At 52.0% G+C, this 69,831-nt stretch overlaps 3 protein-coding genes across 4 annotated transcripts in view; 2 read left to right on the plus strand and 1 right to left on the minus strand.

Annotated features, from left to right (window-relative positions):
* Positions 1-8,466: 8,466 nt before the first annotated feature.
* Positions 8,467-39,940, plus strand: ACSS2 (acyl-CoA synthetase short chain family member 2; the record flags this gene model as incomplete). Of its 2 annotated transcripts, XM_082007263.1 has the most annotated exons (19): positions 8,467-8,590; positions 8,859-9,054; positions 26,596-26,687; positions 27,213-27,316; positions 27,603-27,675; positions 28,480-28,555; positions 29,978-30,092; positions 31,650-31,688; positions 33,537-33,674; positions 33,910-34,080; positions 34,928-35,061; positions 35,625-35,757; positions 36,209-36,265; positions 36,555-36,635; positions 37,093-37,201; positions 37,343-37,411; positions 38,549-38,725; positions 39,530-39,604; positions 39,816-39,940. In XM_082007263.1, 19 exons carry the CDS (start codon positions 8,467-8,469, stop codon positions 39,938-39,940), a joined length of 2,088 nt encoding a protein of 695 aa, XP_081863389.1. The 2 variants fall into 2 exon arrangements, with proteins under 2 accessions (XP_081863389.1, XP_081863390.1); XM_082007264.1 differs by lacking the exon at positions 31,650-31,688.
* Positions 39,941-43,959: 4,019 nt separating this feature from the next.
* Positions 43,960-53,784, minus strand: GSS (glutathione synthetase; the record flags this gene model as incomplete). Its single annotated transcript, XM_082007369.1, has 12 exons — positions 43,960-44,083; positions 44,851-45,040; positions 45,376-45,457; positions 45,663-45,857; positions 46,510-46,576; positions 47,922-47,999; positions 49,191-49,271; positions 49,709-49,825; positions 49,998-50,137; positions 50,692-50,767; positions 52,253-52,398; positions 53,656-53,784. 12 exons carry the CDS (start codon positions 53,782-53,784, stop codon positions 43,960-43,962), a joined length of 1,425 nt encoding a protein of 474 aa, XP_081863495.1.
* A 14,286-nt stretch (positions 53,785-68,070) lies between these two features.
* MYH7B (myosin heavy chain 7B) overlaps positions 68,071-69,831 on the plus strand; it is a gene marked incomplete at its 3' end in the record, with an annotated part of 30,632 nt that continues 28,871 nt past the window's right edge. Inside the window, exons 1-2 of the mRNA XM_082007176.1 lie at positions 68,071-68,182; positions 69,104-69,207. Coding sequence (XP_081863302.1) covers positions 68,086-68,182; positions 69,104-69,207 — 201 coding nt within the window. The 5' untranslated portion in view covers positions 68,071-68,085. The remainder of the gene's footprint in view (positions 68,183-69,103; positions 69,208-69,831) is intronic.

Here is a 69,831-nt window from a genome sequence, read left to right on the forward strand (position 1 = left end):
TGCTGCCAAGGGGAGGACAGGTCTCCTCTCCAACCCAAGGGAGCCCCATACCCTGAGGGACCTGCATCCAGGGCCTATTCAGAGCATCCCACATCACTCACGCACAAGGGCCAGCCAGCCTCGCTTGACTGCAGACTTTGCCTTGCAATGTCGGAGGCTCCCAGCCATTCCACAGAGGGGACCCTGCCCTTTCCAAGGTGATGTGCCTGAGGGACCGTCCCACAGCAATACCGGCAGGGACAGGACAGCCAGTGTCTTGATGGGGTGGGGGTGACATTTGTAAAGCATTCCTGTCCACACACCTTCCTGGATGGTAAATCTGGGGGAGGGTGGAGGGAGTTTGCTACCTGTGTTAGAAACTAGCTGAACTTATGTATCTCCCCAAGCTGGATTTCTTATTCCAAGTGTTGTATATTGTACTGGGATTTTTACATTGAATTATTGTAGAAAACAAAAATTTAAACCAAGTCTGTTAAAAAATAAACATTAAAAATCTCTACAAAAAGATAAATAAAAGCCATCTCCAAGCCCTCTTCTTACAAATGGGTCAGAGCAGTGATGTGTCTCCAGCGGTGGCTTTCCTGTCCCCTGCCTGCCACAGCCCCGGGGACACCAAGTATGGCGAGGCTGTAGCTCCTGTGGTTTTGTAATGCCCTGGGCGATGAAGGAAAGAGCCCCCATCTCACAGCATCTTCCTGACTGCGGAGTGCCTGAGCCCCTGGTGCGAGGCAGCATGGGGCCCACTCAGGTCCTCAAAAGTTGTGTCCCCACCACAGGGCAGGACGCAGTTGAGACCATGGGTGAGCAATGCCTGGAAGCCAGGTTTGGGGTCCTGGATATTGAAGACATGGCTGGGATGGGACGAGCTGCTGCCTGTCCCCACTGAATCTGGAGGCAGCTCCCACTGCTTTTCACCCTGGCCCATGGTGCTGCAAGGTCCAACAGGTTTTCACAGAAAATGGCCGGCCCCTGGGCCGAATCGCAGCCCCGAGGCCTGAGCAGCTCAGCGGGTTTGGTGCTGGGGATGCCCGAGACCACACCACCCTCTGGCGTCAGCACCGACCGCAGCTCCCTGCCAGCCCTGCTCCAGCGTGTCCCTCTGCTCCCAGCTCTGCCTGGCTACCAGCGCATCCTCGCACCACCCCAAACCCTGCCCACTCGAAGCAGACCAGATCCTGCTCCCAGCACACGGACATCCGCACATGGTGTGGGGCAGGCCATGGCCAAGCCAGAAGGAAGCAAAGGAAGAGCAAAGCAGACCCGCTTTCTTGGGTGCTCTGATCAGCCCGCGCAGTCCCACCAAGCACTGCACAAGTCCTGCTGCCCCCCAGCTGCCTGAGTGTGGGACGTGCTCCTGTCTTCGCCCTTGCCTGGGCTTCGTGTCCAAGCGAGGTAGCAGGGTGTGGGGCTGGGCAACATCTTCAGGACCTCCCGTGCAGGTAACAGCTGACTTTCTTGCTGGTGGGTACCAGAGGAGCATCCCTGTGCAGCTCAGCTCCTGGCCGCTCCGGGCTCTGGGCAGGGCAGAAGCAGATGGTGCCAGGGGACAATGTGGGGACACGTGTGCCCAGACCCCCATGGCTGGGATGAGACCCCCCATGGCCAGCCCATGTGCTGCACCATGCAACCTGGCTGCAGTGAATTCAGGATCCTGCGTCACTGGCACTTCGCAGCCTGCATTGCTGGCACCTCAGACCCCACATCACGTGTGCCCTCCGTTGCTGGTGTTGTGGGCCCTGCATTGCCAGCATCGCAGACCCCACATGGCTGCTGCTGCATACCCTGCATCGCTGGCACGGCAGACCCTGCACCACTGGTGCTGGGGACCCTGCATTGCTGGTGCTGAGGACCCTGCACGGCTGGCACTGCGGGCTGTGGCACAGCAGACCTGCATGGCTGGCAGCCCATCAGCAGAGGGCACGCCGCGGCCGCCTGCCCGCCCAAGGACATGGCTGCTCCACGGGCCGCAGCCACTGAGCACCCCGGAGCTCCAGCTATCTCTTGCTGCTCAATAAAACAGGGACAAAAGAAGGCGGCTGCATTTATGGGTGTGCAAGGACACTCCCTGAAGCCTGGGGACAGCTATGAAGCCACATGGGGAAGCCAGTTATTAAACCCCAACTTCCTCTAACGTGCCCCTGACGAAGGCACCGTCTTTCCTGATCCCGGTTTCCCTTCCTCTGCAGCCCAGGCCTCCGCCAAATCTCTTACCAACCTGGCCCCCTCTTCCAGAATGAAAATAGCAGCCGCCATCAGAGCCCAAGTAAACAAATGAGCCGCTGTGAGAGGAGAGTGCATCTTTATAAGGTTAATTGGCCCCATCTAAGAGATGGACAGACATTTTCTTGTGGCTTAGATAGCTCAAAAAGCTCAGGCAAACAGCACTAACATGTCTCCTGGGTTTGATTTATATCCCTGATTGCGTTACTAGCTCATCTACATGTAAAATGATTATGAATATATTGTCTGTACTCTGCAGAGGGCTAAATTACCAGGCTCTGATATTCATCAGCTACTCTTTGAAGCTTAAAACAGCCTCAAATTCAGAGGTCTCTCTCCCAGTGACAGCAGAGGCGGGAATGAAACAGCTTGGGCTTGATCCTGGTGTTCAACACAACCTGGCCTGTTTTAACACCCTGATACGCCGATAGCTGGGAGCAGGCGGCTGGAGGGGAGGGAGGCTGCTTGAGCCAAAGGGCTGTGGAGCTGACGTGTGCCGGACCCCAGAGCTGTATTGAGCAGCTACATTTGCAAACAAAAAAGCTGATAACTCCCAGCAGGAATGAAAGGCTGTTACCACGGTGCTGATTAAAATTTTCTCTGCAGCCAGTGCGGAGGAGGAGTGTCATCAGTGGGGAGATGTGTGCGATCCGAGGTCTAACCCCGTTGCCGCTATGTGCTGATTCATTCAGCACAAGTGAAGGGCTGCCCAGCCTGGCCATGTGCTGAAAATTAGCACAGAAATCCCCAGCAGGAAGATCCACAGCCCACTCACATCCTCCCACCCCATCTCCCCTGGCTCACTGTGGCCTTGCTGTTCCCAGGATGCTGCTCTGGGGATCCACACTGCTGGAGTCCACAGGGTACCATCACACGTGGGAGAAGGGGATGCCAGTGGCATAGCCCAAGGGCGGTCGTGGTGCTGCACGGTGCCTTCCCTTCTGTCCCTGTGAAGCACGCCTGAGCCCACAGCACCGGCCATGCCAGCCTCGAGCTCTCCGCTAGCAGTCCCACTGCCCGCCTCCGGTGCCATCTCCCACGCAAGGGCCAGCACGGGTGTCTACCGGGGGCATGAGCACCACAGGCCCGTTTTAGCGTAGCTAGCCTTGAGCGCATCCCTTCGGCAGCACTGGCCAGGCCGTAAGCTGACCCTTGCTGTCAGATGTCCACCCTGCTCCCTCGCTCACGCCTGCTCTGCAGGGCCCAGGAGCATTTGCTGGTGTCACTTGGGATTCCTTCCAGATCCTTTGCTCTTTTATTCTGCCCCTCAATTCCCTGCCCTTGCAGTCGCCTATAGTTCAAGAAAACTTTCCCTCCCCACTGCAGGATATTGTGATAAAGCCTCCCACTGCCTCTGGCATAGCCATGCAAGGCATAAGCTTGTTTGTGCTGTGACATGTTCATCAGGGGTTGGGTCCACCCTGAAAAGATGTCTTCTCTAATTACCATTACTGACAGCCATATCACTGAGCTGCTGAACCTGCCTCGCCAGACCTGTTATGGCCTCGCCAGGCCTAGGTCCAGCCTGCCCTGTCCAGAAGATGTTCTGGAATAGTGGACGGGCAGTGGGAGAGGAGGTGGCTTGCTGTCCTGCTCCTCCATGCAAGCACATGGGACTGACCCATCACACTGACCCTGGTGTTGCTCAGACACACCTGTGCCTTCCTGGGTTTCTTCCTCCACTGCTGTGGGTTGCATTCTTCCTGCCGTGCTGCCTCTGCACACCAAAATTTTGTTGAAGACAAGACATTCAGCTGCAGAAGAACTCCTTCCATGGGTTTCACTCAGAGCTGGTCCCAAAGAAGTCCCAGAGCTGGCCCTGAGGGCACCAAGAGCTGACCCAAATCATCCTCTATACAGAGCCCATGCTCAGCAGAGCCTCATCCCAGCCAAAGTGGGTACCCTCTCCCTGTGCACAGCCCAGTAACCCGGACGTGTTCTCCCATGGGAGGGCCGTGGCACAGCACACCTAGGACATGTCTCGGCAGGGTCCCTGTGGTGGCAGGGATGGTAAGGAGCATGGAGAGGCCCTTTGAGGTGCATGTGTTCAGCAGGGCATGGAGGTTTTAACCACTCCTAACTCACATGGATTTATCAGCAAACGGATTTTACCATGGGAGTTTGGATCAAGTGGGGAAGAGGGGCAGGGAGGAGAGTTCTGCTTGTTTCGAGCTACCATATATTTGATATGATCAGTTATCTCCATGCACAGGGATGTGATTCCCACTCATTTTTTGCCAATAAGGGCAGTCAGAAGGGAATGTTCTGCAATCCTGGTTGGAGCCCCTCAGGTAGGTCAGCTGCTCTACTGGAGCAGTGCTTTCCCATGCGAGACTGCTTCCCACTCACCCCGCTGTACAGAAGGCCTGAGATGCACAAACCGTTTCTGATTTTCCAGTTTTTTTCCCCACTCCCAGCATCTCTAGGACTGAGGTCTTGCATGGCAGGGAAGGCGGAGTGAAGAGTCCCACCACGGCCACTGAGCTGCTGCAGATGCTGCACTAGAAGGGCTGTTTCCAGAGCATCCCAAGCAGACAGTGTGAGCAAGGCACCATGTATCCTGGCCAGTATCTTTTTTTTCCCCTCTGAGTTTCTACAAGAGACGTTAATATACATTAACGTGTCCACTTTATATACTTTCATTCCTTTACAGGAAGAGGAAATGAAGGGCCCAAAATGCAGCTGATTTTCCGGGGCTGCCTGATGAGTCAGGAGGAGCCAGCCCCACCACACAGCAGCTCCCAGGGCAGGAGCCCAGCTGGATGCAAGCTGCCCTGGGGTGAAGGGAGCTGGCATAGCAAAGCATGGTCACGCACCAGAAGCCCTTTCCCTAAGAGCCTATAAAATCACTGAAGGGAGGCCTGGACATGTCTACATTTCAGCTGCGGACCACTGGAATGAAAGTTTGAGACGGGCTGTGTTTGTGCCATGGGGGGTCTGACTGATGGTATCAACCATGTGGTTCGCAGCCCTGTACACAGGCACTTGGAGGATTATCAGACTCCCGCAAGAGGAGAGAGCATGCAAATACGCATCCAAGAGGGTATTCTGAGTTTTCCTCTTTGCAGGTGCACTGTGAGAGATGATGCAACCGCTCCTCATTGGGCTGTGTACAGCTGAAGCACAACAACAAAATACCCCAGTCCCGGCAGCCCATACTGGGCAATGCTGGATGGAGGACAGCTGACGGGCTGCTGGGACATGGTGCTGTGGTATGGTACTCATGGCTCCATACATTCTGCCCACAGCAGGCAACAGTTGCTGGAGAGAAATCATGCTGTCACTGAGCCTGGTGGAGAATTTCAGCTGGACAAATCACAGAAAGCAAAAGGCCAATGAGAAGGAAACCAGAGGGTGCCTCCCAGATCTGCAAACCTCCTCTTCGTTGGTGCTGGGGCACCCATCCCATGGCAGGGAGAGCGACGAAGCACTTTCCCAGCAGTGGAGTGAACTACAGGTCCCTGCCTGGCATGTGAGGAGACAGAAGTTTTGTTAGGGAGCTGCCAAAGTCCTGCCTGTAAATGTAAAATCCTCAAGACTAAGGCTGCTAAAACTAAGGGCTGGCAACTCATAATAGGAGTTGTTCAGTGTGAGGTGGCTTCTGAAGGACTTAAGAAATGCTGGGTTTGTCCTCCTTCTCAAGAGAGGATCAATGCGCTTTCCAGTTGGGGTTGCTAAGCAGTGTGCCACATGTACCCCAAAAATCACGGGGCTGTGCCTGGACCATGACTCCCAAGGGGAGTGCTGGAGGAGAGCAACTCACGTGGCTCCCGGGGAGCTTCGAATATACCCATGCCAGGGAGCCCAAGCTGCAGGGCCAAATTCACTGTTTCATCAAAAATATCTTTTTATAATAGGGAAATCAGAGGTAACAACAGTGCTGGCTGGTGGAGGCAAACACCTTGCAGGTTTTGGCTGTATTCATAGTGCATCTGGGCTTAGAGACCAGTGGTCCCAGGCTGAAATTCCCACAGGCAATATGCTAAAATTGGGCATCTGGATGGATGTGGACTTGTGTTGGAGACTTTGCCTTCATCCATGTGGTTTACTAGTTGAGACTGAGTCACTGCACCCTAAAATCTAATGATTCCTTCCTTTGATTTCTTTGTTAATAACAATGAAATAAAGAATACGAGGCCACCCTGCAGCTTTCCGGGACAGTGATTTCACAGCATATAGCCAAGGAAGCTTTGTTACATGTGCTACAGTGTAGTGTGAGGACAACTGGCCTATTTGGGGTGTAAAGCCTGCTGAGGTCATGTCGGAGAGGTGTAGAGAGCATGTCTGGAGTGGCGCTCCCATGGAGGGAGGTATCATCTGAACTACTCCTGAGTTTCATGTTGGAGGGAACCACCTATGTCCTCCCAAATGGAGCCACCGAAGAAACTTCGCCCACAAGCAGTGTGGGCAGCCAGCAGACTAACACCAGAGCAGGGAGCTGCAGCATCTCTTGGCATAGATGTGCCCTTTGAAACTAGGAAGCATCCTTAGTGGAAATTACACACCACCACCGGCCACTTTTGTCTGTAGAACTGTTTCTGTCTTCTTTGTTGGTGGGAACATTGTGGAGGATGTTTACCAGTCCACAGGTTTGCATCTCCTGCAGCATACAGCAAGGCAATGTTTCCAGGGAGTGCATTATACCATGGAAAACACCAAGGAACTCAGAATAGGCTGTACCTGCTCGCTGACACCAGGCCACTGCTCTGCAGCCTGTAGAATATTATGCCAAGTTCAAGGTTATGGACTTTCATCTTTTGAGCGCTCCTTGGCCCCAGCCCAAAGCACCACAAAAATTGCCTACGACTCCAGAGCCGGTGGCTCCCTGGGCACAGCAGAGCTTCGCTTGAGGGGATGATGTCCCCCAGCACAGAAGAGGTGGTCAAGGTTTCAGCAGCCTGCCCAGGCAATGCCATCAGGGCACCCCGGCTCAAGGCAGGAAATGTTAAGGATTTTGCTGAGAATGAGCCTGCTGCAGGAGGCACCACCATAGGCAGCTCCTGCCTCTAAGGCCAGAGGTTCACGGAATCGCGTTAGTCTCTTGGGACACTCCAGGTCCAGCCTCCCACTCTGACAGGGCTGGTTGCTCAGGGGCTTGTCTGGTTTAGTTTTGACTATCTCCAAGGGCTGAGACCCTACCGCCACTCTGTATCCCTGTTCCACCATTTGACTGCCTTCTTGGTGAATTTTTTTTTTTAATTTCTCGCCAACTACACAAGATCTGTAATTTTTTTTTCAGAGGGAAAGATGTTCGGTGAAGTGACATGGCTCACTGTACTCACCCAGCCAGTCAGTGGCAGGGAAGCAGAGTGTCATGAATCAAAATGAAGGTTGTTTTCTGGGTGGCCATGGCCTCTGGCCCTGTTTTGGGACTGGGGAAGGAGGATCTCATCGATCAAGGAGGCGAGGCAGCAGGGATTGGCCCTGAGGGGACATGGCTCATGGGGGACACTGCTGATGGGGGAGACGAGGCTGAGGGGCAGCACTGTTAACAATGGGACACTGCTGGCCTGAGGAACGTGGCTCATGGCGGAAGGACATGGCTGATGGGAGGAGACACCCCTAATGGAGACCGCATGGCTGAAGGGAGGACATGGCTGACGGGGGGACACCACTGAGGACATGGCTGACAGGGGGACGTGGCTGTCAGGGACACACACACCACTGATGGGGGGGCATGGCTGTTGGGGGTGACATGGCTGACAGGGGGGCACCACTGAGGGAGAGGAGATGGCTGACAGGGGAGACATCACTGACAGGGATGGCATGGCATGGTACGGCTGAAGTGGGGAGGACATGACTGACAGGAGGAGACATCACTGATGGAGGGGACAGGGCTGGCAGGCTGACATGGCTGACGAGGGGAGACACCATTAATGGGAGGACGTGGCTGACAGGGGGACGCCACTGGCAGGTGTGTCACGGCTGACAGGGTGACATGGCTGACAGGACCGCCCCGCTGACAGTGACACACCGCCCGCCGCCCCGCAGCCAGGCACTGGCCCGCCGCGGCCTGCCCGGGCCTGCTCCCGCCCCGGGCCGGCCTACCGGGCTCCGCGGGCGCCGCCGCGGCGGGCGGGCCATCCCTGGCGCTCCGGGGCGGCACCGCCCCCCCTCCCGCCGCCGTGAGGGCGGGCCACCGCCCCCACCGCCCCCACCGCCCCCGCCGGCCCCGCCCCCGGCTCCGCGCCGCTCTGAAGCGGGCTCGGCGGCCACCCGCCTGTCCGGAGCCGCCGGCGCCCCGCCATGGTGCTGCCTGAGGAGCGGGCCCGGCTGTACCGGCCGCGGCCCGAGCTGCTGCCGGCGGCGCATGTCGCCTCGCTGCCCCACTACGAGCGCCTCTACCAGCGCTCCGTGGAGGAGCCGCACGGTGAGCGCCGCCGGCGGGAGGGCCGCGGCGGGGCCGGGGAGCGGCTGCCGCAGGGTGCCGGCCGTTCCTCCGGCGGCTGCTGGCAGGGTGCGGAGGGAGAGGGGCCGCGGGCGCCCGTGCGGGCGGGAGGGAGGGACGGCTGGGCTACGGCCAGTCGTCCACGCGTGGGGTGCAGCGGTGTGGGGACTGCTCCGCTTCTTCCTTAAAGTGTTGTCTTCCATACCCGTGCCTGTTCCTGGGTCACGAGCTCTGGCCGTTGCGTTTGCAGAATTTTGGGGTGACATTGCTAAAGACTTCTACTGGAAGAGTCAGCACGTGGGACCCTTTCTGAAGTACAACTTTGACATGACGAAGGGGAAGATCTTCATCGAGTGGATGAAAGGGGCAACCACCAACATCTGCTACAACCTCCTAGACAGAAATGTTAATGAGAAGAAACTTGGGGACAAAATTGCTTTTTACTGGTAAATTTCTGTTCTTGTTATGGTATAGAGCATCTGTAAATTTCATGCCAAAGTGTACAAATGTTGTCTTGATGTCTGCTGAGGTGAATGAGAACTTGGTAAAACCTGAGAGGCTTTAACCTTTACATGGGTGTTTGCTTTCTGTGTGTTTGAGAAGAGCTATGCACTGGAGCTTCTCTGCCCATTCTGGCGTGCACGGAAGTGGCCCAGCACAGTAATGAGTGAGGAGCTTTTGACTTCCAGCTCTACCTTTGCAGTTGTGCCTGCTAAAAGCAGTCAGACAGCATTGATGCAGCTGCCACACTTCCCTTGTGAAGTAGGTAGATGCAGGTAGAGACGTGGAATGAGGAACAGCTAACATCCAACAGCAAAAAGCAAATTAAACCCTGATCTGTTTTCATGGTTTGTGGGTCTGGCAAGTTTCCACTCCTGTGGCAAAAAGGTTTTTTCTAAAACCTGAGCTTATATATTGATTCCTTGCACTTGAATGTGGATGGTGCCATGGCACTCTCAAAGTTTGGTTTCTCTACGCTACTTTTGTGAAGAAAAGTTAACTTCCAGCGCTATGTGAAGTATGTTTGTATTTTTTTTTTTACCACAGTAGTTACTAGTTTTACAAGCCATATGAAACTTGAAATTTTCATATTGATGCAAAACAGGTTTCACCAGTGATGTCCGAGATCCAGAACTAATGCTCCCCTGCAGAACTAGCTCAGCTGGCCCCACAGCTGTGTCCCCAAAGTGATAACAGTGCCTTGCCCACCTGTGTATTGTGCAGTTTCCCTTGAACTAGCATGCATTTATGTTGCATGGGTATGGCTGTATGTGGTAGTACAGAAGCAAAGTGAAACGTACAGCTCGTTAGTGTGCAATAACATGTTGGGTTATGGTGAGTCCCTTCAGCAGAGCAACTGGAGAAGTCTTACTGTCATTACAATAAAAATACCACATGCTTTAATAATGAACAGTTGTGCTGCTCAGAGTGATTTTGTGCTGCTGAAGGATCCCTCCCATGTGTGGCTGGCATAAAGGTGACTAGGAGCTAACTAGCTATAGAAACAAATGTGTTCATACAAGGTGTAGGTCTGGCTACTGTTGTAAGACTGGGTTATACTAGAGTTTCTATCCATGCGGCTGCTGCTTCTGTAAAAGATTTACACTTGCTGCTTAAGAAATAATCATATTGATGGTGAAATGGTGGAAAGTATTTATTTCCTTGCTAGTTAAATACATTCTCTAATGCACTCGGATGTAAAATGACTGCAGCTTCTGAATGAAAACTCCTTTGTAAACTCATTCAGGTAAAGGTGTGTCAGCAAACAAAGTCATTTGGCAGGCTAGGGCTGGCAGCTGTGCTGGGCTTTATGGAGCGAGTAGGTGCATCATTCTTCTTGCACATAAATCTTTGGGTGACAGGTAGGCAGCAGCCTATGGCTTTAATTTGGTCTTGGTGAAGATTTTTCTTGTTAGATGTTCTGGCAGCCTTTGTGGGGGTATTTGTGATGCTGAGCAAAACTTGGAGTGGGTATTAAAATGGTGGGTGTCTGTCAGTCGTGGTGTTCACAGAGCTGAAAAATAAGGTCTCTCTTCCTCCTTAGCAGACAGTCTTCCCTGGCTATTTTGACATAAATTCTGCTAGCATAGTTCTGTCACAGGGACGTCTGGAGTGGTCAGCTGGGAATGTCGGTGGGAATGATGGAAGAGGCACGCTGAATGCGATGTGTGCGGTACTGACGCACAAACCTGCGGGGCTGAGGTTGCAACTCGTAAAATTACTCTTCTAGGAGTGTGCACATGGCTCTCTGGACACATGCTTTTCTTCAATAACAAAATGTAATTGCTGTTGTCTTGTCCTTTTATATTTTGTGTTTAGCACTCTATTGAATGAGCCCGCTTTTGTAAAACACTTGAGACTTTTCACACTGTATGAGAGGTGAAAAGAGAAATGAGAGCCTCTGAAAGCCAAAGAGGATTCCTGGGAAAGACTTTTTAAATACCTTGGCCACTTGCTTGCTTCTAAGAAAGTCTGTAGCCTGCTAGATGGGAAAAGGTGCTGAGCGTATACCACGGTATTGGTGACTGCCCAGCTCAGAGAGATACGAGATCATGGTCTTTGCTTTCAGAGAGGAGAAATTAGGCGAAAAGTAAATAATGTTTCAAGGCATTGCTGAGTGTCTCAGATGTGTCCTGACAAAACTCTGAGCTGCCGTGCGCTGCTGACTGGCTGTCTTGAGTTTTGCGTGGGCTGGAAGGAGCAAGCGGTTCATCTGTATCTGTTACGGCCAGGGTGCTCTGGAGGTTCCCGCACTAGCAGCGGTCTAGGACTGCCCAAATTGGCTCCACTCAGAGGGTCTAATCCCAAGCCACATGGAATTGCTCTTTCAGCACAAAGGGCAGTACGTGGGATTGCTTCATGCTGCAGAACTTGTACATAGATGATATTACTGTCGTGGTGGTGTCCTCTTGGTGCTCTTAGGACTATGTAGTTCAAAACAACCATCCTGAGTCAGTAGGAAACACTTGCATTTTCCCCGCTGCCTGTTTCAGTATGATATCTCTTGCTGCTTGTGAACGTTACAAATATTTCTCTTTCTGCTGCTTTTGATTCCTCTTTCTCTGTTTGGTATTGCTGATGTGGTCTAAAAAGGAACAGAAGCTCCAGGAAATGTTTCTGATAAAGTGCAGCTCTCAAAAGTGAAATCTCTTTCATAATTGCATGGAAAGGCTGAAGTCCGTAACACTGTCGTCATTGTGCAGGTAGATACCTACGGTGGCTTTTGTGGGCCTTGCAGGTGATATGCACTGGACAAACTAGCCGGGACACCAAGGGCACTTGCAGGAGACTCAAAGCAGTGCTGAAGACTTCGTCTGTGGTGGGTAGTGTTAATTAGAGCAGGAGCACAGTATGCCTTCACCGTGCTGCAGGCATACCTGCGTCTCATGGACAAACCCTTAGTTCTGTGCTGGAGTGTCTGTTGTTAACCTTGTATAAACATCAGCCTGGGCAGCTTGTGGAGGTAAAAATATAACTAGCTGGGAATTCAAAAAGGACAACACCTATTACAAATCTCTCTCTAATTAGACCCCAGGGTGTGAAGGTACCTGGAGGAAGCCTGTTCTCTGTGTAACCTGTGTGTAGCTGAAGCACTAATTCTTGCCTTTGTTTCTCAAACCAGTCACCCCAGCTGCCATACTGGTAGTGCCTAGTGGGACCTGGGGTTTTGCACAGTATTTTTAGCCTCCCTGTAGCCTAGGTGCGTGGGCTTAGCGGGGCCGTGCTGGCTTCTGCCATCTTTGTGAGAGTGTATCAGTTTTCTGCTTTCCTGTGCTTGCATATGAACACATCTAGAAGGGAGAAACAAAGATAGTAAAGGCTAATAGAGCTTACTGGAGCTTTGTTTAAACAAAAGAGTAACTGCCTGTGGTTCCTGTTCTGGGCCTAGAACAAACATGACATGTAAAGATAAAATGGAGAAGGTGGGGGATTTTTTCCTTGGTTGTTTGGGTTTTTTTGTGGTTGTTTTTTTTTGGGGGGGGGGGGGGGGGGGCAGGCAGGCAGTGTTGCTTGTAGTTATGAGATTTCTTCCCATGCATCTTTAAGGATAAACAAACCAAAAAGTCCAGATCCCTTCTGCAGATTTTTATTATGAAACTGGAAATCATTTTTGGACAGCAGCCTTCCAGAGAGGGTACAGATTGTCAAACACTGGTACAGTCTAAGGGTGCTGCTGGGGCCCAGTGGGACAAGACCACCCCTGTGGGCTGCTGGTGCACCTCGATCTGGTGGCTGTGCTTTGCCATGGGGTGCTTCATTCTGGGATGTACCATCTCGGAGCCAAAAATGAAGCCAGATGAAGCTGTGTTTCAGTTGCATTTCTGCTGTGAAGGTCTGTACCTCTCCTGCTTGTAGAAATATTCTTGCCTTAAATTGCTGAGAACAAAGTGCTTGGTCTCCATAACCCAGATCAACTCTGTGTTCTGTTTTGCGATAGCTTCAGAGGTATCGGTCTTCCGTTACTGTGATGCACAGATGCTGTGACTGAGGATGCTGGCTCTTAACGTGCAGACTTTCAGAAGTGCTTAATCGTAGCCAGCTTCTGCACGATGCACTTGGCTCTGCTACTCCCACTGGCTTCAGGACTTTTGAGTGTCCGATGACAAACTGACTTTTAATTTCTGTGGTAACTTCCTGGATGACTTGTCCATCTTGACTTCTAGGGATGCAGCCTCTTTCAGCGCTATTCTGGTAGTGAAAGCCCATCCCTATCACACAGTTTATTTAAAGAACAAAAATTCACCATTGGAAAGGCTGCTTTTACTGATACACGTTAGCAGGCATGTGCCTGCAGGCTGCTGAGAGCAGTCAAAGCTATGTTGCGGGGCTACCAAACAGCCATACCCAATGCTGCTGTTCCCCCATTACTGCTGAGGAAGAATTACTTCCATAGGGGAACCTGTCTAAGCTCTACAGCACTGAGTAGCGTTATGCAGAAGTTACCATGTGTTTGGTTTATGCTTGCAGCACTACCAAGGCTCAGCACAGCTCTTTTCCCTGATGGAGATCCTCCATGGAGTAGGGTGGCCCTACTCAGACCTGAAAATCAGAGACGCTTTCTGGGGTGCATCCTCAGCAATCCGTGCCATCTCCCTATTGCGTGTGGCGAGTGATAGATTGGTGGTCAGGGCAGATATTAATTATTTTGGAAGCATTGCTGAACAGTACAATGCTTCTGGAAATTGGGCAGATTAGGTGCACCTGAAGTAGGTAATAAAATACATTGAATGTATTTGTGTTTTATTAAGCTATGGTACTCTCCTTCAAGGGCAATGATAGTTGTAGCTTTCCGTCACAGAAAGTGTAGCTGTCTTCTGGTGGGTTCTGTGAAATCTTCCAGCCTGGAAGGAGGTTTGCAAAACTGGCTGCATCAGCCTGAATGCTTTAGAGCAGTGTTTCTCGTGAGTCCAGATGAGAACATCTCTGCTTTATGGGGCCCTTTTTGACTCTGAGCTGCGTGGGTAGTGCAAGAGTGGGAATGGTAGGAGCATCAGTAGAACCCTGGCATTAAAACAAGGAGTAAAGGGAGTAGCTGTTATAGCTCAGACACATCCAGGTTATGTGTGTTCCTGATTTCTTTGGTAGAATTCTTCCTCTTCCAGTTCTGGGGCAGTTACCAACCAGCGTGGTTAGTGCTGTGGCAGTACTGCAAACAGCTGCTGTGTTCAGATGCTCGTATATAAGTGCAGACTGGGACAGGAGGAATTTATAGCTTGTCCTCAGGTGTAGCTCCCTGGCTTTTCTCCATTGGTGGATGGAGTCTTCATCTTCAGCCGTGGGCTGTTAGAGCTAAGCCATGCTGGACTCAAAATGAACTCATTTAATGTAATTACCCTGCTTGTCCTACTGTGGGTTTGGTTGCAGATGGGATACAAAGATGATGCTGCCCCAGGGCAGTGTGATGATGCCTGTTTAAGAGTTTGGAGATTCTTGGTTTGGCCTGAGGGGCTGGAAAACACTGGGATCATGGTCTGAAGCTTGTTTCCAAAGGCTATATGTGTGTGTGTGTGCTGAGACTTGGAATCCACCAGATTTCTCCTGTTATATCTCGAGGGTCTCCTGTCCCAAGTATTTCTGTTAATGGCTTGCACTTGTGTGCTGCATCCTGTGTCCTCTGTATTACTAGTGAATTCTCCAAGATAGTTACTAGGTGAGTGGTTGTGCCAAAGGAATGAACCTAAGTATGTGAAAGCAGCAAAACACATTCTTCAGGCAGGTACTGTCCTGTGGGCTTCCAGTATGTGGGCTGTGCTTTTCCCGGATGCTGTGAGTCAGGGTTTTGGGCACCATGTTACCCAGGCAGCTGGCAGACTGGAGTCACTTGAAATTGTTTTTCCCGTCCGAGGACTGACTCGGAAGCAGAGCTTGACTCATCCCTGTCAGTTATGCACACTGGTTTGCAGGGAGATGCCAGGAAGGATGGTGGGTTTGCTGGTTTGGAGATCTCAAGCCCCATTCTTGCTTTGCAGAGCCTTTTCCATTATAGGATGCAGGGCAGGAGCGGGGAGCTGGAAAGTGCTCTCCGCCTTGTGCTGTTCTGCTCTGCAGTGCAACGAAGGAAGGGGACAGGTATTAAAGGTTGGTGACCAACTGATTACACAGCGCCTGCGGTCTACTCTGGTTTTGCCCATTCAGAAGCACCCCTGGACTTGTGCCTCTGTGGGAGGGTGTTCAGTACTATTGAAGACTTTCACTGGAAGTAGCTTTTACTGATCTCAGATAACCTGTAATCCTGCTCCTGTAGGCAGAATGGGACTTTTCTCCTCTGTTAAGTCAAGTCTGTAAAGAAAGAAGGCACTTGGGCAGCACTTGTGTGGCTGCTCTGTGGCTGAGCAGTGAGGAGAGGTGATGTGTAAGTTCTCCTGCTTGGGAACACACACAGGCAGCAGCCTTGAATCAGGGGAGCAGCTTTCATTTGGGTTTTGTTGGAGCTGTTTGCTCCCAGCCTTTTGCTCTCAAACCCTTGATAGCTGCTACTGGCAGGGATACAGCATCTGCCTATATAAATACAAAGGAATAACCAGGAAGTATTTGACCAGATAAACAAGTTGGATGTCAGTAAGTGCCCAGTATTAGATGGCATGTGCCCCAGAGGACTGCAGGAACTTGAATGTGAAATTGCAGAGCTGCTGGCCGGGATATGCGGTGATATACTGCAAAGGGCTGCCATGCCAGGGACTGGGAGGTTGCCAGCCCCACCCTGTCTAGAGAGGGCAATAGAGGGGGTCCTGGGAACTGATAAATCCGACTTGCATCCCTGGTGGCACAGTAGAATCGGGTCATTGTGCGCATGGACCAGTGCGACCTACTGGGAAAGGTGATGGAGCTACTGTGAAGGGAAGTCCTGCTGGCAAACCTGCTGGAGCGCGAGGCGGGTGGCACTGAACGCGTGGATATGGCTGTTTTCAGACTGCCTTTGTGAGGTTTCCCACAAAGGGTTGTTCAAGTAATTTAACTGTGAATGGAAGAAAGGTTTTTCTATGGAGCTGATTAAGCCTTTATCTTTGCTTCTCACTTTTAATGGTCACTTTTCAGGACAAGCAGCAGGTCCCCCAGGAATCAACGTAGAAACTGCACTGCTGATAGAGGCCAGCCGCATGTGCCCTTGATAAACAGCATCTTCTGTTGCTGTTCATGGAGATGAAACACCGGCCCCTGGTTTTGACCCAGCATGGTCTTTTGTTTTAGTCTGAGTGGGTCTTGGCTGAGCTGCTGTGAATGCCCTGGTGCTGAAGTGTAATACTGCCTTGTAAATGAGACCTGTGTCTTCCATTATGGTGGTCTTTGGTATTTTTCCTCATGCTGTTCATTGCTCTGACAGATTCTGGTTCTGTTGATCCAGCACAAAGGGTTTAATTTTTTTTTTCATTAATTGCTTCTTGCACCCCTCTCTTAAAATGTTGGCTTATACCTTGTCCAAAGCCAGCTTTCTTCATGGTTCTGGGTGTGTGGTTGCACAATAACTGGGGGAGTAGCGAGGGGTGTGCGTGCATAGACAATAGCTCCTGGATTTTCTCACGTCTGTGAAACTTGTAACGCTGGCAGATACTGCAGGCACCTTGATATGTTTTAAAAATAGTTTGCTTACTGTTGGGACGGGCACTGTGGTTATGCAGTGGTGACATATTGTGAATATTGGCAAGACAGTTGAAACTTGGGGCAGATAAATGGAGTTCACAGAGAGGATGGTGAACTCCTGTATGGATTCAGGACATGGAAGATCAGAGCCTTCAGTTTGCTCATCAGACTAGAAAACCTGATTATTTTATTTTAGCTGTGTGAATGGCTTGTGTGGTCTCCCCTGGCACCCTGGTGTGAATGTAGCAGAAGTAGACTAGGACTCAGGCTCGATGTGGATGTGACTTGCTCAGAGTAGTGACGTTTACAGGCGGAAAAAGTGATCAGGCTTTGCCAAAAGAGGTGCGAGTGGGTGCTTGTTCCAAGCATGGTATTTTTCTCATGGGTAGTTGCATTTGTTGTGCCTGGTGGGCTTTCTGTGCCCAGAGCTGTTAGGCTGTGGTATTGATTGCCAGTGCTTCGACAAGACCTCTTCACTGCCGCCAGTGCGATGAGCCTGCCTTTTCCTCCTGTTCCCAGCTCTGCGTCGGAGCTGCTGCGCACAGCTGGAACGCGGTTTCACTTCTCTGTTTGCATTTCTGTACAACTCTTGTTGTAAATGTTGAAATGCGGTGTGGTATGAAATGGCGAGCCCTGGAAGTTTGCCATAAATTCAAAGCCCATCATTTTAATAGGTGCCACCTCCCTTCTTTACGGGAATCCCTCAAGGCAATTAACGGCCTTCCTGGTTACCCTTTTGTACCTGCCTACCTGATAATGAAGCATGTTCTGCATTTCTGTTGCCACTGACCATCTTCTCAGAGATGTTCCTTGTCTAGAACGAGATGACAGTCCAGCAGGTGACATCAGGCCATAACCTGTAGAGGTTTGAGGCATGAAGTTGAAATGTCCACCAAAAATCCGATTATAAAATTTATTTCCTATCATTGCTTTGATGCATATTTTCTGAGCCTCCACTGAAATCAGCTTGTCTGGCTTTCAGTGTTTCTGAAAACACTGATCTTGAAAGTTTGGCAGTATGCTCCATCCAGAGATGCAGTATTTCCCAAAATGGGTTGTTTCTCAGCTGCAGGTGGCTCGTTGACTATTTTACTTTACACCTTCATCCAGAATATGTTTTGTGGTCCAACTACAAATTGTTTAAACAAGGAATCAGCTGTCTTATGCTGGAAATAAGCTCTCCTCCCATTGGACTGGTAAAAATAGTCCGTGCTCCTCTGAAAATATTACTTATGGTAAACATCTAAAATGTTGCCTCATGTCAAGTTCGCGCACTCTTCCTGCAGTGTTCTGTGGATTTGGCTCGCAGGGTTAGAAGTGCTGGCTGAGGTCAGCCAAACTCAGTGACCTACTGCATATGAGCTCTGTTGCAACACTACGTAATAATTTTTAAAGTTTTTGGGTTTTATTTTTAAATCTTAAACTTTCCTCTAAATAAAATAGGTTTACCTATTATATATTACCTATTATAATTTTTCTTCATTGGCTGTCCTCCTGTGTTATACAATACTTGAGAAAGTAAGGACATTAATTAGAGTTAATACATACCCTCTTGACTTGATGGTTACTCAATATCAAGCAAGTAGGAAAAATGCGAAGCCACAGGAACAGAATTCCCCTTGCTGCTGAGCAGATACCCGTCAGCGCAGAATGGCCGCTGACACCATCACTGGGGTATTGATGTGTGGTCTGTATTACTTGTCAACTGCCTTATTTTATCAAATGTGGCAAAATAGCAGATTTCCCTTAAAGAGGAGCTTGACGACTGCTGTCAGTCCTACCTTCTCTAAAAATGTTACTCTTGGGTGTGAATGCAGGCTTTACAAACCCCATCACATCAATTTTATGGGCTTGCTTGTGGTGGCTGATGAAGCAGTAGCAGTGTAAGCCGGGAAGTGTCGATTCCTTTAGAGACGTCTGAGCATCCCACAGCCTAGAAAAAGGGACTTGAGACATTTAAGGGCGTAGTCTGGCAGCTGAGTGGGAAAATTGGAGGGAATTCTGGAGGGTCAATAAATAGAGTGATTTTTGGAGCAGTGTCCACCTCCAGCTGGGCTCTGTGCTCTTGGCATCACACAGGGTATGGTGAAGTGAACAGTGTTTGGACTGCACAAGATAAATACTACTTCTTTAGATGCCTCTGGTACTTGTCCAGGTTCTGAAAGGCTGCAAATAGAAAGAGTAGCTGAGAATGTACTTAATGAGAAGGAAGGACAGAAAGATTGATGTGTTTTTTTCCTATGGGACGTTAGCAACCATGCAGGGTGTTGGGTGTTTTCATTGTAGGTTGCACTTTCATACAGTGATTTTTAAAGGTGACTAGAAGACCTATTCCCTGATCACAGAGCAGATGGTGGCCCCGTGGCCCTTTAGAAATAAGCTTCATTTTACCTGCGTTGTAAAATACAAGCACAGTAATGCCTGCGGTTGACCCCTTTGGGTTGGAGAGGATGGGCGTTGGGGGCTGGACATGGTGCATCATGCTCTGGGGCTCCTGCTTTAGCACAGCACGGCGCTAGGGTGCTCTTTGCCAGCCTGGTTTGGGTTTCTTTACAGCAATAGAAACCCATTCATCCTATTGTGATCAACTCTGAGTTGAGATGGCTTGGCTCAGAGATGGATTTGACAGTGGAGCTTTGTGTAGGTCCTAACTATGTGTACGGGGGGCACTGAAGGGGAGGATCACAGGGTGGTTTTAATGCAGGTCTCTGAGTTAACTGTATGGTTTTAGAAAGTGATGCTGTTAAATTGGTAAGATTTTCCTCTTCCTTGGCATTTCGGTTGCCAGGTTTACTCAACAGTCTTCTCTCAAAGTGCTGCCAAATATTTCTGGACATAGTGGGAAAACCTTTTCACCAGCCCCTCCCAGGCTACGCTCCATTGTTACACAACTTCTTCTTTCTTGATCCTTGTCATGATGCAACAGGATTTGAGCATGACTGCAGGACCATGGAGTCTGAGCTTTCTGGTAAACCTTTTACTTGAAAAGCATCTCAGCCTTCCTAGAACGCCTTTGGGCAGTTGCTGCCGTGCATTATTGTGGTGGAAGATAGGTGACAGTAAGCATGGGCAGGGCTGGGCAGTCTGTCCTGTTAAGAAATGTTCTCATGAAGGTTTTTTGCAAACCTGTTTCAAGCCTCCACCCCTGGCTCTCTCCTGGAGCTGGTGGTGCAGACCCTGCTGGAGACCTTTCCGCTTTGGGCGGTATCTCCTAGGAGCATTTCCATATTGAATAATCCATGCAAATACAAGCATTTTTTTCCCAATGAAATGATGTCTTTTTCTGATTATCTTGCACAGCTGGTCTCTCCAAACTTCACATTTCAATGTAATATGTTTCTCAAGGCCAGATTTTAAAGGCCTGTCTCTATTTGAGTGCTCTTTCTGTGTCAGATGGGATAAGCGAGGCTGGGGTGGAGGGAGAAATCATATTTTTTCAGTCTTGGTGGCTGCTGTTCCCAAACCACCAAGCTGGTTCTGGACTTCTTCAGGCCGCAGGTTTCCTGGATCTCCTGAGAACAGCCAAGGCCAAATGGCAGGAGCAGGTCTGTGAGCAGCTGATAGCCGTAGTAGCTGAGCACGCAGCCCCTGCGTGCTAGGACAGGCGTCAGAAAGGCCCGGGGCTGTCGCTGCCCATGCGGCGTGCACGTGAGCCTGTTCCTCAGATGGCAGGAGCTCATCCTTGCCAAGCTCTGCCTGGCATTTCAGCTGCTCTAATTCTGGATGTGGGGTGGGTCGGGAAGTCGTGAGCCTGTCTGGCTGCCCCCAATGACCTTGCACGTGAGGATGTTGCACCGCGCAGGAGCTTGCAGTAAAGTTCCTTCTTGTACCATGCTCTGGGGACAGGCTGCTGGTGGAACAGGAGCTGGAGAACTTGCTGTCTCCATCCCATGCCTCTCATGCACCAGCTTTGTCCCATGCTTTGGAGGTGTGTTGGGCTCTGATCATGTGTTAGTTTAGACGGCACCAGAGGTGTGTTAGGGCAGACATTCCCGCAGTCCCAGTCTCTGCTCTACTGGAGGCTTTCCGCAGTTCCCCACTGTGTAAATTCTCCCTGTGACGCTGCATCATCTGAGAAAAGGTCCTTTCCCCCTCCCACTGTTTTCAAACTAGGAGTCCCCGGTTACTTAAGGGTGTTTTCCACGATCTAAAATGCAGGGCCTTTTGCTTGCATCAGGCAAAACTCCTGTGTGGGCTGCCATGGCCTCTCTATCAGTCAGGGAGTGAAACCTGGTGGCTTTGAGGTGGGTTGCTTTGCTCTGAAAACTTACCTTCCAGGTGCTCCACACCCCAGCTGTGCTTGGTGTATTTGGGTCAGTGCTTTAATTTGAGGGTGATGTGGTCACAGGAGCTTAGAGGAGAAACTTAAATGGTCTTCAGCCCCTTTGGCCCTCACTGGGAGTGCTTACAGGGGTCAGACAGGCTTTGGCTTTGTGCTATAGTTTGCTTTGGTCTGTGATTTTTCTGTTTCTGACTGCCTGTGTATCTACAGATGGTCTGGCAGATCTTGAAAACCTGTAACACTTCACATGTTCAGCTTCATTTCATCATTTTCTCCTGTATGCCAGCTTCTCTTAGTGGTGTTTATAACCCTTGCAAACCACAATTATAATTCGCAATTACCTTGAAAACCATAATTCTCACTGATGCAACCTGTGCTTCCTGCTGCTCCATGCAAGTGCTGAGGCAGTGTTGCACAGGGAAGCTGTACTCATCCGTTACTCAAACAGATTATGCAAATAATTGTTACTTAAAAATCTGAGAGAGAGAGAAACCAAGCAGTATTGCAGATTTGTCTTCAGGTCAGCTTTGCTTGGTCTGTTTGGGTGATCTGGGAAGTGTGCATCCTCTTGGCCACTGAGCTGTAGCAGGTTAAGGAGTTACCACCCCTCCCTATTGCTTGTTACCCTACAGCTGAGATGGGCTCAGCTTGCTTGGATGGGCAGTGTAAGGCTTGCTTGGTTATAGGATGAGGGGTTGAAGCAGACCAGAGCTTTGAAAAGTGCTGTAGTCAGTCCTGATGCTTGGTAGAGCACAGTAGCTTCGTAACCTGCTCTGGTGCAAATACCCACAAGCACATCTGGCCACAGCTTCCTTCTCCCACGCTGCTGCTCTGCACCCCTGACGGCTCCACAGGGTCAACACTCGAGTTAACGTGGCTCTCAAGAAATCCTTGCCTGCTCCTACAAACCGTTTTCCCTTCTGCACAATTTATATGCAGCACTAAATCTTTTGCTTAGCTGATGTGGTCACTCGTACAGGGAACCTTAACCTTGATTTAGCTACATGTGTACCAGGTCAAATAGGTGTGCAGTTCTGCATCTCCAAGGTCAAACTCCCAGCTGAGTAGGCAGGCAGTCCATGATCCTCCTGTAAGTGTGGTTTTGCCATGGAGGTGATTAAGTGTTCAGGTTTCTCACCTGAAGTGTTCTTCCTCCCCTGCCTAGGGTGGCTTGTCCACATGATCATGTGCCATGGGGCTTGTGTGATGGTGCCTGTCCAGAGGCAGAGAGCCCTTTATTTTAACTGCTGGCAGAAGGGAGCAGTTTGATAAGTGCTCTGCAGAGCCTGTGCTTCCTCCAGTATGTTAACAAGGACCTGTTTTGTGCAGACCTTTGCACCACTGTCCTGCACACCACTGTGGTGGTGGTCCCTGATGCCCTTGGGTTGTCTGGTCCTGGCAATGAATGGCTGCAGGCAGTTAAAAATTTCTGGGAGAAAGCCTGCCTCAGAAGGTCCCCAGTTGGTCATCTATTGGTTTAGTTTAAAAGACTTGCATTTATTTAATTGATAGGTGGTTCATCTGAGACCATATGGCCAAAAAATGCTTTTTTCCAGCTGAGCATGCACGCAACATGCAGTAAAACATGGGCTTCTCAAGTGCTAAAAAACTCAAATACATTCCTGCTGTGACCCAGATGATACTGTAAAATTTTGGATTACTAGTTGCTAAATGCAGGGCTTGGTTTGAGGGAGATGAGAAAAACGTCAGGCTCAAACTGTGTTTCACCATGTATTTCATCTAATGATGTATCTGGAAAGTTTGGAGAGCTGAAAATTGGTTTTTCCTTGCAGAAGAAGACTTGCTGTTAGATCAAAGATCGCACGCTAGCAATCGCAGCAATGCTGCTGCCAACTATTTTTGTCACCATTCTTAAAAAAGGATATATTGGGGGGATGCTGGATTCTGCAGGGCTCGGGCTGCACGCTGTGGGTGTGGAGGTGAGCACTACAGTAATGTTTTCACAAGTGTGAGGACTTTAATTTTATTTCTGTTTCTTTTCCAGTTTAATTTGGACAAGTGAGTTCCTGTGAGAGGCTCAGGACTGACAGCTCTTGCTTTTATTCAGTGGACGCCAAAGGGAAGATGCCTCTTGCAGAACTTTGCTGCCAGGAATTTACAGGCTCGCTTTTGATGCACAGAGAACTTGGTAGCGTGCGAGTGCGCATTCCTTTAAATGCCCCGTCTAAAATACATAATTCTCTGGGCTTTTGTGCCAGAGAAGAGGACAGAGCAATCTGAGTGCTGCTGTGGGCGCTCCAAACTATTTTCAGATGCGGGGAGACTTAAAGCAATTGCCTGCTCTTGAGAGACTGCTCGGAGGCCTTTGCTGGAGATGCAGTGAAAGGAAGCATCTTGTCCTGTAGAAATGTGGATGTGACTCATTTCCTATTGAGCACAAGATTGCCTTAAAATCTGAAGCCTGAGGTTTCCCCCGCTGATGCTAGTGGAGTTCTTTCGTAGTCACGCAAATAATGGAAATGACTTTGAAAGCCCTCTGAAAATCCTTGCAAAAGTTTTAACTTCTCTTTAACTTTGCTCTGCAGTTCTCCAGTGGTGCCCTGTGCATGCTGGCTTTGAGGACAAGCCTGGGTGCATTTCCTGACCCAAATTTCCCTCCCAAAGGCCAGCGAGGAGGAGGACTTGGAGGACTTCTTGTGTGCAGGGAGAGCAGGGATGTCCGAGCAGTGTCTTGCACCCAGGACCTGCGTGCAGGTACCATGTGCGGGAGGCAGCGTAGCTCTGCCCGGAGGGGGTACCCAGGACTGCTCACCCCAGAAGCCACAGTTCACTGTGGCCTGGCTGCTGTCTCCCCTCGGCGGCCGCGCAAGCGTAGGGTGCTTGGCTCAGCCTTTTACATAGGCTCTGTCTCCATCCCACTATCAGCCCATCTTGTGGCAGCAACGACTGCTCCAGCCTGAAGCAAATCATTTCCCACGGAGACCTTTTTGCAGAGCTCTGTTGCATCTGAGGAGACGCATTAGGGGTGCAGCCCGGGAAGGTTCAAGGCAGAGAGCTGAGCCTTCCCGGGGTGTGGGATTGCAGGGCTTGTGTCAGAGGACTCCCAAGTTTTGCACGCAAAGCAGAGCCTTCCTCTCCCTTCTCAGGCAGGTATTACACCACCAAGTTGATGGCACCGGGAGCCTTCGTGCTCTCAGCCAAGTCCCCAAATAGCACACGGAGCTGTGGGCTGTCTGCCTGCCTGCCTACCTGCCTTACATGGGAGGTCTTCCAGATGGGACAGCCTGTGCTAGTCTTCCCTCTTAACGTGTTTCTCTGTTAGTAAAGGTTGTAATTAGATCCTACGCTGCAGCAGAGCACGGGAAAAGGGGGGTTTCTCCTCCCTGCCCTGTTCTCCAGGTTTATGCTGGGCTGGGGCCTGGGTTGCACAGGGCCTGCCCGCAGTGCCCAGCAGACCCCAGTGCAGAGACCTTTAGGTGAGGGATTAGTGGGCTGGGATGCTCCAGCTTGCATTTGGAAGCATTATAATTGTCTTTAAGAGATATTTCGTAGCAAGGCTCATCGCTGAGGGGCAGAGCTGCACATGCAGTGATACTGCACGTCTGGACCCAAGCAGGTTTGGCACAGTGCTAGCCTAGATGATGCTGATGTGGTGTAGATGCACCAAGGAAAACCTCTGCACAGTGAGGGAAGGTACTAAGCATGCAGCCAGATGCAACAGAAGCAAATGCTCTTTCTTTGAACCAGATCAGTTACAGCTGCTCAGTCCAGCACTGAAATCAGCTCTTGGACCTTTGACCCTCAAGTAATAAAATCAAAAAGGAAACTCTCTGATTTCCTGGTTTCTCTTTACTAGCCAAGACCCCATCTAATGGTTTCAATGTCATTTAGCTCTAAGTCATGCTCTTGATGGGGATTAATGATCCCTCTATGATGGCGAAAGGAGAGGAAGCTGGAGAGAAGACACCAGGGCTGAGATGCCTACCCTGGGCACTGGTTCTCATTCCCACACTTTTCTTTTTCCTTTGTATTCTTGTTTCTCTCCTCTTTGTACTTACAAGGGGCCAAACTTGTATGAAGGGTCTAGGAGGGAATCCCCTTTCAGGAGGGAAGATACACAGCTCTGTGCACGTCAGTGCAGGTATTGATGGACGCGATTGCTGCAGAGCGTCATGGAAGCCAGGAGTATAACCAGGTATCAAGAGGGATAAGTCAAGCGTGTAAGCAGCACGAGTAGCTTTTGAATGGGATGATCCAAGTGTAACCACCAGTTCCGAAATCCCTGTCCTACAGGGGGCAGGAGGCGCAGAGCTTGTATCAGTGGGGCTCTCCCAACTCTTACACTGCTTCCACCAGAATGGTGTCTACTGCTGGAGCATGTGGTCACTGTTGTGCTGTGACACAGAACAGCACAGAATTACATGAGAAATGAGGGTGTTACTTTATGCATTTCTGCAATACAGAAGCCCTCCTTCTGTTTGTGTTGCTGGGGGAACTGGAGAGGGTAGTGGTTAGTTTTAGCTAGACTTCAGTACCTTTTTTTTTTGGTATGTTCTGGACTGTTTGATATGTTAAAGAAGTGAGGTTTCTGTTCCAGAGTTAGACGGAGCCTGGCTGCAGTCCCAAGGGAGGATATGGCATGGGGGTGCTTCCTGGCTTCTCCCCAGCACCGGTATTTGTTTTTCATTTGGCTGCACATACTTGAGGGGATGCTTTTCCAAGGGGACTATCAGCTGAGAGAGATACCCCTATTCTTTCATGGATCACTGAAGTTTCTGTGCTGGCTGTCTTGGGGAGAGACTTGGGAAAGTGTCTCCCTCCTTCCTGGGTGTGGGAGGCAGCTGCTCTGCTGAGTGTGAAGTAATTTCAAATTCTTTGTTAATCTCCTGATCTGTTGGGAGTGCCACCTCATTTGCATGGCTGAAGTGTTGTGTCGCATTAAAATTAGCTGGTTTCTACTTTGGTAGCAAACCATTTCCCTGGGGATGAGACACTCCTGTTCCATCTCTGGGTGCAGCTCTTGGCCCTTCTTCCCATCTTGTGTGTCTAATGGCAAGGTCCCACTGAACTGGCACCTGGGCTGCGGAAGCCCAGAGCTGGCCCATAGAGGGCCATGGAGAGAATAATGCAGAGCAGGCATGGTTTTATATATGACCTCGGAAAATAAGACAGCCCTTGGCATCCCATCCCAGTCCATCAGGTGGTAGGTATCTTAAATACCTACTGGTATATATCTTAAATACCTACTGGGTGTTGCTGCATGACAACATTGGCCAATGTTTCATGCAGGCATATCTGCAGGCATAAGTGTGTGTGAGCAAGGGTGCCATGCAATAAATCCTGGCTTGCTCTTGAGCATGTGCACTCCTAGCTTTGGTTCTGTTGGACCCTTCTTACCTCTATGGAAGTACCATGTATTTCCACTGCATATATTCAGCTGCTTTCAGGTGTGGTGATTTACACAGGGATGGGGACTTTGGACTAAGATTTCCTACTGTTGGAGAACTTTAGTACAGGATTGGACTTCTTGTGTTTGCTTACTGTGTGCTCAGAAGGGCAGGTGAGGACATACATGTTGTCCACAGCAGTAAGCACCTCTGAATTTGCAGTGTCACTCTTATGTTGTAATGCTTGTACAGTAACAAATACTACTTTCCTTTTCCAGGGAAGGGAATGAACCTGGGGATTCTGCGAAAATCACATACAACGAGTTGCTGCACAAAGTCTGTCAGTTTGCCAATGTTCTCCGCAGCCAAGGTACGCAACTGAAGCAATAGGAGCATTGGACCCTGGGAAGGCATTAGATCAGAGTTCTGGAGACTGGGTTCACTTCTTGTGTGGTTGCCAGTCTGTTGAGTAATACTGTGCAAAAAGCTTTGCTTCTCTGCTTGCTTCCACAGTTGTAAAGCAAGGTGGATGCAGATTTGCTGTGCAATGCACTTTTGGAGAGTCATCTCTCTCTCTCTGTGAAAACTAATCAATGATGGTCATGTCAGCTGTACAGGAAGAAATCTGTGCTCGAAACTTCCTACTCTGGGGTTTTCCAATGAGCAGTGGGCACTGGTTACACTAGGGCTGTATCCAGTGAGAACATGGAGTGTTCACTGCAGTCATCTTACAAGAGCCATAGGGCTTGAGAGGCGAAACCCAAGGCTGGTTCAGCTCCAGTTGTGTGTGCATATAACTGTTGATTTAAAGTCATTAGTTTCTTTCTGTATCATGTTCTTTTTGACATGTGATATGTTCATTTTGACAAGTGCCATGTTCATTTTCCCTCCACAGGCGTGAAAAAAGGAGACCGTGTTTCCATCTACATGCCAATGATCCTGGAGCTGGTTGTAGCCATGCTCGCCTGCGCCAGGATTGGAGCTCTGCACTCCATTGTGGTAGGAATAAGTCCTTTGTGTTGCTCTTGGAGCTGAGCTCCTTGTGGGGAGCAGCTCTTGTTTTTGGGAGAGGAGTTGGAAAGATGGGTGCTGCCCATGAGATGGATGGAAACTAAATTATAAGATGCTGCTGTTTCCTAGCCCTTTTCTGCATTAACTGTGGAATGAGCGCTCTCTGTCAGTGCCTGATGGTATCATTTACCATGGGTGAACTGCATAGCTGCTGTTGGGTTTTTTGGGTTGGGTTTTTTGTGTTCTGCTGATGTGGTTTTGTGATCTCTGTCAGTTTGCAGGTTTCTCAGCAGACTCTCTTTGCGAGCGGATTCTTGACTGCGGTTGTTCTCTCCTCATCACAGCAGGTAAAACATGCATCTGTGCCCCTGAGCCGTTACTATTGTGTGTCTGAAAGGTCTTTATTTTAGAAGCCAGATGCACTTGGAGATGGAAGAGGAAGGGGCAGTGTTTCAGCAGAGCCGCCACAAGGCGGATGCACTACTTGTAGCTGTGCTTGAGTGCTGTTTTCCAGTTTGAACACACAGTGAAGCATCTAAGCAGCCCGCCCACTTTGTCCTGTAAAGCATGATGTCATCAGCTGCTAATAACATGTTTCCAAACGCTTCTCATCCATGTTCCTCCTCAAAATCAGCCAGATGTTTGCAAGATGTATCATTTATGAGGCAGTCCTAATATGAGAATTCCCTCCCTTCCCAATTTCAAAGCAATTTCTGCTGCAGCTATCGCCTTCTAAGCCAGGGCTCAAGAGAGGGGTAGTGTTAGCATGTAAGGCCACTTCATTTCCCCATCTGTTTTTTTCCAGTAGTGAAAAAAATAGTGTTTTTATTAATAGGTCTATGGTATGGAAAGGATCCACTAAACTTTGCAATCTGTGTTCTGGCCACGTTGGATTATTCCCCACAGAATATTCCCAAGATACTATGGGTCAAATTGGAACCTCTCCCAGGGAAGGAATTTCACCATTTCTCTTGGCATCTGTTTCTCTAGGCTAAAAGGGCATATTAAGAAACCTTTCCCATCAGCTGCTTGTCTGCTTTCTCTCACTCCAGTGCATGAGCTCTGTTCTACTGCAAGTGCTTGTTGCTTCCAGCTGTCCCAGGCTGCCTTGGCTGTGAAGCCCCTCTAATGTTTTCCTTACCATTTTGCAGATGCCTTTTATCGAGGGGACAAGCTGATCAACTTGAAGCAGATTGCAGATGAAGCTCTGCAGAAATGTAAAGACAAGTAAGTTCTGATTCCCTTGTAAGAAGAGCGTTGCCGGAATCTGCTCCTGCGCAAACAGAAACAGCAGTTCTCATAGGCGAGCAGACTCTGCAGCAGGTCAGGCCCCACCTGCGCTACATTTATGAGCCTTTCAGAAGTAATACGTGCTTTGACTCCCTTGTCCTAAAAATATTTTCTTTTAACTTGCCTCTTGTCTGTTCTGACCTGAAGGCCCATGTATTGGATGTGAGGATTTGCTGGAGTCACTGATCCACCATTGTTACGGCCCGTGGCAGATCTCCCAGTTCTGCAGCAGCAGCTGTTGGAGTGGGAGGGGATAGTGCACCACCATACCAGTTGTGAACAGTTGGACACAGTGCCATGGGGCATGTCCAGATGAGGCTTGCTCCAAAGCTGCTAATTCAATAGTAATGAAATAAACCAGAAACGATTCAAGTTTGGGAGATGGCTGTGTAAAGAGGAACAGGCACTCCAGTTGACATTCACCTGTGTGTGCACAGGATTGTGGACTGACTGCACACAAGTATATGGTGAAGCTGCTTTATTTTTTTAAGTATCTTCACTGAGATACTGTAAACCATAAAGAGATAGGCAGATCTATCATCAGGTTTTACAGAAAGGGAAATAATCATGATGAAATGACTTTGCCAAGCTTACAGACACAATGTCTGCACAGCTTGTGTGAGACTGGCTGTGGTCTTGTAAGTTAGATCAAACATGAAAGTTTAGGGTAGATAGTCTGCATATTAGAAATCCAAACTCTTTAAAAGCATTTGAAACTCTAAAACTTGAAAAGATAAGTTTATATGTCTGTAAAAGTAGGTACCTAGGAGGACAGAAGTGATCCTGAAGTTGGGAATTAACTGATGGAAACAGTGTTGGTACCCTGACAGGGCTGAAGGGAGATAAGATCATTTTGTTTGCATTATACGTAGGCTGTGTTGGCCCTCATGAGGGGACAAATGCCCACTCTTTTCCTTGATGTATAATCTGGCTTTGGAAGCCTTTCTTCTTTCTGAATCAATCAGTCGGTCACACCTAGGGAGGGGAGCAGCCACCTAATACCCCCTGGGTGCTGGGGGAGGTCTTGTTTGTGGTCACAGGCAGGAAATTTGGGATTTTTAAGGAATGTCCCCAGCAGCGACCTGAGATGCTTGTGAGATCCCCACTTCCTCCATAGGGGTCGCACATGATAAATCCCCAGTAGGCTGTACACAGACCTATTCTCCAAGCTCTGTTCCTGTGGCTGGTGTCCCTTGGCAATTCATGGTGTGCTTGAAGTTTGCACAGCAGCATACACTCTAGCTCAACAAAAGCAGCTCAGGGCCTCTGCTCTGCCTCCAGTGCTGCCTGTAAAGCCCACGAAGGGCAGGCGTAGCCCCTGCCTGAACAGCCTGATCTGACAGCTCCTGCCTTTTGCAGGGGCTCCCCTTTGAAAAAGTGCATCGTGGTGAAGCACCTGGGGAGGGAAGAGGTAGCGGTGGATGGGACATGCAGCAAGTCTCCCCCTCTCAAAAGGCTGTGCCAGGACATACAGGTATGCCTCTGGGGGGAGATGGGAAGGAGGGATTTTATTGCTATGGGCCTGAGCCCAGCAAATCAATCAGTGCAACAGCACTGCTGTGCTTCCCTGGGTGCTCCTGTTCCTGTTTTCTCCCCTCCTTGCTGTTGTTGCATTGCGAGTGGTCTGAAAAATGGTTCCTTTGCCTTACCAAGATCCTTTTCCTGCTGCTTCCTTTAACACTGTCGCTAGCTGCACAGGTCCCCTGAGAGCACAGCGGGGTACATCTTCCAAAGCCACTGGGGCAAGGACAACGACAAGATGCCTGTTTTCCTCCACCCAGTGAAGGACTTTTCCTTCCTTAGCCTTTATCTCTTCTTTTGTGCAAAGACCAATGCTGTACTGCACTGTAGCTGTGACAGTGGAAGCAGGAGAGGGAAAACAGGAGACTTGTGCTTGTGGTGTGGGTTCAACACAGCCGCCCAACATGATGACAATCATATGCTGAGAATAGTGCAGTCTCTGTGTAGCTGGCACAGTAACTGTGTCAGCTGTTGGGGCTGGGGCTTTCCCTTGCAATTGAAACCAGATGAAAGGATGTGGGCCAGAGGCATGTGGTGAGATGGGGGTGGAAGGAGGAGAAGGTGTCGTGGAGCCGTGGCTGCCTGCGGAGCTCCTGAGGCTGGTGTGCAGTCCTGCTGTGCCTGGCAGCTACTTGCTGCCTTCATCTGCTTAAGACAGGTGGCTTTCAGCTACCTAACAGCTCCGTGTCCTGCAGTGGTGTCTTCTGTCCCTGTGTGTTTGGTGGTTGTTTGCATTGGGTTATCCCCAGGCTGCTGCTTGCTCAGAAATGGGTTCTATTTGGGGAGTGCATCTGAGCTTTGAGCTCTGCTTTCAGAAGGGGTGGTCTGTGTACATCCCTGGAAGTAGCAGTCCAGCGGGTTCTGTAACTTTGAGTTAATTTTATTGGGGTGTTGCTGAACATTTGCCAGCCTGGCTGTGTTACATTGGTCTCCCCTGCCCTTCCTCTTGTGAGGGCAAGGTAGCAGCAAAGGGGTGGGAAAACTGGAGCAGACCAGCCTTCCAGTGCGAATTTTCCCTGGTTGGGCGGTTGCAGAGAAGCCTGTCCCTGCACTGGTCACTGTTGGTGAGATTATTGTGCAGAATGTCCCAGGAGGAGCCTGGAGGGGGGGTCTTACCCTTTGGCTCTTGCTGCTCTACTTGTTCAGACACTTTAATAAAGGTTGCTTTCCCTCGTGAGCGTGTTCTTACCATGCCGTTGGCTTGTGTAACGCTATCGGCAGGTCCGTGGGCTGTATGCTGGCTCTGTGCTTCTGCACCCAGCGGGCCACGTGTAGGGGGTGGCCTCTGTGATGTGCCACAGAGGCAGCGGTACCCAGGGAAGGTGACAGAAACGGATAGGCTTTTGCTCAGAGGGCATCTCCTGGCCTGGCCCCAGATCTGAGCGCTCTCCAGCCTGCCAGGATAGTTTCCCAGCATCTGGGCCTGTGAGCTTTCAGCTCCCTGCCTGCAAAGCCTGCTGTGGATCCCCTGCTTCTCGACTTTCACACCCTCTTTGTGGATTTTTAACAGGAAAAAAAGACTGAGAGCTCACAGAGACTCCATCCCAAGGTATTTACATGCAGCACTGCCTTCCTCCTTGTGGCACTTCCCCTCCTAACTGCTCCGACTCTGCACAGCCACACATGCCTTCCTAACTGGGTTACCAGCAGTTGCATGTTAGCAGTAGATACCCCTTGCCGCTCGGCCAGAGCTCCCCATGGTTTCGGGGTGAATGCAGTGCCAACAACTTTGCTGCTGGAAGCTAATCTGCATCCATACCACCCCCCCCAGCGCACGTCAGCGTGCTGACAGGAGGAAATGCAGAACCACTGGGATGCGCTGTCAGCGTTTGGATGACAGTTCATCTCTCTGCCTTTTAAAAGCCGCTTTCGCACCGTGCTTCCCTTTGCGGTGAGGCTGGCAGGGATTGCCCGCAAATTTCCGGCTGTGGCAGCGTGCCACGGGCAGCAAACCTGGAGCTTCAGACCCAACGTGTGGACTCTGCCTGCCCCATCTGAGGAGCTGTGGCCTCAGGACCGCCCTGAGCAGGCAGGCAGAGGCAGGCCCGGCCTCAGGGGCTGCATGCTGTGCTGTGGGTCTGGTCTCCTCTGTGGGGCAGTGGCAGTTGGGTACTAAAATGGAGGGATCCTTGAAGGAGGGATGCAAGAAAGCAACTGTTGGATGGGCAGTGTGAGCCTACCTTGTGCTTGTTTGATCTTGTGCCTTGCTGGGAGCTTGCTGGTGGGACAGACTTGTGGAAGCTGCTCCTGCATGTAAAGCCAGGAGCCCTGGGGACCTGTGAGAACTTTCCAGGTGGGCTTGGTTATGCCAGGCTGTCAAGCAGCTAGTGTCCCTGGCGCCATGTGTGCAGGAGCTGCGTGCTGGGCTGTGGGGTTCCGGTACCTCCAAATGGCACATGAATATCTTTAGGGCTGCAGAGTCACCGTGTGTCCCTGTGGCTGCTCTCCATGCCTCCATGCACCCCCGCTGAGGGAGCTGTGGGGGACTCTGCGCAGGCTGTGCCTGCCCAAAGTGCCCTAGCTCTGCAAGGAGATGTGCCCCAACTGGGAGCTGCAAGGCCCTGGGTCAGCATGCCTGCCCTCAGAGATGTGGCAAGTGGAGATCTGTGCTCGGCTGTTCCCAAGCTCCTCTGAGGAAAAGCAAGAAGGTTGGATGGAGTTAGGTCTCGCACTGAACTGTGCCACCTGCAGAGGTAGCCAGCTAGCACAGCTCTTGGGGTGACCTCTGCCCACTAGCCACAAGTGTTGGGGGCTCTGTTACAGCTCTGGCATCCTCAGTCAGCTCCTTCGGGCAGCCAGTGCTGGGTGGTTCCACATTGGAGCAGTCACATCTTACCAGGGTAATTACCTTAAAATCCAGATAACAGGTTTTTTTTGGGTCTGCAGGGCCAAAGCGGGGTGAGCCCACCATATTCTTGTCTGTCATGGGCCGTGCTGCCATAAGGGTCCCCGCAAGGTGTGCGGGACCAGTGGGTGTGTGGCTGTGCTGAGGGAGACTTGCTGCTTCCCTGTTCGACTGCAGCTCAGGCAGCGCAGGAGGGCAGGAGGAGCCTGTTTGCTGTGGGAGCACAGAGCAGCTGCTGCTGCAGGCCCTCTCCTGGCTGCTGTGGAGAGGGATTTATCAGTGTTACCAGTGGTTTGGACAATCTGCTTCAGGTCTTGCAGCCAGTCTGTGTTCAAAGTTTTTTCCTCATGGCTGTGGGCTGTGAAAAGGAGCTTCGGGAGTAGGAGCGGCAGCTCTGGTGCATGGTTTGCAGCAAGCAGCTCCGGGGCAGAAGCTGTGCTGTGAACATCTGCCTCGATTGTCCATGAGGGGGGTGAGGTGGGGGCTTCACCCCTCATCCCTGCCCTCTCTTGCTTTTGGGTGGGCCTGTTTCTAATCTTCTGCTGTTCTCAGACCCCCTGGAACCCAGCCATGGATGTGTGGTGGCACGAGCTGATGAGCAGTGCCAGCACGGAGTGCGAGCCTGAGTGGTGCGACTCAGAGGACGAACTCTTCATCCTCTACACAAGTGGTTCAACTGGGAAACCCAAGGTATGCTTCCCAGCTAACCGCCCATGGGGCTGGGCTGAACCGCAGTAACACCTTGGCTGTGGGAACTGGTGAGGGTCACGTTGGGAGGCCCCAGTAGGAAGAGGAGCCACGGTGGTCTTGGGAAAGGGGCTCTGCTGGTCATTCCTGCTGTGGACCTGTGATGCTCAGCTTGGCCTGAGAGAGCAAGGGCCCTGGTGGGAGCTTGCCCTGACAGTTCTGTGCCTTCTCCTCATAGGGTGTGCTGCATACAGTGGGTGGATACATGCTTTTTGCTGCGACCTCATTTAAATATGTGTTTGATTACCAACCTGAGGATGTCTACTGGTGTACAGCCGACATTGGATGGATAACGGGCCATTCCTACCTCACTTATGGACCCTTGGCAAATGGGGCAACTAGTGTGTTAGTAAGTGTTGGGTGCTTTTACTCCAAGAAGTAGAGATTGTGGTGCTGAGCTGCATCCGTGCATTGCTCTGTGATGAGCTTGCTTCTCACTTGTGCGCAGTGCGCTGGGCTCTGCAAGGAAGGGTCGCAGTCCCCAAGGAGGGCATGGGTGGCTGCTTGGTGGCAGACAGTGGGGCTAGTTTTGGGTGGCTTTTGGGTGGTTAATTTTTTCAAATGCTCCCGTTTCTTTTCTTTAGAAGTACCAAGCCTTGTGTACCAGGGGAGCTGGGGCTGCTGCAGGGTAATGTGGAAGCTGGACCGGGAGCAAGGAGTGACGTTCTCACTGCTGATTTGACAACCTGCATTTGACTCCTGTGCTTGTATCTCCCTTGGCAGTGTATGGCTGTAACTTGTATAGAAATCAGGGAGACAGAGGAGACATTTCCCAAGACTCCCTAGGGAAATGCCAGCAGGAAAACCACTGTCATGTTGGGGGAGCCCTTTTTGGTTCCTGGTACTTTTTGTTGTGGTTCTGTCACTGTGTTTGGACCTCTCACCCTTTACCATGTGGGCAGGTGCTGGCGGGACTGTGTCACTGTGGTAGCCACCCAAGTGCCTGTGCTTCTAGGGTGTTTTGGAGGACATTTTCTAGGAGACCTAGGGTGAGGTGATACCAAATCCATCTCAGGCAAGCAGTTAAGAGAGGTCACTGGACCGGGCTGCTTTCATTGCATGGTGCCCCTGGCATTCCTATAAGGACATGCTAGGGTTCAACTGGTGTTCCCTGTTGCTCTTGGCTCCTCCTGCTTGGGAAGGTGCTGTCAGTAGTAGTAAGGAATGGCCATGTCACTGCCCTGTCTCCTGCTCAGTTTGAAGGTGTCCCCACCTACCCGGATGTCGGGCGAATGTGGAGCATTGTTGACAAGTACAAGGTGACCAAGTTCTACACAGCACCCACAGCCATCCGGCTGCTGATGAAGCATGGGGAGGAGCCCGTCAAAAAGTGAGTGCCAGTTCCCAGTGGCATGGGGATCCCTGGCTGTGGCACAGCCAGAGGATCCCAGTGGGGGACTGGGGCCCCAGCTTCCTCTCTGAGCAGCAGCTTCCCCAGTGTATTTTCTGAACAGACGAGGATCTTCTGCTTTCTACAGAGCAATATGCAGGCCGTGTTTCTGCACTTCCAGCACTAACTTCATTATGGCACTTCTGAGCAGGTCCTCCTCTTTCACTGTAAGCTGCAGATAAGCTCAGAGATCACAGGTTCTCCCTGCTCCTGACCCAGAGCTTACAGAGATGTACTGGGCAGAGAGCCTTTCTGCACGCTGCTCCTTGGCCCAAGGAAGGGACAGAGAAGGGCCAAGTGGGAGCTTGGCATGGGAAACACCAAAACCACAGAGGTCTCCTTTCTTCCCCCACAAAAGAGGGCTAAGGGTCTGATCCATGCCTGGAAGCCCCAAGTACACTTCAGGTAGTTCAGGGGTTCCTGCAGGCTCTGCTGTGCAGCAGGTTCACAGCTGCTGCTCTCCATGGCCTGCTGAACCCCTGCCAGCCCCTTCCTCTCTGCAGGCACAGCAGGAAATCTCTGAAGGTGCTGGGGAGTGTCGGCGAGCCTATCAACCCTGAAGCCTGGCTGTGGTACTACCGTGTGGTGGGAGAAGAGAGGTGTCCCATTGTGGACACGTTCTGGCAGACGGAGACAGTGAGTCCTCACCTGGATGTCCCTGGGATCTCTTTCCCTTGTGCTCCCTGTAGGGTGTCTTTGCAGGTTTGCTGTAGTGTTTCTTTGGTGCTATGTGGACTAGTTATTTTGCTTGCCCAGGAGACTCTGGTGTGGCCTGCAAGTGTTGGTTCCCCTTCTCCTTTCTTTACTGGACCTCAAACAGGCTCCAAGGCAAGACCACCTTCTCCAAAGGGTCCTGCCAAGGTCAGATCTGGACCCTGCTCTCCTCCTCTTTCCCCCAGCAGCTCCAAAGTTGTGTGCCCAAGCACAGGCTCCCTGTTCCCTGCCATATCCTTCCCAAGGCCTTGTCTCCACAACTGTCCCGAGCAGCCTGCATCTGACTGGGATGTGATGTGACCAGAGCCGATGCAAACATCTGTGCAACAGGCTGGCATGGCCCAAACTCACTCGTTTTTGCCTCTGTTTGCAGGGTGGCCACATGCTGACACCCCTCCCTGCTGCCACCCCCATGAAACCAGGGTCTGCTGTGAGTACTTCTGTTCTCCTCCCCCGGGGCTGTGGCAGGGCCCTGCAGCAGCAGCTGGCACTGTCTGTACCATGGCCTGGTGGTTTCCAGACTGCCAGGGTGGTTGTGGGACAGTGGTGCATGTGGGCAGGTGGCCACCACCCAAAATCCCAGGCCTGGCCAGCTGTGCTCACAGGCCCCATGTACTACAGCCTCTCCAAAGCTGCCCTTGCTCTGCCTCCCATTCCCTCTGGTTCATGGGTTTCAATATGTGGGCTCACCTCTGTGTCGTCTTGCTCCCTCTTGGCAGACGTTCCCCTTCTTCGGTGTGGTCCCTGCCATCTTGAACGAGTCAGGGGAAGAGCTGGAAGGAGAAGCAGAAGGCTACCTGGTAAAGGAGGACTGATCTTCCCCACCTTCCCTTTGTCTGTTCCCCGTGAGGTGCAGGACCTTTCTGGTAGCAGACAGACAGCTCTGCTTACTCTGGATCCCCATAAGGGACCTCGCTGGGTGGTTGGAACTCTCTTCAATGCCATAACTTACTGGGACCTTTACAGTTTGTAAACAAACTGTTGAACTGATCGTTAAATGCACTTGCACATGTGGGCAAGGCAGGAGGATGGGAACAACTTTTCAGCCAAGCTCCTTCCCCCGTGCCAAGCCTGGTGAGACTTGCCCGATAGAACAGCACTGGGCAGCAAGTAGCCATGAGTGGGGACCCTCAGACATCTCTCTAGCATCTCTATCACCGTATGCAAAGACTGCGATGCATCTCTTGCCGCCGTGGTGCAAAGCCTGGGTTATTGGTTTTGCTCTCACTGACCCAGATCTGCGTTGTTCACCATCAGGTATTTAAGCAGCCCTGGCCAGGAATAATGCGCACACTGTATGGAAACCACCAGCAATTTGAAACCACATACTTCAAGAAGTTCCCTGGGTACTATGTGACAGGCGACGGTAAGGTTGTCCGGGGAGTGCATGGCAGCAGGGGCTGGGGACAGCAGTTTGAATCTTGCTGTGTCCTGGCCTCAGAATCCCTTATCAATTGTTCCGAGGGCTGGCTCTGCTTCCTCACGCTGTCATTCTGTCTATTTTTAGGTTGCAGGAGAGATAAAGATGGTTATTACTGGATCACAGGGAGAATTGATGACATGTTGAATGTTTCTGGTAAGAATGAGTTTTGGCTTCAGTGGGGACCAATGTGCTTTCTGACACTGAGACACACCTTGCTTTATGGGGGACATTTCTGCATCCGTTTCTGACACTAGTTAAAAGAGCTGCCTTGCTTTTTGGGGGATGGTTCTGCATCTGTGACTCTGCCCAGCAATCTGTCCTTGAAGTGGATCTAATTGCTGGGTCAGGGTTATTTCAGAGGCAGACGAGTCTGTGCCTTGGTGACTTTCTGCATCATTTCCGTTGGAGACAACTCGCTGGAGGGAAGGAACCTTCTGTAACCTCTTAGAGGAGGTCCTTAACCAACCAGGGTGCCTCTGTGCTGAAGGATTTAAGGCCACAGGGAATCACAGAGGTTGGGCAGTACCATGTGGTCCCTAATCCAACCTGCTGCTCCATGTAAGGTGAACCTCAAGGCTGGATCAGGCTGCTGGGGGCTGTGTCTACAGAGATGGAGATTCTCCCCCCTCTCTTGAGGGAGTCTTTGAGATTCAGCTGCTTCTCACCTCATCATTTTCCATATACTGCATTTAATGGCTCCTTTCCTGGAGGCTGTAGCCTGTAGGTACTTACTGCTGGCTATGAGACGCTGCTGTACTTGTCCCTGCATCAAACTAGATCCTTTCATCTGACCAGTGATCAGTGGTTGATCCTCCACCAACTGATCATTCTGGGAGTTGACCACCTTCCTGTGGTTTTCTGTGACAGCAGTCCAGGGACAGAATGTCAGAGTGCAGGTACAGGAGCAGAGGTGTGCAGGAGTGAGTTGTGCCCCTGCCCTGAGATGTGGAGTGTCATTTTGGCTCCTCACCATGATGAGCTGCAACAGTGCATAGCAGGGCTAGTTCCTGGGCTCTGCAGAGCCAGCCTTCTTCCTCCTCTGCACCTTCCAGCTGACCATGCGGGCAGGTCTTCTCTTACCAAATCCAGCTCCGCCTCAGCCTGTGCTTTGTTTAATCCCATGACTGTGAACAGTTCATAATCTCTTAAAGAAGCCTAAAGGTGGGAGGGAGAACAGACCTATAGTTTAGGGCCTTTTACACCTGCAGGTATCTTCCTCCCAGCTGCTGGGAGGCTGCAGGACCCCAGCCCTGTGCGGGTCCGTAAAGCGCTGCCTCTCCTTGCTTCCAGGCCACTTGCTGAGCACCGCAGAGGTGGAGTCAGCCTTGCTCGAGCATGCTGCCATCTCGGAGGCTGCAGTGGTCAGCCACCCACACCCCCTGAAAGGCGAGTGCCTCTACTGCTTTGTGACCCTGAGAGATGGCCACGAGTTCACCAAGAACCTGACGGATGAGCTGAAAAAACAAGGTAGCAACAGACAAATATTTTGGAGGTTATATTGTAGGGAGAGGGAGGACAGTGCTGGGCAGGCGATGGAGGGGTTAAGGGCTTGGGTGCTTGAAAGAGGGTGCATGTAGTCTGGGGAATGTGGCATGGACAACTGCGACAAGGTGCCCCCTCTGATTGGAGAGCACAGCTGGCGAAGACTAAAATTAGTTCTCCTGGCCTTTGGCCGCTCACATGGTGCCATCTCTACCTCTTGGGAGTTGGCAGCCGCCTGAAGAGCCAGGCTACCCAGAAGGCTTTCGTTTGCAACAGTGCTTTCCTGTGTGGGCATGGCTCCTACAGTTCTCCCGGCAGATTTCAACTTGCTGTGAGGATTGTTTGGTTGCTTTGGGGTAGTATTGGGCGTTTGTGCTCTGGTCTCAAGGGAGCTCTTTCATTGCCACAACAGACTGCAGCATTTAATATGTGAAACAGACCCATAGCACTTCCTTCTCTGGAGGAACCCAACAGGGAATCAGTCCTTGCTCTATCAAAATGGCAATAGTGATTGGTGTAGCCATTATAAAGGTCTCTTGAAGATGGAGAGAATTGAAAATGGAGTGCTCTTGCCTTTGGGAAGATGTGCCTATGGCCCTGTTGGCATTGCAGGTCTTGCTGCCCCCTCCCACAGCCCGGAGGCTCAGGGGCAGCACCCCTAAGCAGTGCCCTACCAGGTTCTCCAGGAGCTGGGCTCTGCATGTCTTAACTTTGTCGTCCTGCCTGAAAAGGATGTGTGTGGTATCTCCTAATGCCTACAATGAAAACATCTTTTTTTTTTTTTTTCAGTACGAGAAAAAATTGGACCGATAGCAACGCCTGATTACATCCAGCATGCCCCTAGCCTGCCCAAAACCCGCTCAGGTGAGGGGCCAGTGACAGGCTGGGGAGCACACTGAGTAGTTCCTGCCAGTGGAAGGAAATTGGCTCTAAATTGCTTTTCCAGGGCCACTCAACTCTGGAGGGAGGCAACCTCAGGGAAAACAGGATGCTGCAGGTCTGGGCACTCCCCACTCCTGCTAAGGTTGCTGGAGAGATCCTGATTCCTGCTTTCCTTTTGTGGCTGTCGTTACAGGAAAGATTACCAGACGGATATTAAGGAAGATTGCCAAAAATGACCAAGACTTGGGGGACATCTCCACCTTGGCAAACCCGGGCATCATAAAACATCTTTTCAACAGCAGATGTGACACTAAATAGTAGCAGTATGACCTGCCTGTCCCTGCTGAGCAGAACTGTAGCAGCAGCAGTGTCTTGGTGAGCAGGTCCCTTGAACAACCGCTGTCTGCCCCGGGAAGGAAACGTTCACCTGTTGAATTGAATGTACAAACATTATGAATGAGGGAGAGGCCGCGTCTCGCTAAGCATGTCCATGCCTTGGAGGAGTCTGTGCATCGTGATCCAGATGAGTATCGTACATCTGAGGTTGAGCCTCGTGCGCAGAGGGACTCGCCCTCTTCCCTTTTCAGCACCTTGTTCTTGATTTTAATTTTTTGGGGGGGGCGGGGGGTGTTAATTAATTTTATGTAATTCACATGGAACCTTGCGCACAGTGAGAAGGAACTTCGGGGGTTGGAGGGGAAGTGGTGCTGGAGTTACTCAATGCAGGCAGCCAGGGGAGGTTCACGGGCCACTGCCTGTACACCAGCTCAGCTTCCTCTTCTACTTGGAGTGCTGTAAGCTGTGGGAGAACTTAAAAACACTCTCACACCATAACTGCATAGCTGAGTTTGAGTCTTGCATGCACTGTCCAAGCCTGTTGCTAGCAGAGGTCCCCTAGCTTGAAAGGGGCTCAGGGGAGCTCTGTGCTGTAAACAGGGTTTTTAAGAGCAATTTGGTACCAAGATCTGCTACTTCTTAACTGCATGGTGCCATCTGGGGTGTTTTTTTTCCCAATCCTGGTCCCTCACTGGCCATGGGCACAATGGGGAGCCACGGATGGTCTTGGGAGGAAAAGTCTTGGTCCAACATGCTCCATAGAGCATGGCTGCCACCAGCTCATGGCTGAATTCAGAGGCTGTGCAGCTGGATGCTCCTTTCAAGGCCTGGGGCAGGAGTGGGTGCTCTTGATACCAAAGGATGGAGGGGGAACAAAGCCATGCAGAAGCACCTTTCCCGTTGCAGGAAAACCAGGTGCTGGGCTGTAGTGTACCATGACTGTTGCTACAGCAAAGAAACCAAGGCAGGCAGGGCTGTGTTAGTCCTAGATGATGTTTTCTCATCAGGAAAAAAACAGTAGAAGAAACTTAAAGTTAGCTTTTGCCTAAATCTGACATGGTTTTGTTATGATGAGAGGTAAACCCCACAACCTCTGGCCCAAGAGCCTGAACATCACAAGGGTACTGCCAAGGCCATTCTTCAGATGAATTACCTTTAACTCCAGCCCTGGGTTGAGCTGGGAGAGATACCTCCTTTGTAATGTCTTTATGAAAATTGCATGTGAACTGTTTGATTTTTGCACTTAAACCAAAGGAGAAATGGGCTTTAAAACTTGCTGCAGCAGCTGTTTTGGGGAGTGCCAATATACAGGCTTTACCTGCAAACTGACCTGACTTTTGGCTGGGCTGAAAAGGATGAGGCAACTGCCTCTGAGGCTGGTTGCTCAGGGCAAGTAGTGTGGGTGCTCTGGGGGGCTGTTGTTCAAGTCCCAGGTCTCACTTCTTACCTGCTGCTCTCACTGGCACAGCACTTGTCTGTGATCTATAACCTCACTGTGAGCCAGTGTCCCACTCATGGCTCTCTACCACTGGCTCATGCTGCCTCCTTGACAAAGATTCCTGCATCATCTCTCCTCCTCTGTTACTCTTTGTCTGCTACGTAATTTTGGCTGGAAACAGCTAGAATTTTATGCAAAATGGAATAAAATTCAAGGAAACAAAATGGAACCAGGCTTAGACTGTGTGCATGGGTTGTAGGTGCTTGTTTACTGTTGAGTGGGTACTCAACATGCCCTAATGGACCTGTTGGAGCAGGTCCAGAGGAGGCTACAAAGATACTCAGAGGGGTGGCACAGCTCTGCCATGAGGACAGGCTGGGAGAGTTGGTGGTGTTCAGCCTGGAGAAGAGAATGCTCAAGGGAGACCTTATTGCAGCTGGCCAGGACTGAAAGGAAGGGGCTTATAGGGAAGATCAGGACAGGCTTTTTAGCAGGGCCTGTTGCAAGAAAGGGAAATAGTTTTAAACTAAAAGAGGGCAGCTTCAGACTACATACAAGGAAGACACTGTGACAATGAGGGTGGTGGAACACTGGCCCAGGTTGCCCAGAGAGGTGGTAGATGTTCCCATCCCTGGAAACATCCCAGGTCAGGTTGGATGGGGCTCTGAGCAACCTGCTGTAGTTGAAGATGGCCCTGCTTGGGGGGGGGGTGGGGGGTGGACTAGATGGCCTCCAAAGGTCCCTTCCTCTATGGTAACTGGGCAGGCTTTCAGGGAAGGGCAGGCTCTGGCTCAGTCTGTGCTGGGGCCAGGGCAGAAGCTCTGATTCCAGGGGCTGGAGCCTACATCTCTTGTTTCTCCCTGGTTTCCAGCCAGCATTGGTCCACTAAGGCTAATGGACAGCATCATCTATGCTGCTGTTGAGATAGATACAACTTGGCATCTTACCTGGCACCCCTTACCCCAGCAGCTCTCCATCCACTGGATGCCAGGACCCCTGTCCAGCGTGGTGCTGTGCAGGTATCTGAAAGGGCCGTGCACAGGCAAATGCCTGGCCAGGGAGGAGGCAAACACCTCCCCTTCACTGCCAGTCTCAGACAAAACTGGCAGAAGAACAGTGTTCAGATGGCACGTATGTTTTAATCTCTGGCTGGGGGTAATCGACCCCCTGGGAATGGTAGAATCAGTCACACTTACAGAACTGAACTCTCTCCAAGGTGAAAGATTAAGGATTGAAGCACACAATGCCTGCAAAGCAGCAGGCACAGCAGGGTGCAGGTGTGTCAATTGGTGTGTTCATTGGCCTTACACTGCTCCTTTCTGGTGTCACCAGAAGGGTAGAGTGGCAGCTGCCAGTGCACTGCCAGAAAAGTGCATCTTTTATATCTCCCCTTGAACTGCTCCAGTGAGGAAGAAGAGGGAGTAGTGGAAGAGACAGAAGACCTGGGGAAGAAAAGCCCCCACTCCTCCATATCCCTCTGCTGCTGCACTGTTCCCACCAGTTTGTGAAACCTGGCTGGAGATGCTTCTTGCTATCTACTGCTGCTGGTCCCAGAGTGAAGCCCTTGGCAGCTGGGGCTGGGCCAGCTCAGCCTCTCCTGTACTTCCTTTGCTTCCTCACCCCAAAGCTCCCAGTCTCAGCATCCCAGAAGGACCATTGCTGCAGTCAGGGCTCCCTGACACTGCTCTTGGGCTATAGGTACCATGGCAGAGGAGGCAGGAGATGCTTGGTGCATGTGGGAGGCATTGGCATGGGCATGTGGGGTTAATCAACATGTTGGCTGCAACACAAGGTTCCAATTCACCATCATGGTGGGATCTGCTACCACTGTTGAGGGATTCTTAGGCCAGGCTGGGGGTACCTGTTGGACAAGGCTGCAGGAGGCAAGGGGAACAGATGCAGCCCTCCTGCCCTGCCTTGCATCATGCAGAGGCACTGTTTGGGATGAGTACCTGATCCAACAAAAGAGGAAGTGGGCAAAGCAAAAGGCCCTTGGGCAAATTACACCAGGGCCGCTGTCCCTTGCACAGAAGCCATGAGGACCCTCAGGCACAGGGAGATGTAGAAATGGGGGCAGCAGCACCAGAGGCAGGGCTGGAGGGGCCCTGGGCATGTGGAGCAGGGCTCCCCTCTTTAACCTGGAAAGCACTGAGCCACACATCCACCCTCCTCCTCCCATGCCCTAGGCTTTGGGTTTATATGTCTCTGGAAATAAGGTAGCATCAAGGAGCACAAAATCAGGAACAGCACAGGTGCCTTCAGCTTTGCTGTACCCCTGCCCACGAGCTAGACCCCAAGGGAATACCCAGACCAATACAGTCCCAGGAGGCCACAGCTTGGGATGGGTGTGGGGCAAGGACCCCTAAGCAGGCACAGCAAGGGAGTCCCTTCTTCCTGCAGCAGGAATTGCAGAGGAGAAGCTGGGGCTGGCAGGCCAGGACATTTGAGCAGTCGTGTCCACAGAGTCCCCAGCACATAAGACCATGGTAAGCACACCCCAAGGAGAACACCCCTGTGGCAGATCAGCTCTCCAGGCAGCAGAGCGAGATGTGGCATCGCCTCCTCACACCAAGTAAGGGGTGTCCAGCACTGCCACCCCGGCCGCTACCCCGCCATCTGCGTGCTCGATCGCCTTCGTCCGCAGGAGGTGGCCGGCAGCCTTGTTCATCACCATCTCCTTGCCCTGTCTGCAAAGAAAAGGGCACTGAGCACCTGCAGACCAGAAAGATTCTGGCATTTCTACCATCTTGGACACTTTGAGTCATGTTCCTGGCCACAGCGCAGGGCAGGTAATGGCGTATAAAAGGCCCCAGGCTAATGCAGAGGCCTCGGGGCTCTGTGGACAATGGAGCTGCGCCTGTTTTGTGCCTGCCAGCGAGTACCTTTCTCAGCAGGGCCATTTCAGTCTGATTGCTCTGCACACAGCCAGTGGCAGGTTGTGAACACTGCCAGAGTACATTTGTTTCTAAAATTGTATGAGAAGGGCTTTAATTTATAGGCCATGGAAACATTTCTATGGGCCTAAGAGGGTTTTAAACAAAAGCAGCAGGTATTTAGGGTTGAACACAACTCTATTAAGCCTTCAGATATTTCTGAGATCATCGGGGCTTCATAGAAGTGTGCAGCTGCATTCAGAACCCAAGAAGTACCTCCAGAAATCAGGGATGAGACACCCCAGTTCCACATGACTGTTACACCAGTAACCACCAGCACCAGTTCTGCGTTTTTTCAACAACTCTTTGGCAGCAGGTACAGAGCAGCAGTTCAGCACCTGAACGGTGCTCACAGAGCTGCTGCCAGGGGCAGAGACTCAACGGTCACATCTGTCCTCTGTACCTCCACCTCCCCAGAGACATTTGCCCTGCTGCTGTGCTCAGTGCAGAGGGGAAAACACTCCCATCCCAAGTGCCGGCTGGAGCGGGTAACCACCCTGTAACACAAGCATGTTTCTCACCTGACGTAGACACCAAAAATACCAAGCTCCGAGATGCACTCAGACACTTGTAGGGGACTGTGAGCCCTCAGCAAGTAATTCATAGCTGGCTGTGGTTTGATCTTATCCATCAAGATGTAGGAGGTTCTCTCAGGGCTGTCTCTGATCTTCTCCAGAACCTGCCTAAGCTCTTCACCATAGAGATTGTTCCCTGGCAAAAAACCCAGCAGGTCAAGCACTTCCCAGCACAGCAGAAGTCATTGGCCCTAGTTGTGCAGTTGGCCCCAAACAGACCCAGCCTTTGCCTCCCCAGGTGCTGCCTGGGCTCCCCACACCCCAGCTCGGGCCTAGAGACCTCCTCCAGAAGCGGCACTACCTTACTGCCATGAATAGTCCCCATGGCTGCAAGTGGCTACCAGCCACCCCACCCCTCCTTCTATCCCTCAGCACAGGACCAAGGACCAGGGACAGTCACAGAGCTACTGCTTCTCCTGGATACAGCACAAACCGCAACGAAAACCCATGCAGACCCGCTCCAGCTCATACCTCCACCTTCTCGCTGTGGCTTCAGCACAAACCGTTCGGGGTCAGCGATAGCCTTAGCAGCTATCTTGTCACCCTCTTCACCCTGGCAGGAAAGGATGGCAAAAGCAAAGCATCAGAGGCAGGGGCTCATCAGAGCAGGGGCTCCTCAACAGACCCCTCCGAGGAGGATCAACAGGGTTTCCCCAAGGCCACAACAAAGCTCTCATTTTCTTAACCAAACAGAAACATCATGCAGGCCAAGCACACGTCTGCATGTTCATTCCTGCTCCAGCCCCGCACACACTCACCATGTCCAGGGAATAGAGTCCAGCAAACGTTGCTCTGATCCGAGCAACAGCCTCAGTGTGGCCAGGCAGCAATGTCTCCAGCGTCCCTGGCCGGCTCAGCTCCTGCTGGACCTTCTTGGTGCCTGCGAGTTGGGTAGCAATGTCAGGGCACTTCACTGCCTTTGATCTCTCCAGCAACAGCCGTGCCTCCCAGTTCTGAGACAGAAAGAGCAACCATCCAGTCAGGCAAAAAAAAAAAAAAACCCACAAACGTTTTCTGCACTCTCTTCTGTTCAGTTACTGACATATTACTTGCCTCCTCCCACCTGGCAGGGATGGCGGGTGGGAATAGCACTCCAGAGACACGCAGACCTGCATATATGGATTTCCCACCACCTCTGGAAACAGCACAGCCAGGTTAGTCCATAGCCTTTGCCTGCACACCCTCCCCAGCTCGTCCAGAGCTGCCACCTCCAGATGACAGCAAGATCTAGTCTGTATTATTATTACCTGCAGCCTAATAGTCCTAGCAGAGGACAGAAATTTTTCTCTAGATCAAGTCTAAACGCTTGGCGGGTGCCAATACCTGTGTTAACCCATATTGTACAGAAGCAGTTCAGCACTGTGGTAAGAGGTCACCACGTGAGTGGTTACTGGAGAAGCAAGCCACTCACTTTTCTCACTGTGTGAGCACCAGGGACACCCACAGGCACTCAGAGCCACAGCTTCCCAGTGCTATCAGCCACACCACACAGGACTAACTCCATCCAGGACAGGACAGATGCCCCTGGGGTCATGGGGTGTTTCAAACCCACCAGGCAAGGCCACGGCGTGGGCAGCTTCTTGGAACAGAGCGCTCAGTACTGACCTGCTGGTTGTAGTTCCCTGGCACGTAGCCCTCTCTGTAGTACACCACTGCTACCTCCTGGCCGTCCCTGGAACAGAAACCAGAAGGATTCACAGAGCCAGGCCAGCCCCTGCCTGACTCTGCCTGAACCCTCCCAGCACCAACGGGGCTGTGACAGGGTCAGGCAGGCAACACGCTGCAGCATTTGCCACTTCTCCTTGGCCTCCTGAGCCTCCTGCTTCTGGCTGGCTCTGCCAGAGGAAGCTGAGGACTGCAAGCCCTGGCTCCTCTCCACTGAGCCCCAGGTGGCTTGCATTGTCCTGAGACACCGGGAGCTGACATCTGGCCTCTGCCCTGACTAACCAAAGTCTCAATAACTCAGGCATCTGGCCCAGCAGGGAGGCAAGAACCTAATTTTTTTATTAGCTTTTGCCACCACGAGCCAGGCCTGGGAGATTCTTGAAGCAGGGAGGAAACAGGATCCTTCTCCGGTGGCAATTCAAGGCAGGACACCAACTCAACAACCTGCCCAGGCACCAAAACATCCTGCCAGGGCAGGGCTGTCAGCATACCCATAGCACCACACACCCAAGCTTTGGCCACACAAACTGTGCCGTGGCCAAGGAAAGCAGCACAAAAACGGTTGGCAGCTAGGGAATGTAACTGTAAAGGCATTCATCAGCAAGAGGAGAGGATGCTCTGGAAGAAGTACAGTGCATACACTTTCCTCTTAACTGTCTGGCAATGACAAATGTATTCGTTAACTAAACACAGCAGAGGTACCAAAGGTCAAACCACGGAAAAATTAGCCCAACCACAGAAAAAATATCAGCATGAAACCGTATCTTCCTTTAGGCTTGTACAGCTCCAAGCACATTACCCTGGAAATAGGACAAATATCACACTTGGGACCAACTGCCAGCACTTGGAATCTACAACCCGCATGTCCCCACCTCCACAGGGAGCAGGAGGAATGCTGAATGCCTTCAAAACCAGCAGATACCATAGAGACATGTAATACTTCCTCCTCTGGCACTAACAACCCAGCGCAACTCCCACTGGCAGAGCATCATGTGAACAGTAAACAGGAAACGTCTTTGTGGAAGCCTCCAAAACAGCGAGGACTTTTCGTAGCAGATGTATGTGGAGGAAGTAAAGATCCCGCAGGGCTCTGAAGGCTGCGGCTTGAAGGAGGGAAATTATGTTTCCAGCAGTAAGGAACTGATGTGTGTATGCAAAAATCTCACCACTGTGAAAACAAAATCATTTCAGCTCTAAGGGGAAGCAGCAGCCTGGAGCACAGAAGAGAACTGCTTTCTCAGAAAGTCACTATTTATGCTCAAAATATACCACTAGCTTTGGTTGAAAATTCCCATTTACAGCCCTGTGTGGCCAACACACAGCCAGGAACGTGCACCTTGGCTCATACTCACATATACAGCCTCTTGGCATCATCCAGAGACCCCTTTTCAAATACATCTCTGAATCGCTTCCTGATGACCCGAATATTCCTGTTAAGAGAGGAGTGGGAGTCACCAGGCCAGGCATAGTTACTTGAGCTAGAAGTGGAACCAGTGGCTCCAGCAAGGAGGTTCTGTAGGCTCCTTCACAGATAACCTCCGGCTTTGTACTGCGGAGCCAGAGAAATCCCACAGGCCAAAACAGTCCCTCTTCTTAGCACCCATCCTACATTTCCAGACCAAATACTGTAGGAAGCAGAACATGTGCCTAAACACCCTGGACTTCTCTATACTCACCTTCCACCTCCTAAAGTGTTTCTAAGAGAAGTCATATTTTGGTTTTTTTATCCCTACACAACAGATTCACTCCCCGTTGGCTTCAAAGTCAAGAGCTGCAGACAGCGAGTGACTTCCTGCATGTTTTACCTCCTTCACGCTTCACAGTGTTTCCTCCACACAGCGGCAGTGTGGACTTGCTGAGCTGCAGACAGTGCGATACACCTCCCACTGCTCCAGCACAAACTCCTTCTCCCCAGTCCTTTACTCCACTGCCATGTTGCTTACCTTGCCCAAATCTTTCACAATGAGTTTGAAGCTTTGTTAGTTAAGCTCTTATGAAATACCCTGTGCCCAATCCCAAGTCAGAAAGTAAGCAGGACCCTCATTAACACTGCTCCAATCCTTACTGTCTCATCTAAGAGACTTGGCCCACAGCAAAGCTACCACTGGTGCAGCTCTGAGGACTACACAGGCACATAATCAGCAAGGAATCAGATCTGGAGAGCAGATGCTTTGATAGCTGCTGGTATTTCCAGCAAAGAGCTGGTGAGAGGCTTTGGGAGGTTGGTGAGAAGACAAAGGTGGGTGCAGAGGCTAGGCAGGAGGCCACCGAAGGCACGCTGAAGAGAGCCACATAACAGACCGCAGTGACAAGTCCAAGACAAAGGCTGCCCTGTTACATACCAAGACATGCCCTCTCACAGGCCCAGAAACTATAAAGTGTTTTGACTTTATCCTTGAGTAGGCGACAAAATAAAAAGCAAATGGATTCTGCACACCTCCATCTTTTCCTAGGCTGCTCCTATGCTCCTGTTGCCATGCCATGCCTGCTGGTGAGCCTGGAGACACCCCACAAGCTGCCTTGAGGGAAACACCATGCTCCGGCAGCAGTTCACTCTGCTTGCCTTTTCCAAAACTGCACCCTCTTCTTCCTTTCCCATCCCAGGAAAATTCAACATTTACCTGTTCCAAAGCTCATTTTCTATACATCGCTGATCAAAAATGTTCCTCTGGACTTCCTCCACCAGAAACATCACCACAGCACTGGAAGAGATACCAAGGACATCATTAAACCCAGAAACACTCCACATGCACCCAGGATCACCAACTTTTCGTCTCCGAGATTCAGGCTTTCTGCACTGCTCCTGCTCATTTTCTCTAGTGTTTCTAAGGGTCAGCATGCAAAGGGAGAGCAGTACTGATCCTGCGTAATTACCAAACCAGTGCGGGGCATATGCACAAGGCAGGAGGAAAAGCAAGCTCTGTGCAGGGTTGCTGAACCACACAGCTCTGCTGGGGTCCCTCTGCGACACAGCCACCTTGCATGCTATGACAACCGCATCGCTCTTCCCAGGGTGCCACAGGCTTTGAGAGCAGCTTGTTTAGCAAACAGGCATCTTTCAGAATGTAATTTCAAAATCAAACGTGCATCCCCAGGGGAGACAAGATAACCCAGCCTCCAGTACCTCCTCTCTCCTTACCTTTGAGAGCCATAGAGCTCCCAGGCTTTTGTAATACCCAAGGCAAGCCCTTTCGATGGGTTGTTGGGCAGCAGGCACGATGCCTCCTTAGACTTTCCCAACACTTTCAACACCCGCCTGCGGGGGGGGGGGGGGGGGAAAAAAAAAAAAGTGCTGTAAATGCTATGACAGCCCCCAACTAGCCCTATGGAGCAGGAGTTTGGTGAGCACGCAAAGACACGGAGCACAGCAGGCCACGCAGTGCAGTTGCTGCAGCGCCTGGCAGCACGGGCCAGAGATGCTCCCTTACCCGTGGACTGCCACAGTGCGGGAGGTGAGGCCTCCGAAGCTGGCAGCAATGGTGTTTATTTCTATCTGCTTCAGAGCCGGTGCCCCATCCACCCCACAGTCAAACATGTAATCAGAGCGGTTTATGCCTAAAAACACAGACTGAAAGAGAGGGGAGGTGAACTGGGTTCTCCTGTTACCTTTAACCACAAATCCCTTTGATGACCTTGCTTCAAAATCCTCCTGGGGAAGATCCAGCCACCTTCATTTCGATAAAAACCTCTGCCAAGACTTGCTCGTGGGTGCTCTTGCCCTTGCTCAGGGCCCACAGCCCTCCTCGGTACTCCAGAGGAGTTAAGAACACTCATGAGAGTAAAGGAGCTTCTACAGGGACAGCCTGTCCAGAGCACGTCCAGAGACGGTGCACATCCTTGCACTCTCCCAAGGCTCCCAGAGGACAAAGACAAACCATATTAAATCCTCCCAGTCAAAGCCTGACCCCTCCCAGCAGCACTAACCAAAGGGCACGACTGTCAAACAGGGCAAGGTCCTGAGCTCACAGGCTGTAACCGAGACCTCGTAGTGTAGGGAGCAACCAGCCTGACTACGGGACGGTTCAAAGGCCGCAGCAGCAAGCTTGTGGACAGAGACGAGGCAATCCCACTGCAACACAATGGGGCACAGCTGCTGACCACTGGGGTCTCCTGTCAAGGTACCTGAGCCAAGCCTTCCTCCAAAACTTGCATATGGATTCTGAAGAGTCGAGCTGTGAAGTCATCTACCTTGATGGTGCTAGAGAGGAAGACAGACCAGATCAGCCACCTTACACTGTCACAGAGGAACAAGAAAATTAATTTGTCTCCAGAGAAAAGCCTTACCAGGGACATTCTCCATCACAAATAGAAGGGCTGTGGCTACACCAAGTCCTACAGCACTGTTAAGCATCTCACACCATGAATGCACACTTCATCAAGGGCTGCAGTGCAGAACCATAACGCAAATCCAGTTTGCTCAGCACAGCCACTTTACAGAAAGCACCACTGTGCAGAGGCAGCTTTCATTTGCAGGTCAGAGAGACAGGACAAGCAAAAGCAAAGGAACGCAGCAGAATTCTGCAGATATAGGAAAAAAATCAGAAGTCTCTCTGTGCCTGCACACACAGTTCATAGAAAAAGCTTCTCAAGTGTCAGCAAATTCCCCCTGTCCTGTTGGGCTCCAAATCCTGCACATTGTGGTGCCAAGTGCTTCAGCAGCCCTGCTAGAACAGGTCTGGCTTTTCCTCAGGGTTCCAAATCCCTGAGCTACTTGTGAGCAGCACGTCCAAGGAGCTGCTCTGAGACACCGCACAGGCTGCAGCACAGGGCAGGTGCCTGAGCCCACACAAGCCCCAGGCACTGCATTCCTTAACCACGGGTATAAACATGCCCCCACAAGCTTGGTTGCAGCCAGCTCTGGAAGAGGCGCAAGCACTAAAACAGCTCAGAGGGGTCAGACTTTAGCAAAACAAGGACTCTAGAAAATGGTTTCCTTTGCTCTGTCCTGGTGCCAGAGAGCCAGCAGCACCTGTGCAGACAGGCAGCACAGAACAGGCAGCAGGAAGGGACAGGGGTTCTGTGGAAGTATCAGCCCTACAGATTACAGCGGCCACAGTCACGATGGTTGCTCCAAGCACAGGGCAACAGCCACAGATAAATCCAGCAGAATTCAGGAGCCAGAGATGACCAGTCCTCCAGCACTCAGAGCTTGTGGGTCACCCTCCTGGCATGGCTGGGAAAGCAGGGAACACGGGGTGACTGATGAGAGGTAGGTGTGAGGGAACGAACAAACACCTTCTCTTCATAACTGCGGGCAGGCAGCAGAACTGGTGGTTATCGGATAGCCACAGGCAGATGCAAAATGAGTCTGAAAGAGACTACTAAATCCAGGACTCAAAGAAGACTCCAGCAATTTGAATTTAAGGCCCTGGGGCCAACAAGCTCACAGGCAAGAATTCACAAGCTTGAAACACTGGCAAAACTGAAGATCATTGCAGGGAGTCAACTCCTGGCCAGATGTTCCATCTTCTGAGGACCAAGTAGACTCCAAAATGCCAAGACTTGATGGAAATTAATCTTAGGACAAATAATGCAGCAAAGGAGACAATTTCTGCAGAGGACAGGAGTGCCCTCTTGCCTCAGCTTGAAAGACATGAATGGATGGAAGGTAGGAATGCCTGAAAGGTGATAAATGCTTTGCATTTAAAATATTTCATTAAAAAGCGACATGCAAGAAAGTTACCTGGCCAGAGTATGCTCCAGAAATTCTTTGTTTTGACTAATAGCATCCACCAGCAGGTTAAAATCTTGCTGAACAGCATACGCTTGTTCAAACAGGGCACTTGGTACTGCGGACGGGAGCAGCGTGAAGGGAGCATAATTCACCACCTGCAAACAAGGATGCAGCAGCAGAGCAGTCAGGTCTACGCAGTTTAAGTGGGGCTAAAGAGGTGCTTCCTTTGCTTGTCTGAAGGCTGAAGCCACCCCCCGCCTTCCGCAGTGCACTCTGTACAGACACACAGCCTCAACCCTGCTGACCCGACTTTTGAGGGCTTTGCTTCACGAGGTGTCCCAGGGGTGCTGCTGAGGCAGGAGCAGCTGCTCTGGAGCTCAAGCTGAGCTGAGCGCTTCCCTCCACAGGATGCTCTGTTTTCACCTTAACTGGAGAGCACTGCCTCCAAAATGCTTCACTTTCAGAGAAAAGGTAAGTTTGCCAGTCCTGTGGTTTTGGCCATCAGAGTCGCTTCCTTTGATCCCTGCTCACTGAGTCCCAGGGGTGACTCCAGACCCCCGGCTCACCCCACAGCTCAGGCACAGGGCCACCTTCAAAGCCAAAATATTACACCAGACAGACATTCCCAATTGAGCTTGATTTTTACAGGAGACTGGCAGTGTGTTTGGCCTTTCCTCCCAAGGCTCCCTCTTCCTCTCACCCATAAAAGCTCCCTCAGAGCCCTGACCTGACCATGGGGTTGACATCAAGGAGCAGCCCCCGTGGTGGAGACCTCCCTCCTCGTTCCTCTGCCAGCTCCCTGCTTGCCCCCAAGCTCCTCAGGGACCTGTCCCCGATGGTGTTCCAACTCTCTTGCACAGGGATACTTCTTCTTTCTCTGACACCTCGCACAGCATCCCCCTGCAACAGGCTGAGCCCCGCACCAGCACTCCACCCCAGCCAGCTACCAGATGTAATCCCATGCACCAGCCACCACCATCCCCTTATCCCAGGTATGGGGCGAAGGCTGACTTGTAGCTGGGAACATGCCAAAAAACAGAGGCCCCTCCAAGAACCCCCTGGCTCAAAGTATCATACAGGTGGTGAGAGGCTGACAGAGGGATGAACTCCCACCACCACACACACGCAGGGCTCCTGGCAAGTTCCCAAACCTTTCCAGATCTCTCTCCTTGGAAAAGGGAAACTGTATTGCAGGGTGTCTCAGGGAGATGCACTCCTCAGCAGGATGGGGTGAGTTATAGCCCCCACGTCAGCCATGCATCAGCCACGCTTCAGCCAGGCAGCTGGATGCTCACTGCAAGGCAACGCAGGTTGACGAGAGCAGCCGTCTGCTCCCCGAGCTGCTCTCGCTTTGCAGACCGGCACCCCGGCCAGGATGGAGCACACGTCCGTGACCCCGCTCTGCCACTTACATCCGACGCGTTGGGTTCCCCCTCGGTCCGCATCAGCACGCCTTCCAGGAGCGCCGCGTCCACGGCCACCGACACCGCCTCCCGGACGGCCGCCTCGTCACGCAGGACGTCCTCCCACGGCGCAGCCATGGCCAGCGCTGCGGAGGCAGAGCAGGAGTCACCTGCCCGGCCCCCTGAGCCTCACCTTTCTTCCCACCGGGCGGCCTGGCCTGGCCCGCTCCGTGGGGAGGGCGGCGGGCAGCCCGGCGGGCCGGGGCGGCGCGGAGCCCAGCACCGTCCTCGCTGCCCAGCTCAGGCGCCTCCACGCCCCCAGCCGAGGCCGTGGCCTGTCCCGGCCGGGCAGGGCCAAGCACCCGAGCCGAGCACCGCGGACTGCCACGGCCCCCAGGCCGCGGCTCGCCTCAGGAAGGGCTGGGCCGCGACACCACTTCGCCAGCGCTGCTCGGCCCGCCGTGCCCGGGCCACGGCGCAGCACCGGGCCTGCCCGGCGGGAAGCTGGCCTAGGCCTCGGCCTCGGGCCCCCAGGTAGGCAGCGCCCCCAGCCCGGAACAGCTCCGCCGCCCCTTACCTGCTCCCAGCCGCTCCTGCCCGCCGCTCGAGCACGACCCGCCCGCCACCAGGCGATTGGACAGGCCTCCCACCCTCGCCCCGCCCCGGAAGCAGATGGGCAGCACAGCTGACCTGTCAGCGCGGAGAGGGGAGCGGCGACACCACCGCGTGCCAATGCGGCTGACCGCGGGCGGTGGGAAGGAGCAGGGAGGAGGAGTTGAGTACGCGCGTGCGTGTCTGGAGCAAGGGGGCGTGGTACCCCGGGGCGGGGTTGCGTCACGGGAAGGTGTGACGTCATGCCGTGATGGCAGGCGGGCGGGAGCAGCGCTGGTCGGGTCTCGCCCGCAGCGGGGGGCTCAAAGCTAATGAAAACCATCCTCTGCTGCCAAGGGCGATGCTGCTCAGTGCTAGCGGGCGGAGAGAACAGTTCAGAGCCCCTCCGAGTCATTATAAGCCCTAGTGACATCGTCCCCCACAGGGCGCAACACCTCCGGCACCACACAGGCTCTTGAAAAGCCTTGGCAGGGGTGCCCAGGGTGCCCCCCGATGTGCGGCGGACTGCGGGGCCACCGGGGAAGGACCACCCCTGCTGAGTGGAGCAGGGCTGGCCCCCGCGTTGGTGTTGTAGGTGCTACGTCCAGTGGGGACGTGGTGCGGCACAACTTAGGAGTTGGCCCTGGGTTTGGTTGCTCCCGCTGGAAAACAAGGGCTGCGCCCCATCGCTGTGGCCAGAAAGGTGGGGTGGGCACCGGGCTTAAACCTCCCCTACACCTGAGGAACAGGTAGGGGTTTGCTAGCCACGTTCTCCAGAATGGATCCATTGCCAACACTTGACAAGATTGTGCCTTGTCTATATATTGGGGGACAATATTTCTTCTGATTTATTGGAGTAGATCTTGTTGTGCTGAATAGAAATACTCTCCAGTGCAAAATGCTGAGTGCATTTCCCTGCGGAGCTCCCAGCCTGATGCAGCGCCAGTGAGCTTCCCCACTGGCAGTGGGAGAAAGGCCCAGGACCCAGTGATTTGACTGGTGTGGTGCTGCTCTCTGGGAACAGCCTGACAAAGGTACAAGAGGTGACAACCATCTCCCGCTGCTGATGAATCAATCACAAAATACCCGGTGGCATCCAAAAGAGATGTGTCCGAAAGCTGTTGTGTCTCCAGGATTCAGCCAACATCTGAAGACTTTCGGTCATCAGGGGGTTGCCCAGCCAAGGCGTTCATCCCAGGAAAGGTTTTGTCCTCTGATGGTAAAAGCCCCCAGCTCGCTGGTCTGAGATAGTGTCCTCCATTGGTAAAACCTCACCCAGATGGAAAAATGAGTGGTCCACTGATTTTTCTTCTGCTGCAAAATGCCAGGCTCTGCTGCTCGTACCTGCAGAGGGGGGACCCCAGCGAGCATCTTCTCTGGGAATGCCCATGTCAAGCTGCACGTTGCAGAGTCGTTCTAAGAAAACTGAACTAGAAGAAAGCTGTTGTATTTTGTAAACCTGAAGATATCTGCAATCACAAGACCTCAGCCAGTGAACTGGTGGATTCAAGCTTGCGTTGTCCCTCAGAGGCAGCATGCGGCAGGGCTGGCAGGGTGCAGGCAGCGGATCGTGGCGGTTTGCACGTCAGCTCGTTGGCATTTTCTCTTGCACTGGAGCTGCATCATCCATCGCTTTTGCTGAAATTGGCCCTTTGCAGGCTGTGGCGGACAGAGGAACCACAAACCTGGCTTGGGAAATAAAAGCACCTGAACTGAACGGATATTTGAACAACTCCATCTTTCCGTAGCTCCAAATGCCGAGAGCCTGGGTGTAGCTGGGCACACGGGGCTGCCACCACGGTCCCCCGGAGAGCCCCAGCCTCTGGAGGGGCCACCACAGTCGCTCACTGTCCCTCCAGGGAGGCCGTGGTGCTCAAGCCCAGCCTTGGGGTGACCACCAGCATCCTTGCAGATGTACAAAAGGGAGATCTTGCAAACCTCTGCCTCCCCCGCAGGAGGGAGAGCCTTCTCCGAGGGAGGAGAGCCGAAGCGACTCCCCATCTCCATTTGATGCTATCCAATTCATTTGAAATTATCCCAGCTTGGAGGGACCCATCGAGCCTGAAAGGCAGTCCTGAGGATCTGGGCAGGCCAGCTCGCCCCTGTTCTGCCTTTCCTTTCCTAGAGTGTCTTGGTGTTTTTGCCATGGAGAACTTGTAACCTTGAACCTTAGTTTTCTGTGCGCTGTGAACCGCCCCCCCAGAGTACCTACTGCAAGCCCCCAGCATCATTTCTGAGGTTGCTGTGAGACAAAAGCAGTGGAAAACATCTTCATGTCAACTCATTGGCACTTTCTCTTGTGCAGGAGCTGCATCATCTGTTGCCTTGGTGGGAGCTGAAATTCGCTCTTTGCAGGCAGGGGAAGGCAGAGGAGCTGCAAGCGTGCCTTTGGAAATTAAAGAACCCCAATAGAAACATCTTCATGTTTTCCATTTCTTCAGCGTCTTCATTGCCCACATCCCTTTGCTGCACTGCACCGACAGGACCTGGAAAAGGGGGTGGCCGGGGGTACCATGATGCAGCCCAGCCCATCGGCAGCCCCCATCGCAGGTGTCCCCCCATTGTTCCCCGAGAGGCTGTTGAGTGCAGCCGGGTGTCCTCAGGGGGACATCCCCGGCCGTGGTCCGTGCCGCGGTAGGGGGGCACTCCTGAGTCCTCGGCGGTCTCTGGGACGCCCCGCGGCGTAATGCAAGCTGATATTTTTCTCCCACTTTAGATGTGTGTTTGCGCTCACTTTGTCTTGGTTCCTCAGGAGATAGGGTTGCTCTCTGCTCTCGTTTTGGACAGATCCAAGGCTGGGGGCTATTCTGTGCCTCTTCAGTCGAGTACATCTGGTAAATCTCAGATTTCAGAACAGTTTCATATAGTTGCAGGACATGCGTTTCCCAGCAATAGGGCTCGAAATGGCAGTGTGACAAATCAAGAGGGCTATTTCTGTAGGAACATGTCTGTATTAGGAACAGGTAAAATTTCTTTATGTGTAAATAAATCCAAACCAGGTCCTTCCTACTTTTTTGCTTAAATACACAAAGGAACTGTCAGTCCTAACTTGCTCTGCCCTTACAGTAAGTGTAATAGAATGAAGGAACCCTAACACGTTTGCCAGTAAGGTACCATCAACACAACCACGTAAATAGAAAAAAGAATTATTGTCATCACAAGACAATAATTTTTGTACCTACTGGAGTAATATAATTACTTAAGCATTTTCACAGCGCATATGTGATAGAACTGTGAGGCTCCAACAAAAGCAGTGGGGATGGACTTGCTTTGCAACCTGTGTTATGAACGATTGAAATCGTCGATTGCTGGTGAAGAGAGGGTTGTGTGATGCCTGTGTGTAGCCAGCAGAACAATGCTGAAACACCAGGCTCAGATCTGCATCTTTTTCTGGACTTAATTTTTCACTAATGCAGCTTTGGGAGCAGAATGAGTAAATCCACATATGATGCTCAGATCCTGCAATCACAAAACTGGGAAATGGTGAATTGTTTCATTGACTCCAGTGTGCTGCCCGCAGATACTAAGTTTTTCTGCCTGCTCTACCAGTGGGCATTAGCTTGGACATTTCCTCACATCAGGGAACGAGAGAGGGAAGGGGCTGGTCTCTAACCCAACCTCCTGCTCACATCCCTAGCACAACATTCAGCGTGGCTGTGGCTTTACTTAGCCAAGCCTCGAAAACCTCCTAGGATGGAGACCTCCCCACCTCCTTGGTGACCTGTCCCAGGGCTGTAAGATGTGTCACTGGACTGCCTGGAGAAAGAGCAGATCCTTTCCTCGCTTGGCCACCGACTTGATGATTTTTTGCAAGTGACTTTATCCTTCGCCTCGGTTTCCCAGCTGCCCTCAGAGCTGCTGTTACCCAGCAGCAAAAGCAGCACCAAGTCTGGTACTGCACCAAGTGCCGAGCCCTGCAGCAAGCCCTTCGCCCCGGAGCCTGTCTGTGCAGGAGGGTCCCCAACCCAGCTAACCTGCAGAGAGGCTGTGCGTGGATTAAGACTGCTTATACACACACACACACGTATGTATTAACTTAGAGCATGACAGCTGAGGAGGGTGCCAGGCTCACACAGGCACGCTGTGCTCACACGTGTGCTGCTCATGCCCTCGCCCACGCCTACACCCGGGCAGGGGGACCCCATCCTGCATTAAGAGGAGGGTGCAAAGGCAGCCTCCCACCCTGGGACATGCCTGCCCGCGGTGGAGGGACTTCTCCAGCAAGGACTGGGCAATGCCTGTCGTTACTCAGTCGCCCTCCATAGACGGCTCATCACCGGTCGCCAGGTCAAGCTGAGAGATGACCGGCTCTTTATCCTCTTACCAGCGCCAGGAGTTGTCCAGGTCATTGCAAGCCTCTTAGCTCTGCTTTTAGAGACCTATCTCTGAAATAAAGCTCTGCGATTATAGCTCTCTAAGGCACCCACCTTATCTCTTTTCTGGACTCGGGAGTCCCACTCTCTTCTTCCTCTCTGTTGTCCCTTTGATCAGTAACTGTGGATTCACACCTATAATTAATACAGATCCAGGCTGTGAATTTGGAAGTGGACTGGTGATCCAGTTTTGTCCCGCTGGAAAACTGCCCTGTGCCAGGAGCCTGCTTATACCCTGCCACAGGGCAAGGGCTGTTCGCCCGCATGTTGGTCGAGGGATGGAAGTGAGGAACAAAGTCCAAGAGTTTTAATGACTATGGAGAAGGACATTGTTTACTCAAACAGAATCCTCGGTCCTGGCAGGGTCCTGAGTCCCCCCTCCTCTCCATTTGCTCTGAAAATCTGAGAAAGGGCATAAAAAAGCATGAGTTTCTAAGCAAAACATTGCAAAAAATGGTCCAGTTTCATCACAAAAGGTTGGAAAAAGGTGCTGCCCTGTCCTTAGGAGTTCCCAGAATGAATGCACCCTGCTCAGACTGGGAAAACTCTTTTTATAGAGAGCTGTGACTTGCCTATTCCTTCCCTTTTCCAAATTCAGTCTGGAGAATGACATCTTTTCAAAGTAATCCAGTATCCCAGGGAGGATTTGTACATGCAGATAGCCCATAATGTCTGCTACAGCGTAAGAGAGCTGCAATGCAGCTCAGAGAAGGTTAAATGATGAAAAAATATGGCAGACATGGTAAGTATTTGGCATGTTACATGCAACAAAAGATGAACAACAGCAACTGGGACATTATCTTTATTTGCTAAAAATAGAGTCCCACAAAGTTTAAAGAAAAGCACTTTATGCTTGTAAACCTCTCCTCTGGCTGTTAAAGAGCCTTCAGAGATGGGCTTTGTGGCTTTGGGATGTCGCGTCCCCTTTCAAAGGCCGCCCAGGGCTCAGACAATTGAAACTCAATACAACATCAGCCACAATGGCGGGGAATAAATAGTTCTGACATGACCTGCTTTTCTCACTCATCAGGGACTGACGCATGAACGGGAGCTTTGCGGCAGGTACGTCTCTCACGCAGCCATATCCCGTACGTACCCGGGATGCCCACGGCACAGCCCAGGCCCCCCAGCCGTGCAGGGCCCGGCACCGAGCGCGCTGGCAGAGCCACCAGCGAGCGGGCAGATCGTTTGCCCGCGACGCTGCTGAGTTATGCACGGGCATTTGATACACTGCAGCTGACGGGCTGGTTGCAGAGCTGGGCGCTTGGCTGCCCGTCCGCGCCTTCAAAGAATCGCTCATCAACTGCACGCGGGCACACTCGCTTTCCCTGGTACCCTGTAATGGGAGCAAAAAAAGCAAATCCCCCAATCCTCCTTTGCTCTTCCAGCTGCAAAGAAACCAACTTAGTCAAGTCTGAGATAAACTCTGTTTTATCTCAGGATATTTGTGCATAAATGCAGAAAGTCATTTTTGCAAGAGAGCAGTACCAAAGCCATTATTAACTTGACCCCACGAGCAGAGGGGATGATGTGATATTCGGCACCAGCCAAATACAGAGAGAACAATAGGGCTATTTTAGTGGAAGAGCGTTCAGAGGGCTCCCCAGGGAGCCAAACCTCCCGTTGGCTCGTCATGCACAAGAAAAACAAGACCGAGCTCTTGCACCCTGGCTTCTCTGTCATACAAATACCAGCTTCAGCCAGGGCATGAAAGAAATCTATTGTCTCGAAGGCTGTGTTTCGAGGCAAAATGCTCTGGTAAGGCCAGTAATCTTAACAACCCCCCCACGTGTGCCTATTGTTTGAAGAGCAGAACAATTGAAGGGTGCTCTCATGGGCTAAAGATAGAAAGGCAGCTGGTGCTGTCCTTTTCCCTGTAACTGAGAATAAAACAATGCCCAAGTATTGTCTGCATTGCTGGAGCGGTGACATTGGACTCTCTGCCAAGAGAGCATCTAAAAGATCAATGAAACCCGGGTTATTTATAAGTGGGTAGTGTCACTTCTTCCCCAAAGTAATTTCATTTCCTTAGCTTTTCCACCAGGCCTTTCTGCGCCGTGAAGTGGCCGTGGAGCGAGGTATAAATAGCACCGAGCCAGGCTGTGAGAGAGGCAGCAGGACCGGCTGGTGGAAAACGAAGCTGCCATGCTGACCCTGCGTTTGGCTGCACCCTCGCTTCCCCGAGCTGTGCCCAAGCTTCTGCAGCCACGGATGCTGATACTTCTGCCAGCGGGGAGCAGGTCCAGCCCCAGCAGCCGCCACGCTGGCCGTGCACGGACCCAGCAGCTGGTTCCCCGGGGCCAGGGTCCCACCAAAACCAGGACTTGCTTCCTGGGGGAGCTTTTAGGGAGGTTTCTTTCACCCACCGGCCAACAAACAGGCAGTAGCGTGGGCTGTGTGTATGCGCCCAGCTCAGCTGCCGTGTGGGGATGCTCAAGATAGCCCTTGAGCCCAAACACCATGGGACAGAGCCTTGCTTAGGGTCAGGGGACATCTCGTAGGGGAAAGCTGCTGTCTGCAAGATGGCATCTCACCAGGGCATATCCAGACAAGAGACTGGAAACCTGGAATCAGATATTCGCTGCAGTTGGAAGAAAGAAAAGCCCATCTTCTCTGATGGGCCATAGTGAGGTGAGAAGGACTACTGTTATGATGTGAGGACATACAGGAATATTGCTCCCTTCTAGGTGACGGCCAGTCTTGAGAAAGGTCCAAGCCTACCAGATCCCATGAAGACCTCCCATGTCTGTTGCCACTCCATCTTGAACAATTGTCCTTTGCCATGAGATAGACTTGAGCTCTATCTAGTGTGAGGCTTGATGATCAAGGGGAGGGTAAAGCCGAGCAGTGTCTGAGCCCGCAGTGAGCAGAATGCTGCGTCGACGGGCCAGGAGAGCAGAGCCATGGCCTTCATCAGGCCAAGGAAACAACTGCTAAAGCCAAGCAGGTCCCAGCCCAGTACGCCACTTCCATTATGTCCTCAACACCACCCTAGTCTAGTTGCCCATGGAGTGAGGGAGAAGGTGCATGAGGAATGGAGAGAGCAGGGAGCTGTGATGGGACCGTCCCAGGCACCGATGCTCTGCAAGCGGCTGGTTGAACGGGTGTGGTGTGTGTGCAGGACAGCACCCAACCTCGTGCTTCCACATCTCAAAGCAGATGAAAACTGATGCAAAACCAGCACAGCTAGGGCACTGCAGGGGCAGATCCTGCACACAGACTGGCAGAACTGCGTCCCTGCTCTTACTCTGCTCAGGCTCTGCACCTCCCTTGCAGCCTCCAAGGCAGCTCTTGGTCATGATTTCCAGTGGCTGCTGTGTGCCAGGGTCTGTCCCGGCAGGCCAGCTGCAGTTAAGGTGCTATTTAGTACTCAAATGAACAGAGCAAGATTCTCTTTTCTCTCATTATTTTAAAGCCAAAACCTCATGCATCTTCACTGAAGACTCACACATTCCTGTAATTTTTGCAGTGCTCAGTACAACCCTCATTCCTAAACAGATGCTTTAGGGTGGCAATCCCCAGAAAACCCCCCCTCGAACTTCAAAGCTTCTAAATTCAAAGCGAACAAACAAAACCTCTCAAATTTTCCCAGTCTCCAGGTGATTTTGCTGTCTCCATGCCTGCCTGTGACCTTCCCAGCACCTTGCTTGCTAATTCTGGACACTAATTTCTTATGTCATGTCTCTCCCAGGTACTTTCTCAATCCTAATACTCATTTTGGAGACATCCTGCATGCAGTGTAAGCACAGCGCCCGAAGGGTCAGCCAGCAGTGCGCCCATGCCTGCCCAAGCCTCATGCCACAGCGAGGTGTGTACCACTGCACCAATGTGCTCATGGCAGCAGCAGCTTCATGGATGTTCATGAGGGGTTACAGAGGCAGCACTTCACCCCCGGCCAAAGGGCAGCCAGCTCAGGACGGGGGGACTAGCACTGTCCGTGGGGTGGGACATCCAGGCATCAGGGCACTCGTGCTGGGAAGTGCCCAGGGAGCTGTGGGATGAGGGGATCTAGTGCTAACCCCATCCCAAGCACCACAGGAGCATCTGCCCTTTGGGTTCCCTGCAGCAGCATCGCTGCTGCACCCATCTCCTGCTGCTGGAAAGCTGTGCTGTGGTGGTGGCTGCTGTCTCGCTCGCCCTGGAGGGACAGGGCTGTGGGAATTTAGGGGTTTGCTTTGGAGGGAGCTTTGCATGGCCAAGCTGAGCCAGAGCGACGCTGTCGGGCTGGCAGCGCTGGCCTGTCACCTCTGCCTGTCTCGCTGCAAGCAGGCATTCTCGCTCGATGGAAATATGCCTGAAATAGCCCCTCCGCAGATTGTCTTTATCTAATCAGCCACCTTCACACTCCCCTCCAGTGCATTTCAGGGAGCTGATAGCGGTGATATGTTAAGTGTGGAAACCTCCAGCGAACTGCTCGACACGTAGAGTAATTCTCCTTCCTGCCACTTATCAGAGCCTGCTAATGGGAAACATTCCTCCCAGGGGTCGGGAAGAAGCCGGGGGATTTCTCCAGAGAGGACAGCTGAGCCCCTGGCACCCTCCTGGCTCTCTGGGGCTGGGTAGGAGCTGATATGACCACAAAATGCTCATTGAAGGGGCAGCTCTGCAGTCTGGTGCTAGTGGTGTCCTGTCCCATGGGGAGAGGCTTGTCCAGCCCTTGGGGGAACAGCTGAGGAGCCCCATCATCTTCCATTATACCATGGGCCATCAACATCAAGCACAGAGCTAAGGGGAGAAGAACAAGGGTGCCTCAATGGTCAGGGGAGATGTTCCCACAGCTGAAGATGGTCATGCAGGGCTGGTGGGACATTCAGGCAGATGATTGTTTTGGGCAATAGCCACCTAAAGCAGACTCCCTTCTGCTCAGGCTAAAGCCATGGGCTCCTCGTTGTGCCCATGGGGTTTTGTGGGAGGTCCATAGGAGCCATCTGCAGCCACTGCCCCACTGAGGATGCCCCGTCACACTTGTCTGAGCTGGGCACAACTCAGGCCTTGCCAGCAATATGAGGATGAGCTTCCTACCACCCTGAAAACCACACCACAAACACCAGTGCTGAAAATGCCCGAACCTAGCGGAAGTGTACTTCAGCAGCTGCTGCAGTGACCGTTCCACATTTCCCTTTCTACAGATCTGCTCAGCCTTTGATGGATCCTGCTGGAACCTCTTCAAAGAGCGAGAGAAACTAGGGTGAGCAGAAGGAACTGCAGAAGGAATCTCCGAAAATAAAATCGCTTTAAAGATAAGGCAGGGGAGGGGGTGAGCAGAGTGCAGGGCGAGTACATGCCCTGAGAAGAATGTGTGAGGCTGGGCCAGCTGGTAGGTCTGGGCCAAGAGCTCATCCCACTGCCGAGGCACTCGTGGCAAAGGTACTTGGCACCAGACCTGCCAAAGGTCTTGGGTCCCTCCAGGATGTGGGTGGAAACCTGACTCCAAGCCCAAGACAGAGAGGCAGAAGACCACCAGGGTAACCTCAGAGGGACCTGTGGTCGACCAGCACCCTTGGCTCTTCAGGACACTGAAACTCTGCCAACTCTGCAAGGTTGAGCACCTCTGTCACACCATGGTCAAGAGGGGTCTCAGGACTGGTGTTCTGCTGATGGTATCCCCAGGGGAGCTGCAGTAGACACATCCCTGGAGTCCAGCTCCACACCAGCTGCTGCCAAATCCCAATGAGGATGTGAGCTTCTGACCACCAGCCTAGTGAAAGTGTGCCCACATGGGACATGGAGATGGGGGCTTGCACCGTGTTTTATCCTGATGTGCTCAAAGTCACCTTGTTCATGCTACAGGCTCCCCTCCATGGGAGTATTTTGATTCATGGGCAAGACCGACACTGTGCAAAGCCCATATGTTACACTGCGCAGTCAATTAAGACAACATCAACCCATCCCTGAGCCAAGCCATCCTCTCTGCTGGGGCTCAAGCCACAGAGGACAGGTCTGGTGTTCTCCTCCATCCCATGAATCTCCCAGACTTCACTCCAAAGCAGGGTGGGAGGGCAGAGGACCCACCTGTCAGGGGGGTGTGGGGAAGATGGGACTGGGAACCCAGACTCATGGGGTGTAGCAGCAAACCATGCCCGTACGCTGGATGGTGGACTGACCATGGCTGGGTCTTCAGCAGAAACCCCCTCCAGTGCCTGGCTAAGGTTCAGGGCAGGTCCTGGGGATGCAAAAACCTCTCTGCAACTTGGGCTGTGTGCTCAGGATGAAGGTGTGTGCCCTAAGCAGCTCCCAGCGCTGCTATTCGGTCTGTGACAGAGGCCATGCCACATCCAGCCTGGGCACAGCACTGTGCAGCTAATCCTTAATCACCCCATGCCTCAGTTTCCCCTAGTCTCAGGAAGAATCAACAACCCCGTCACATTGGGGTGTGAGGGGTACTGAATGGGGAATAGCAAAACCCTGCAGCGGTGGGCCCTGATTCTCCAGCATCAGCTTGGTGGGGTTATTTCTAATTTCTCTGTCCCCAGGACATGACCATGCAACTGGGGAGCCAAGAGGCACTGAGGCACCCTGCGGCCGAGGGTGGGGGATGCAGCCATCCAGACCATCTAGGGGGGGCAGAGGCTGCCCTTCCCTGCACAGACATGTGGGTCCCAAGTCAGCCAGCTCTAGTTAGGCTGATTTCCAACTCCGGAGGCGGCTGCAAGCTCATTTCACAGGTGTCTGTGTTGAATCCAAGCAGCCCACGAGTGCCCCTGCTCCCGCGGGGGGCATGGCGTGGCTTCGTGTCAGCAAAGGAGCGGAGCAGTGCTGCAGAGAGGACTGGCCATGGTCCCCGGGGGGCTGAGCAGTGGTAGCCCACCCTGGCGCAGTGTGCACGTCCCGGCTGCAATCGCTGGGCTTCTCTGCGGGGTCCTCTGCTCTGGGGAAGGTGCGTGCTGGTCCTGCCCTTGACAGCGGCACGTCCTGGTGTGGTGTGGGCAGGAGGGAGAGGAGATGCTAAAAAAGCATCCAGCCCTGCTTTGCTTTTTAAATGCACCAAAGCAAAGGCAAAGAGAGGAGCGGAGCGCTTGGTGGGTGGGCATGAGAGTCCTTTGGGGAGGTAGCAACATGGCCAGCACAGAGGGCAGAAACCTCACTGCACTGCAGATGCCAACAATTAAAATCGCTTTTCCTTGAGCCTGGCACAGAAATCCCCGTGGCACGTGTGTGGGTCTGGCTGCCCCCCTGCTGGGTCCCATTGCCATCTCGGGCAGCTCATGGTGGTGCTGCCGGGACAGAGGTGTGCTCCAGGCTGTGATCGCTGTGTTGTACATGGTGTCTTTAGGTGCTGCCCAGGTAAAATGGTGTGGAAGAAATCCAGCAGCCTCTCTATAGAGAGATCTTTAATCTGGTCTAGCTGTGAACCAAGTTCCCAAGCCAAGGTGAGCAAACTGTGAGCAGGACTCGGGGGTTTACTGCTGGGCACAGCTTGCCAAGGGCAGAGCCCATGCATGTCAGCAAGACATAGCAGGGGGCTCAAGCCCCCCTGCCCAGCAATGTACCTGCTCTGGGGGGCTGTCCACAGGCTGCTACGGCTCCAGGGAGCATCAGACCCCTCTGACAAAACCGTCGAGTTTCACTTGCCTATAACCAGAAAAGTTAAACTCATTCTGGTGTTTGTAAGGTTTGGTGTTAAATGGGCGGTGGCTGGTGTGCCACAGGAACCAAGCCAAACCCTTTGAGAAGATGACAAGCTGGTAGCAGAGATCGAGCCCTGAGGTCCTTCCCCAGTCCCCCGCTCCCAGGCAGTCTGGCCGGGGAGAGGCTGAACCAGAGCTGAGCGAGAGGTTGGGATTACAGAATCACAGAATAATTAAGGTCAGAAAAGACCTTTAAGATCATCAAGTCCAACCATCAACCCAAGACCACCATGCCCACTAAACCATGTCCTGAAGTGCCACGTCTACATGTTTTTTGAACACTTCCAGTGATGGTGACTCCACCACCTCCCTGGGTAGCCTGTTCCAATGCCTGACCACTCTCTCAGTAAAGAAATTTTTACTAATATCTGGTCTAAACCTCCCCTGGTGCAACTTGAGGCTGTTTCCTCTCGTTCTATCACTAGTTACCTGGGAGAAGGGACAAACACCCACCTCGCCACAACCCCCTTTCAGGTAGTTGCAGAGAGCGATGAGGTCTCCCCTCAGCCTCCTCTTCTCCAGATTGAACACCCCCAGTTCCCTCAGCCACTCCTTGTAAGACTTGAGCTCCAGACCCCTCACCAGCTTCGGATGCTCCAGCTGGGAAAGCCAGCGGCCACACACATCCCAGCAGGCAGCAGCTCTCCTGGCAGGGTGTGGGGAAGAAGCAGGAGGACCGATTGCTCAGGTACAGGAGGAAATGGCAAAGCTCTTGTTCCTCTACTCCCTGCCGGAGCAGGCAGCGCGGGCAGGCTTGGGGAGCTGCGCTGCCTCCCGGAGCTGGAGCCTCTTGCTCTGCCTTTGTACTCGCCTGACAATACAGGAATAAAAATAGCCAGGCTGCATTTGCAGAGAGATAAAAGCAAAGTTTGCCTTTTGTGTCTCTCCAGGCAGTGGGACAGCAGCACCAATGGAGCTGTGGGACATGACACATGGGAATTTCTGACATATCTTTTCCCACTCTGACCTTGACAGACACAATAAAAAGGGGCTTTGCTGCACGCACACAGCCACTCAGTCCTATCACCAAGGTTAGTAATAAAGAGCATGTCTGTGTGCACGCTTGTCCTCTGCTACTAACCCGCTTCACCTCTGCAGGGTGGATGTTCTGGGAGGACAGGGTCTGACTCTGGCGGTACAGGGGAGGGTGGGACAGACTTGGATCGAGAGCATTTTTACTAAGATCTGCACTCTTTGCCAAGTTCCTGGCTACCAGCCGTGGCTACGTTTGTGATAGCTGCGGCGTTTCAGAGCTCTGCTGTGTGATACCGCGTTAGATGGATATTAGAAAGCACTATCGTAAAAGCGCTTTTCCACGCAGCTGTCACGGCGGTCTTCTAGAAGGGGTCTTCCCAGGCGTAATACCTCCAGTCTTGCTTTTATCGTCCTGCAATATTGCTCTGCAACACGGACCCGAGTTTTTGCAGGTGTTTTGTGCAGGGCAACAGGTCTCCAACAGGTCTGTAGAGCTGGCATAGTTTTTAGCTGAGTTTATCAAGAAAAGGGGTGTCATTGACGATGTCTGGTGAATGTGAATGTGGATTTTGACACCAAAGCGATGCTGATTCACCCAGCTGTGACTTGCAGTGCAGGGCTGATAGCAGCAGGAGGGAAAGTGTTCGGTAATTGTCTTGTTATTATAGTTATTATTAGCTAGTATTGTTGTCTCTGTCTTCTCTCGCTCTCTAAAATTAAAAGCACATTTGGTGACCATGTTGATCTTGGTTAGCAGCCCAGAAACGGGTGCTTTGCCCATGCACTGACTCCTTGTCCCTTCCCTCCTTCCAGCATTCAGGTGTCTTCCACTCTTCCTTCGCTGTTGCCAAGAATTCCTCCAGCCAGGCAAGATGTCTATGCTGGACATGAGCGAGTTTGGGGAGGCTGCTGAATATCTCCGAAAAAGCTACACAGAGCAGCTGAAGCTTCAGACAATCCCATTTGATGGTAAGACCCCAAGGCAGCTCTCGGCACAGCCCCAGGGGTGCCCTTGGCCATGGCTCTCTTTGGAGAGTGTCCCCACCCCTTTCCTAGTGCTGGTACTCATGGTATTGCAGGTGCTGCAGAATTGCCTCTATCATGCTGGAGGACAGGAAGATCTCAGAAGTAGGAAAAGCAGGTTTTTTACTATCCCTGTGCCTGCTGAGGTGCAGACAGAGGTGACCATTCATCTCCCCTGACCCTGAGGGGCATTAAGGCTGAGGGAGATGGGCTGAGGGACTGGTGGCAAAGCCTTCTCCAGCTCTGTTTCATTTTGGAGGTGTCTGCTCTGTCCCAGCCACCCCCCTGTACCATGGCTCACCATGCTTGGGGCTCCAGGACCCAACTTGCTCCTTTTGGCTTGGCAAATGAGGAGAGTTTTGCTTTCTCTCCACCGTCCTTTTTTCATGACAGTCCGAGTGCAAGCACACATGAAACAGCAGACTCTGTCAGACTAAAAGTTGACCCTTGCAAATTAAACAGCCGCCAAACATGAAAAAGGCAAAGAAATCACAGCTCCTATGACCAAGAGCATAGGAAGGAATAATCACTGTCCTTCCACATTATCAGACTGCATTTATGGGGCTTTCAGTTGACAATTTCAAATGGTTTCCTACATTTCAACCTGGTTTGTGTCCCCTTCCCTTCCTTTTGTCTTTCCCCTTCCTTTTGTCTTTCCCCTTCCTTTTGTCTTTCCCCTTCCCTTCCCTTCCCTTCCCTTCCCTTCCCTTCCCTTCCCTTCCCTTCCCTTCCCTTCCCTTCCCTTCCCTTCCCTTCCTTCCCTTCCTTCTCCTTTTCTCCTTTTCTCCTTTTCTCCTTTTCTCCTTTTCTCCTTTTCTCCTTTTCTCCTTTTCTCCTTTTCTCCTTCTCCTTCCCTTTCCCCTCCAGGAAAGAAGCGAGCTTGGATCCCGGATGAGAAAGAAGCTTATATTGAAGTGGAAATCAAAGAAAGCTCTGGTGGCAAAGTCACTGTGGAAACCAAAAATAAGGAAGTAAGCAAAATATCTTTCCTTTCCCAAGGGCTAGCAATCATGTGCGGAGGGGGGAGATGTGTGACGAGATCACGTCTGAAACTAGCCAAGCTCTTGCTGATAACCCTTCCACGCTCGGTGATCAGTCATGCCCTGAGGGGACACACACCACAGTGTATCAGGACACATAGGCCAATTATTTGCCAAGAGTGGCAACAGTTCAGCATCCCCCCCATCAAGTGTTTGCTTTCAAACACGGTTCACTGTCCGAGACAGACGGGAGGGGGACAGTTGGGCTGGCCCAGCGCTGCTCCCGGCTGCGGGAGGACGGTTTGCCCGAAGGCAGTGCCTGCTGCAGCACAGCCCTTTGCAATGCTGAACCACTGCCTGCCTCATCTCAGAAGGTTGAAACAAGAGGTAAGGGCCCAGTTGGCCAATTCCTGCTCCTTTTAGCTGAGATTTGCAGCAACGTAAGCAGTGCTGTTGGGAGAACAGGCTCTGGGCAAATGGGTAGGACCAGCTATGTCTAGTGGTGAAGCTCCAGCCTTCCAGCAGCAGGAGGGAGGCAGAGCAAGTGACAGTCAGCTAATGTTTGTCAAGATAATACCCCGTATAAATAGCTGCAAATGAACTTAGTTAATATTC

This window comes from Phaethon aethereus, assembly GCF_964289735.1.
Source record: "Phaethon aethereus genome assembly, chromosome: 16".
Taxonomy (NCBI): domain Eukaryota; kingdom Metazoa; phylum Chordata; class Aves; order Phaethontiformes; family Phaethontidae; genus Phaethon; species Phaethon aethereus.